This window comes from Tachyglossus aculeatus, chromosome 21 (genome assembly GCF_015852505.1).
Source record: "Tachyglossus aculeatus isolate mTacAcu1 chromosome 21, mTacAcu1.pri, whole genome shotgun sequence".
In the NCBI taxonomy this organism is placed as follows: Eukaryota; Metazoa; Chordata; class Mammalia; order Monotremata; family Tachyglossidae; genus Tachyglossus; species Tachyglossus aculeatus.
Window position 1 is genome coordinate 2,931,046 of NC_052086.1, and position 72,089 is coordinate 3,003,134.

A 72,089-nucleotide genomic window follows, 5' to 3' on the forward strand; every position below is an offset into this window, starting at 1 on the left:
ATCATTATTATTAGTATTATCATTAATTGGGTTGCCCCTTGAATTAATTCAGTCCCAGCAGGAGGAAGGAAAGGATCATCTCGCCAAGCCCATTTCACAGATGGGGAGACTGAGGCTCAAGGGATCCAAAAACCCCAGATCAGGCTAGATCAGACTCAAACTTCCCCCTGAATTGAACCTCCCCGATTGTTGCTCCTGCATATTCCCCTCGAAGCCAAGATGCCAGCAATCCCCGCTACAGTCTTCCCCACATCACTCATTCTCGCTTGACAACTGCAGGAGACGGAGGCTGAATGCTAAGTGTACAGTCACACTCAGCTAATTATCTTGTCAGCTGGTCCCTTCTGTGCAACACATCTTCACTGTCAATCTGCTGAGGGTGGTACTCCCAGCAGGAGAGCCCCAGGGGAAGATGTGTGAAGGGCAGGCTCTTCAGGGCTGTATTTCTAGTGCTTTTGCCTACAGCAAATAAAAGAATAGGAGGCAAAAGAAGGTGGGGTGAAACCTCATATTGGGTTCCTGATTCCAAGCAGCGTGGTGTAGTGGAGAGAGCCCGGGGGCCTGGAAGTCAGAAGGACCTGGTTTCTAATCCTGGCTTCACCGCTTGTCTACTGTGTGACCTTGGACAAGTCACTTCACTTCTCTGGGCCTCAGTTACCTCATCTGTAAAATGGGGATTAAGACTGTGAGCCTCACGTGGACTTCTCCGTGCCTCAGTTACCTCACTTGTAAAATGGGGATTAAGACTGTAAACCTCCCTGTGGGACAACCTGATCACCTTGTAACCTCCCCAGCGCTTAGAACAGTGCTTTGCACGTAGTAAGCGCTCAATGAATGCCATCATTATTATCATTATTCTCTCTCCTCCTTTCATTCATTCAGTTGTATTTGAGTGCGTACTGTGTACAGAGCGCTGTACTAAGCGCTTGGAAAGTACAATTCGGCAACAGTTGGAGACAATCCCTACCCACACAGCAGACAAGTGGTGAAGCTGAGATTAGAACCCAGGTCCTCTGACTCTCTGGCTTGTGCTTGGCACACAATAAACCCTCAAATATGACTGATTGATTGGTTGCTCTTTCCACTAGGCCACACCCATTCCTCCATGTACTGGTTAAAAATCAATCAACGGTAATTATTGAACCCTTACTAGGTGCAGAGCACTATACTAAGTACTTGGGGGAGTACAATACAATAGAATTAGTAGACATGGTCCCTGCCCATAAGGAGCTTACAGTCACCTAAAACTCAACATGTGTAAGACTGAACTCCTTGTCTTCCCTCCCAAACCCTGCCCTCTCCCTGACTTTTCCATCTCTGTTGACGGCACTACCATCCTTCCCGTCTCACAAGCCTGCAACCTTGGTGTCATCCTCGACTCCGCTCTCTCATTCACCCCTCACATCCAAGCCGTCACCAAAACTTGCCGGTCTCAGCTCCGCAACATTGCCAAGATCCGCCCTTTCCTCTCCATCCAAACTGCTACCCTGCTCGTTCAAGCTCTCATCCTATCCCGTCTGGACTACTGCATCAGCCTTCTCTCTGATCTCCCTTCCTCGTGTCTCTCCCCACTTCAATCCATACTTCATGCTGCTGCCCGGATTGTCTTTGTCCAGAAACGCTCTGGGCATGTTACTCCCCTCCTCAAAAATCTCCAGTGGCTACCAATCTGCGCATCAGGCAGAAACTCCTCACCCTCGGCTTCAAGGCTGTCCATCACCTTGCCCCCTCCTACCTCACCTCCCTTCTCTCCTTCTCCAGCCCAGCCCGCACCCTCTGCTCCTCTGCCACTAATCTCCTCCCCGTGCCTCGTTCTCGCCTGTCCCGCCATCGACCCCCAGCCCACGTCATCCCCCGGGCCTGGAATGCCCTCCCTCTGCCCATCCGCTAAGCTAGCTCTCTTCCTCCCTTCAAGGCCCTACTGAGAGCTCACCTCCTCCAGGAGGCCTTCCCAGACTGAGCCCCTTCCTTCCTCTCCCCCTCGTCCCCCTCTCCATCCCCCTCATCTTACCTCCTTCCCTTCCCCACAGCACCTCTATATATGTATATATGTTTGTACATATTTATTACTCTATTTATTTTACTAGTACATATCTATTTTATTTATTTTATTTTGTGAGTATGTTTGGTTTTGTTCTCTGTCTCCCCCTTATAGACTGTGAGCCCACTGTTGGGTAGGGACTGTCTCTATATGTTGCCAACTTGTATTTCCCAAGAGCTTAGTACAGTGCTCTGCATACAGTAAGTGCTCAATAAATACTATTGATTGATTGATTGAGTCTGAAAAACCAGCTTTTTGATTTTCTATATTTCTGCCTATTAGAACTTCAATATTTTTGGCTTCATAAATGTGGCGAATGTGAGGCAGGGGAGAGAAATGAGAAGGGCTGCGGAAGGAACCGGGATTTTGAGGTTTTTCTGCTGCTTGGTTTGTTTCCTAGCAGATAGAGCACAGGCCTGGGTGTCAGAAGTGCCTGGCTTCTGATCCCACCTTTGCCACTTGTCTGTAATTTATTAATTTATATTAATATCTATCTCCCCCTCTAGTCTGTAAGCTCACTGTGGGCAGAGAATGTGGCTGTTCTACTGTTCTACTGAAGCAGCGTGGCTCAGTGGAAAGAGCCCGGGCTTTGGAGTCAGAGGTCATGCGTTCAAATCCCGACTCCACCAATTGCCAGCTGTGTGACTTTGGGCAAGTCACTTAACTTTCCTGGGCCTCAGTTACCTCATCTGGAAAATGGGGATTAAGACCGTGAGCCCCCCGTGGGACAACCTGATCACCTTGTAACCTCCCCAGCACTTAGAACAGTGCTTTGCACATAATAAGCACTTAATAAATGCTATCATTATTATTATTACTATCCCAAGGGCTGAGTACAATGTTCTGCAACTAGTCAGTGCTCAGTAGATGCGATTGACTGACTGTGGGGGACATTAGGCAAGTCACGTCACTTTTCTGGGCCTCAGTGACCTCATTTGTAAAATGGGGATTAAGACTGTGAGCCCCATGGGGGACATGGACTGTGCCAAACCTAATTATCTTCTATGTACCCTAGTGCTTAGAACAGTGCCTGGCACATAGTGCCTAACAAATACCATTCCTTCATTCATTCTGTCATATTCATTCAATTCTTCCTGTGTGCAGAGCACTGTATTTTGGAGAGTTTTGGAGAGTCCAATACAACAGTGGCACAAATGTTTCCTGCCTCCGTCCTACTTAGACTACTCCCCATGTGGGACACAGACTTTGCGCGTGGCTCAATGGAAAGAGAACAGGCTTGGGAGTCAGAGGTCATGGGTTCTAATCCCAGCTCTGCCACCCCTCTGCTGTGTGACCTTGGACAAGTCACTTAACTTCTCTGTGCCTTGGTTACCTCATCTGTCAAATGGAGATGAAAACTGTGAGCCCCACGTGGGACAACCTGATCACCTTGTATCCCCCCCCGCCATCTCTTAGAACACTGCTTCGCACATAGTAAGTGCTTAACAAATACCATCATTATTATTTTGATTATTCTTTGCTTAAGTATTGCTTTTACTATTATTATCATTATCATCATCATAGTAATAATAATTATGAGCCCCAAAGAGTACAGGGACCATGTCCGACCTGATTATCAGATAGATACAGTGCTTGTCCCACAGCCCAAGTAGGACAGAAAACAGGTATTGAATCCCATTTTACAGATGAGGGAACAAAGGCTCTGCTGAGTGAGGTGATGATGATGGTATTTGTTAAGCACTTGCTATGTGTCCAGACCTGTTCCAAGGCCCTGCGTAGACTCAAGCTCATCAAGTTGGACACTTCCCTGTCCCACTTGGGTGTCTCAGTCTTAATCCCCATTTAACAGATGAGAGTAATGAGACACAGAGAAGTCGAGTGACTTGCCCAAGGTCACCCAGCAGATGAGTGGAAGCGGGATTCAAAACCAGAGCCTTCGACTCCCAGCCCTGCATTCCTTCCACAAGGCCAACTGTTGGGTATATTGCTGGTAATTTTACGGGTAGACTTGTAAGTCTTTACTTATCATTCAGAGGTTTTATCTACCTAGATCACCTCAACTGAGAATTACCCCAGTAAAATCATCTTGGAGGTTCAATTATAAATAAGCATTAATTTATGATTAATCTCCATTTTACAGATGAGGTAACTGAGGCCCAGAGAAGTGAAGAGGCTTATCCAAGGTCACCCAGCAGACCAGGGACAAAGCTGGAATTAGAACTCAGGTCCTTTTGACTTCAAGACCTGGGCTCTAGCCGCTAGGCCTCGCTGCTTCTCCTGGCAAAGTACTCCCCTTCCTCCCTCTAGCCCCAGGGTAGTTGGCCAGACTAGGAATGGAGCTCAGTTCTTCCTTAGCCTGGCTTCCTCTCTCTTTTTTCTATTTCTTTGAAATGGCATTTTCTTAAGCGCTCACTTACTATGTGTCAAGCACTGTTCTAAGCCCTGCAGTAGATGCAAGTTAATCAGGTTGGGCACAGTCGCTGTCCTACCTGGGGCATACAATCTTAATCCCCATTTTACAGATGATGTTATTGAGGCACAGAGAAGTTAAGTGACTGGCCCAAAGTCACACAGCAGACAAGTGGCTGAAGTGGGATTAGAACCCACGTCCTCTGACTCCCCAGTCTGTGCTCTTTCCACTAAACCACTCTGCTTCTCATGCTGCATGGTAGATGCCTAGTTCAGTGGTTTGCATATGGGCATCCACCACAGTGGTCCAGACATGGTAAGCATCTCCCCCTCTAGTCTGTAATTTCTTTGCTGGCAGGGATCGTGTCTTCCAATGCTATTCTACTGCACTCTCGCAAGTGTGTAGCACAGCCCTCTGTGCACAGCTGATATAAGCTTCCTGAAGGCAGGGCTCTTGTTTCCTAACTCTAATGTGCTCTCCCAAGTCCATGGTACAGTGCTCTGCCCATAGTAGACTGTAAGCTCCTGGAAGGCAGGGATTGTGGCTAATAATGCTATCAGACTCTCCCAATTGCATAGGACAGTGCTCCTCACACGTTGGACCGTAAGCTCCTCGAAGGCAGGGATCGTGTCCACAGTTTCTCACACACTTGGCTAGAGGCAGAATTGGAAACCCTCGGGATGATTGTTCAGCTGTGAGAAGGGACTGAAAAGGGAATGGAAATGAATTTAAAATAAGAATTTCCTCAGGCAATTGGAGAAGGAGGATTCATTCATTCATTTCGATCGTATTTATTGAGCACATACTATGTGCAGAGGACTGTACTAAGAAATTTGGGATTGTACAATACAACAATAAACGGGCACATGTCCTGCCTACAATGAGCTTACAGTCTAAAGGGGGGAGACAGATATTAATATGAACAAAGTTACAGATGTGCACAAAAGTGCTGTGAGACTGGGAGAGGGGAAGAACAAAGGGAGCAAGAAAGTCAGGGTGATGCAGAAGGGAGTGGGAGAAGAGGAAAAGAGGGCTTAGTCAGGGAAGGCATTTTGGAGGAGATGAGCCTTCAGTAAGGCTTTGTAGTCGATGGAGGTAGCGAGGGGTGTTTTGAACACCAAAGACTCCTCTTGATGTCTCTGGAACAGATTCTTTGGTTTTGATCCCCTTCCCTTTGCACTATGAGCTCATGTCTGTCTCAAGAACCGTGCTTTGGAGGCCCCCTCCCCTGGGCTCAGCGGTGAGCCCCCTGCCACCCTAAAGAAGGAAGAAACCCTTCTGCATGCCCTGGCAGCTGCAGCAGACACAGTGGAGAAGGGATTTGGGGAGGAGTCGGCCCGTGTAGCAGTGGGGAAGGGAAGCAGCGGGGCCTAGTGGATGGAGCCCAGGCCTGGGAGTAGGAAGGACTCGGTTTCTCATCCCGCCTCCTCAGCTTGTCTGCTGGGTGACCTCGGGCGAGTCTCTTAACTTCTCTGTGCCTCAGTTCCTTCATCTGTAAAATGGAGATAAAGACTGTGAGCCCCACTTAGGATATGGACTGCGTCCAACCTGATTAGCTTCTATCTACTCCAGTGTCTAGTACAGTTTCTGGCACATAGTAAGCCCTTAGCAACAGGTACTGCCTCTGTTTTTTTCCTCCTTCTTTTATTGTTTTTCAAGGGCGCAAAGAGTTGGCATGGGTCCATGGGCTTGGACTCAACAAAGCAGGATTAATCTTTCTTCTGTTCTTTCTTTCCAAAGAAAATCACCAACCGAGTTTTGGGAAGAAAGTCCATATGGGAGTGATGACAAGCAACAATCCTTCTGTGCTCCAAAGGTATATTTATTCCTGGGATTCACCACTGATCTAGGCCGGCGGGGGGGTGAACACTCTGTGATTTTATGTGCCACCTGGATGCGTGTTTCGGGAGATTCGCTGTGCCCTTGTTAATCTAGGCAGGGATCGATTTGATCGTAATAATCAAGGAGGGTCAGGTTGGAGGAGGGAAAGAAAGCTATTGTTTCCTTTGTGTCCGGTTCATTGTGGTAATTCTATCTTCTTGTTTCCAGCCTTAAACTGAACCCTCTTTTGAATGTTTTTATACTTCTAGAAGAGAAATTGAATAATCTTTGGCTGACATGGAGACAAGAAGAGAGACCATCGTTTCCTCCCCATCCTGATCTACGTGTCCCACACCACCAAGAATGTGCCAGGGTAAGCCTTGGCTCCAGGGGCTTCAGATACGGGGTCCCCACAGGAGGGATGGGGAATCTGGCGCTGTCCTGCTGACCCAGGGACCTCAATCTCGGCAGTCGAGCCGGACATGGACGGGCCCAAGAGGGTGCTCGAAACCCACCTGCACTTGCGTTAGTGGCTCAGGGCCTTCACTTTTCTTCACTCATTCACTCAGTCGTATTTATTAAGCACTTACTTTGTGCAGAGCGCTGTACTAAGTGCTTGGGAAAGTACAGTACAACAATAGAGTGACAATCCCTGGCCTGTAGTGTACAGACATCACTACAGATAAATAAAATTACAGAAATATACCTAAGTGCTGTGGGGATTGGAGGGGGGGAAGAGCAAAGGGAGCAAGTCAGATGGATGCAGAAGGGAGTGGAAGATGAGGAAGAGTGGGGCTTAGTCTGGGAAGGCCTCTTGGAGGAGATGTGGTTTTGAAGGGGGGCAAGAGTAATTGTGTGGTGGATTTAAGGAGGGAGGGCGTTCCAGGCCAGAGGTAGGACATGGGCCAGGGGTCATTGGCGAGACAGATGAGATGGAGGCATAGTGAAAAGGTTAGCACTAGAAGAGAGAAGTGTGCAGGCTGGGTGGTAGGAGGGGACAAGGTGTTGGAGTGCTTTAACACCAGTGGTGAGGAGTTTTTGTTTGCCACGATGATGGATAGGCAACCATTAGAGGTTTTTGAGGAGGGAGTTGACATATCCTGAATGTTTCTGTAGCAAGATGATCCGGGCAGCGGAGTGAGGTGTGGACTGTAGTGGGGAGAGGCAGGAGGTTGGCCGATCAACAAAGAGTCTGATGAAGTAATCTAGGCAGGAGAGGATGAGTGATTGTACTAATGTGGTAGCTATTGGGAAGTAGAGGAAAGGGCAGATCTTAGTGATGTTGTGAAGGTGGGACCGACAGGATTTGGTGACGGGTTGAATGAGAGAGCAGAGTCAAGGATAACAGCAAGGTTTCAGAACTGTGAGATGGGAAGGATGGTGGTGCTGTCTACAGTGAGGGGAAAGTCTGGGAGAGGACTTTCTGGTTCCTGCTTCTGCTACTATGAGCAGATAACGTACCAAGAAACAAATGCCTTTTTTAATATTTTTTTAATGATATTTGTAAAGCACTCACCTATGACACAGGCACTGTTCTAAGTGGTGGGCTAGATACAATAATAATAATAATAATAATAATAATAATGGCATTTATTAAGCGCTTACTATGTGCAAGCTAATTGGGTTGGACACAGTCCCTGTCCCACGTGGGGCTCAGAGTTTGAATCTCCATTTTCCAGACGAGGGAACTGAAGCCCAGAGATGCGAAGTGGCTTACCCTAGGTCAAATGGCAGACAAGTGGCGGAACCGGGATGAAAATCCTCCAGGTCCCTGGGACTCCCGGACCTGTGTTCTTTCCACTAAGTCACGCTGCTTCTCAGTACTTGGTGCATAGTATGCGCTTAACAAATACCACAGTTATTAATGATTTCAAGTATGATTATCATTATAATTCCTACAAGAGAAGTATAGGACTGTTTCCCTCATTTAACCTCAAAAAAGTTACCTTAGTGGGTGGGAGAGATGGTATTTGTTAAGCGCTTCCTGTTTATCAAGCACTTTTCCAAGCACTGGGGTTGATACAAGCTAATCAGGTTGGACACAATCTCCGTTCCCTCTATGGGGCTCACGATCTTCACCTCCATCTTCCAAATGACGTTAAGAGCAGTGAAGTGACTCGCCCAGGGTCATTCTGGAGACAGGTGGCAAAGCTGCAATTAGAAGCCAGGTCCTTCTGCCTCCCAGTCCTGTGCTCGATCCACAAGGCCATGCTGCTTCTCAGTCTTTGTCACAGAGCAAGCACTTACCAAATAGCACAGTTATTAATAATTACAATTGTTATTTCAAGAGAAGTGTAAAATGGTTTCTCCCACATACCCTCCAAAAACTTAGCTTAGTGGGTGGGAGAGATGAATAAGCAAGGCAAAAATTATGGAGACAAAGTCTCCTGTTGAAGATGGTGGGTGAACCGGGGCCCTGAAACTTTGAGCCTGAGAAACCCGTGCAAGAGTTGATGATAGATGGTGTTGGCACCTTGCATGGTGCCATCTACATTCCCTTAGTCCTTCCAAGGAGGCATCTTCTCACTGGGGCATGGAAGTGGAGGAGGAGACGGGGGACCGGGAGGAGGAGAAGGGGGAGAAAACAAGAGGAAGAGGAGGAATAGGGTTGTGTGATGGGGGGGGATGAAGAGGAGGAGGAGGAGGAGTACTATTAAGCATCTCTGTCTCCCGTGTGCAGGGAGAGCACTGTGCCAAGCGCTGGGAAAGAATGTGCAGGCGAGAACTGAAGGGAGCTTTAATAACAATTAGGGCATTTGTTAAACCCCTAATATGTGCCAAGCACTATTGAAAGGATTGGGGTTGATTCTAGTTAATCAGGTTGGTCAGAGTCCCTGTCTCATGGGGGGCTCACACTCTTAATCCCCATTTTACAGATGAGGTAACTGAGGCACAGAAGTTAAGTGCCATGGATTAGTGGCTAGAGCACGGGCCTGCGAGTCAGAAGGTCATGGGTTCTAATTCCAGCTCCACCACCTTTGTGCTAGGTGGCCTTGGGCAAGCCACTTCATCTCTCTGTGCCTCAGTTACCTCATCTGTAAAATGGGGATGAAGAATGAGCGCCCTGTGTGGGACGTGGACTGTGTCCAACTGGATTAGCTAATCATAGTAAGTGTTTAATAAATCTCATTATTATTATTATTATTATTACCCAAGCAGCAGACATGTGGCAGAGTGAGGATTAGAACCCAGGTCCTTCAGACTCCCAGGCCCTTGCTCTATCCACTAAACCACGCTTTAACTGCCATCTCTATGTGGATGATTCCCACATCTACCTCTCCAGCCTGAACCTCTCTCTCTCTCTCTTTTTCTCTTAATGGTATTTTTGAAGTACTTACAATGTGCCAGGCACTGTACTAAGCCCTGGAGGAGAAACAGGCTAATCACATTGGGCACATTCCCTGTCTCACTGGGGATCATATTCTTAATCCCCATTTTATAGATGAGGTCACTGAGTCACAGAGAAGTGAACTGACTTGTCCAAGGTGATGCAGCAGATGAGTGGCAGAGCTGGGATTTCAACTCGTATCCTTCTGACTAACAGGCCCGTGCTCTATCTAATAGGCCATGTTGCCTCACATTTCCTCCTGCCCTCCTGTGAGCTCGTCCTCTAGACCGTGAGCAGGGAATGTGTCTGTCTGTTCTTGTATTGCACTCTCCCAAGCGCTTCATACAGTGTTCTGCACACAGTAAGGGCTCAATAAACACAATTGAATGATAGAATGAATGACATCTCTACTCGGATGTGCTGCCGACACCTTAAACTTCACATGTCCAAAATAGAACTCCTCGTATTCCCACCCAAACGTTCCTTATTTCCACCCAAATACTCCTCTTCTAAATTCTTTCCCATCTGTAGACGCCACCATCCTCCCTGCCCCTCAAGCCTGTAACCTTGACATTATGCTCAGCTCATCCCTCATTCGGCAACCTTGGCATTATCCTTGGCTCATCCTTCACTCAACCTGCATACTCAACCTATCACCAAATCTTGGAGGCTTTATCTTCACATTTCTGAAGACAGAAATCCACCCTTTCCTCTCCATAATTCTGGACCATACCAGACAACGGCCCTATTCCCTCTCCTCGATTCTCCCCCTACCCTGCTTCCTGCAACCAAATGCCAGCCCTATTTCCCCTCCCCCTATACCAGGCATTGGCCCTATCTCACCTCCAGGTAGTATCTTGGGAGCACATATTTTGTAGGCTGAGCAAAGGTCACAGGTCCAAGTGCAGAGATGATGCAGAAGGGAGAAAAGTGAGCTGGGGAAAAGAGGGTTTAATTGGGGAAGGCCTCTTGGACGAGACGTGACCTTGGAAGGTGGGGAGAATAGTGGTCTGGTATAGATGGAAGGGGAAGGAATTCCAGGCCAGAGGGAGAATGCGGGAAAGGGGTTGGCGGTGAGCTAGATGAGATTGAGGCAGTGAGTGAGGTAGCGCTAGAGGAGTGAAGCATGCAAGACTGGGTTGCAGTAGGAAATTAGTGAGGTTGAGGTAGGAGAGGGCGAATTGATGGAGAGCGTTAAAGCCAATGGTAAGGAGTTTCTGTTTGATCCCCATTTTACAGATGAGGTAACTGAGGCACAGAGAATGTAAGTGACTTGCCCAGCATCCCACAGCAGACAAGTGGTGGAGCAGGATTAGAACCCGGGTCCTCTGACTCCTGGGCCAGAGTTCTTACCACTAGGCCACATGGCTTCTTATTCTTAGGCCTGTCTTCCTGAGGGAATGGGTTGCGCAGGTTTACCATGGAGGCGGGTAGTAATATCATAATAGTAATGGTACTTGTTAAGCCCTTACTATGTACCAAACGCTGTTCTAAGCTCTGGGGTAGATACAAATTAATCAGATTGGACACAGTCCCTGTCCCCCATGGGGCTCCCTGTCTTAATCCCCATTTTCCAGATGAGGTAACTGAGGCTCAGAGAAGGTAAGTGACTTGCCCAAGGTCACAGAGCTGTCATGTGACAGAGCCAGGATTAGAACCTAGGTCCTTCTGACACCCAGGACCGTGCTCTATCCACCGAGTCGATATTTCCTAGGACCGACAGAACTCCTCTCTGGGCCTAGGCTCATTTCTGGAATAGAGTAAGAAGTTGGGTTAATGATAGTTGTGGTATTTGTGGCTTGTGCTAAAGTGGGGTGGAGAAGAAATAATTGGGTTTCACATTGGGGCTCACAGTTCAAAACTGGTCTTGAATCCCCATTTTGCCGATGAGGAAATGAGGTGCAGAGAAGTGAAGTGACCTGCCCAGGGTCACACAGCAGACAAATGGTGCAGCTGAGCTTAGAACCCAAGTCCTCTGACTCCCTGGCTTGTGCTCTCCACACAGTAAGTCCTCAGTAAATGGGACTGACTGACTGGTTGCTCTCTCCACTAGACCACACCCCTTCTTCCACATACTGGTTAAAAATCAATCCTAAGTATTTATTGCATGCTAACTAGGTGCAGGGCACTGTACGAAGCACTTGGGGGAGTACAATGCAATAGAATTAGCAGACATGTCCCCTGCCCATAAGGAGCTTACAGTGTGGAGTCTGAAAAACCAGCTTTTTGATTTCCCTATTTCTGCTTATTAGAACTTCAATATTTTTGGCTTCACAAATGTGATGAATGCGAGGCAGAGGAGAGAAATGAGAAGGGTTGCGGTAGGAACTGGGATTTTGAGGTTTTTCTGCTGCTTGATTTGTTCCCTAGCAGATAGAGCACAGGCCTGCGTGTCAGAAGGACCTGGCTTCTGATCCCGGGTCTGCCACTTGTCTGTAACTTACTTATTTATATTAATGTCTGTCTCCCACTGTAATATGCAAACTTGTTGTGGGCAGAGAATTTGTCAGTTATATTGTTCTACTGAACTCTCCCAGGGACTTAGTACAATGTTCTGCAACAAGTCAGTGCTCAGTAAGTAGGATTGACTGACTTTGGTGGACGTTAGGCAAGTCATTTCACTTCTTTGGGGCTCAGTGACCTCGTCTGTAAAATGGGGATTAAGACTGTGAGCCCCATGGGGGACATGGACTGTCTCAAACCTGATTACCTTGTATGTACCTCAGTGCTTAGACAGTGCCTGCCTGGCACATAGTCAGTACTTCATAAATACTATTCCTTCCTTCATTCAATCATATTTATTAAGTTCTTCAAGTGTGCAGAGCTCTCTACTAAGTGCTTTGGAGAGTCCAATACAACAGTGGGCAAACACATACCCTGCCGACCTCCTACTTTGACTAGGCCCCATGTGGGACACAGACTTCACTGAACTCTTATTATTAGTATTATTATTCATATTATTATTATTATTATCATCACCATCATCATCATTATGAGCCCCACACGGACAGGGACTGTGTCCGACCTGATTTTTCATTCATTCCGTCATATTTATCCCATCCTTCCCAACAGTATCTTCAGATGAGATCTCCTCCCTCCTCTCAAGTGCTACTCCATCCACCTGTGCTTCGGACCCCATTCCCTCTCATCTTATGAAAACTCTCGCCCCTTCCATCCTCCCCTCCTTAACTTCCATCTTCAACCACTCACTCTCCCCTGGTTCCTTCCCCTCTGCCTTCAAACATGCCCACGTCTCCCCCATCCTAAAAAAAACCCCCTCTTGAAGCCACTGCCCCTTCTACTTATTGCCCTATCTCCCTTCTACCCTTCCTTTCTAAACTCCTAGAACGAGTCGTCTACACTCGCTGCCTCGAATTCCTCAACTCCAACTCTGTCCTAGATCCCCTCCAATCGGGCTTCCGTCCCCTACACTGTACCAAAACGGCCCTCTCAAAGGTCACCAATGACCTCCTCCTTGCCAAATCCAACAGTGCCTTCGACACTGTGGATCACCCCCCTTCTCAGCACACTCTCCAACCTTGGCTTCACAGACTCCATCCTCTCCTGGTTCTCCTCTTATCTCTCCGGCTGTTCATTCTCTGTCTCCTTTGCAGGCTCCTCCTCCCCCTCCCATCCCTTAATGTAGGGGCTCCTCAAGGTTCGGTTCTTGGTCCCCTTCTGTTCTCTATCTACACTCACTCGGTGAACTCATTCGCTCCCATGGCTTCAACTATCATCTCTACGCTGATAACACCCAAATCCCTATCTCCGCCCCTGCTCTCTCTCCCTCCCTCTAGGCTCATATCTCCACCTGCCTTCAGGACATCTCCGTCTAGATGTCTGCCTGCAACCTAAAACTCAATATGTCCAAGATCGAGCTCCTTATCCTCCCTCCCAAATCCTGTCCTCTCCCTGACTTTCCCATCACTGTAGATGACACTACTATCCTTCCCGTCTCACAAGCCCACAACCTTGGTGTCATCCTTGACTCCGCTCTCTCATTCATCCCACACATCCAATCCATCACCAAAACCTGCCGTTCTCACCACCACAAGATCGCCAAGATCTTCCCTTTCCTCACCATCCAAACCGCTTCCTTGCTGGTTCAATCTCTCATCCTATTCGACTGGATTACTGCATCGGCCTCCTTTTCGATCTCCCATCCTCCTGTCTCTCCCCGCTTCCGTCTATACTTCAGTCTGCTGCCTGGATTATCTTTCTACAGAAACACTCTGGGCATGTCACTCCCCTCCTCAAAAATCTCCAGTGGGTGTCTATCAATCTTTGCATGAAGCCAAAACTCCTCACTATTAGCTTCAAAGCTCTCCATCACCTTGCCCCCTCCTACCTCACCTCCCTTCTCTCCCTCTACAGCCCAGCCAGCACCCTCCATTCGTCTGCTGCTAACCTCCTCACTGTGCTTCATTCTCTCCTGTCCCGTCGTCGACCACTGGCCTGGAATGCCCTCCCTCCACATATCTGACAAACTAGCTCTCTTCCTCCCTTCAAAGCCCTACTGAGAGCTCACCTTCTCCAGAAAGTCTTCCCAGACTAAGCCCCCCTTATCCTCTGCTCCTCCTCCCCTCCCCATCGCCCCAACTCCCTCCCCACAGCACTTGTATTTATTACCTTATTGATTTTTATTAATGATGTGTATATATCTATAATTCTATTTATTTTGGTGGTATTGACACCTTTCTACTTGTTCTGTCTGTCTGTCTGTTCTGTCTCCCTCCCCCTTCTAGACTGTGAGCCCGTTGTTGGGTAGGGACTGTCTCTATATGTTGCCGATTTGTACCTTCCGAGCACTTAGTACAGTGCTCTGCGTACAGTAAGTGCTCAATAAATACGATTGAATGAATGAATGAATCACATTTATTGAGCACTTACTGTGTGCAGAGCACTATATTAAGCCCCCGGAAGGCCTTTCCCGACTGAGCCTCCTTTCCTCATCTCCCACTCCCTTCTACGTTGCCCTGACTCGCTCCCTCTATTTCTCCCCTCCTCCCAGTTGCACAGCACTTATGTCTGTATCTGTCATTTATTTATTTCTGTTATTGTCAGTTAACACCTCTAGATCGTAAGCTTGTTGTGGACAGGGAATGTGTCCAGCTGTTGTTCTATTGTACTCTCCCAAGTGCTTGGCCCAGTGCTCTACATTCCTTCATTCATTCATTCAGTTGTATATCTTGAGCGCCTACTGTGTGCAGAGCATTGTACTGAATGGTTGGAAAGTACAATTCAGCTACAAGCACTCAACAGACATAGTCCTTGCCCACAATGAGCTTACAGCCTATAGGGGGAGAAAGACATTAATAGAAATAAATAAATGGCAGATAGGGACACAAATGTTGTGGGGGCTGGGAGGGGGGATGAATGAAGGGAACAAGTCAGGGCGACAGAGAAGAGAGTGGGAGAAGCGGAAAGGGAGGCTTAGTCAGGGAAGGCCTCTTTGTGCAGAGCCCCATATGAGATGCCTGGGACTGTCCCATACACTCAAGACATTCCCCCTCAAAAGATCTGATCTCTTCTGAAATGCGCCAAGCTTTCTTGGTTCTCTTTCATTACGGGGATAGACCTAGTAAAAGTCAAACGTCATTCTCCCTTTTAAACCTTAAGTATTTGGGGAACATTTCTTGGCTACAGTTTGATCAGCAACTTCTGTCTTGGTTTAGCCACCATTAGTGGGGTAGCTGACCTTCTTCCTCAGCCCCCCCACCCCCACATTCTCCCCTCCCAACCCCACAGCACTTGGGTCTAAATCTGTCATTCATTTGTATTGCTGTCTGTCTCCCCACCTCTAGACTGTAAGCTCCTTGCGTGCAGGGGACGTGTCTGTTTATTATGGATTCGTTCAATCATATTTAATGAGCACTTACCGCGTGCGGAGCACTGTACTAAGTGCTCGGGAAGTACAATTCAACTATAAACAGTCTCGGCTGCCTTCAACACTGTGGATCACCCCCTTCTCCTCAACACATTATCCAACCTTGGCTTCACAGACTCCGTCCTCTCCTGGTTCTCCTCTTTTTTTTCTGGCCGTTAATTCTCAGTCTCGTTTGTGGGCTCCTCCTCCCCCTCCCATCCCCTTACTGTAGGGGTTCCTCAAGGGTCAGTTCTTGGTCCCCTTCTGTTCCCTATCTACACTCACTCCCTTGGCTCTCTCCAGTGGTTGTCTGTCAACCTACGAATCAAGCAAGAACTCCTCACTCTCGGCTTCAAGGCTGTCCATCACCTCACCCCCTCATACCTCACCTCCCTTCTCTCCTTCTCCAGCCCAGCCCGCACCCTCCGCTCTTCAGCTGCTAACCTCCTCAATGTGCTTCGTTCTCACCTGTCATTCATTCATCCATTCATTCAATCGTATTTATTGAGCACTTACTGTGTGCAGAGCACTGTACTAAGCGCTTGGGAACTACAAGTTGGCAACATATAGAGACAGTCCCTACCCGACAACGGTCTCACGGTCTAGAAGGGGGAGACAGACAACGAAACAAAACATGTGGATGGGTGTCAAGTCATCAGAATAAATAGAAGTAAAGCTAGATACATGTCATTAACAAAATAAATAGAACAGTAAATATGTACAAGTAAAATAAATAGAGGAATAAATATGTACAAACATATATACAAGTGCTGTGGGGAGGGGAAGGAGGTAGGGTAGGGGGGATGGGGAGGAGGAGAGGAAGAAGGGGGCTCAGTCTGGGAAGGCCTCCTGGAGGAGGTGAGCTCTCAGTAGGGCTTTGAGTGGAGGAAGAAAGCTAGCTCGGAGGATGTGTGGAGGGAGGGCATTCTAGGCCAGGGGGAGGACGTGGGCCGGGGGTCGACAGTGGGACAGGCGAGAACGGGTACAGTGAGGAGGTTAGTGGCAGAGGAGCGGAGGGTGCGGGCTGAGCTGTAGAAGGAGAGAAGGGAGGTGAGGTCAGAGGGGGCGAGGTGATGTAGAGCCTTGAAGCCGAGAGTGAGGAGTTTTTGCTTGATACGTAGGTTGACTGGCAGCCACTGGAGATTTTTGAGGGGAGTAACATGCCCAGAGCGTTTCTGCACAGAGATGATCCGGGCAGTAGCGTGAAGTATAAACTGAATCATAAAAATGTTAGTATTAAGCGCTTACTATGTGCAAAGCACTGTTCTAAGCACTGGGCACTGTTCTAAGCGCTGGGCACTGTTCTAAGCGCTGGAGTGGGGAGAGACAGGAGGATGGGAGATCAGAGAGGAGGCTGATGCAGTCATCCAGTCGGGATAGTATGAGAGACTGAACCAGCAAGGAAGAAGTTTGGATGGAGAGGAAAGGGCGGGTCTTGGCGATGTTGCGGAGGTGAGACTGGCAGGTTTTGGTGATGGATTGGATGTGAGGGGTGAACAAGAGAGCAGAGTTGAGGATGACACCAAGGTTGCAGGCTTGTGAGATGAGAAGGATGGTAGTGCCACCTACAGTGACGGGAAAGTCGGGGAGAGGGCAGGGTTTGGGAGGAAAGATAAGGAGTTCAGTCTTGGACATATTGAGTTTTAGATGGAGGGAAGACATCCAGATGGAGATGTCCTGAAGGCAGGAGGAGACCCGAGCCTGAAGGTAGGGAGAGAGAGCAGGGATGGAGATGTAGATTTGGGTGTCATCAGCGTAGAGATGATAGTTGAAGCCGTGGGAGCAAATGAGTGCACCGAGGGAGTGAGTGTAGATCGAGAACAGAAGGGGACCAAGAACTGAACCTTGAGGAACACTTACAGTAAGGGGATGGGAGGGGGAGGAGGAGCCCGCAAAGGAGAGTGAGAATAAATGGCTGGAGAGATAAAAGGAGAACCAGGAGAGGACGGAGTCTGTGAATCCAAGGTCGCATAGCGTGTTGAGGCGAAGGGGGTGGTCCACAGTGTCAAAGGTAGCCGAGAGGTCGAGGAGGATTAGAATAGAGTAGGAGCTGTTGGATTTGGCAAGAAGGAGGTCATTGGTGACCTTTGAGAGGGCAGTTTCGGTGGAGTGTAGGGGATGGAAGCCAGAGTGGAGGGGATCTAGGACAGAGTTGGAGTTGAGGAATTCGAGGCAGCGGTGTGGATGACTTGTTCAAGGAGTTTGGAAAGGAATGGTAGGAAGGAGATAGGGTGATAAGTAGCAGAGGAGGTGGGGTCAAGAGAGGGTTTTTTTAGGATGTGGGAGATGTGGGCATGTTTGAAGGCAGAGGTGAAGGAACCAGTGGAGAGTGAGCAGTTGAAGATGGAAGTTAAGGAGGGGAGGAGGGAAGGGGTGAGAAATTTCATAAAATGAGGGAATGGGGTCAGAAGCACAGGTGGCTGGCGTAGCACTTGAGAGGAGGGAGGAGATCTCATCTGAAGATACCGCTGGGAAGGATTCCGCCATCAACCCCCGGCCCACGTCCTTCCCCTGGCCCGGAATGCTCTCCCTCCGCACATCTGCCAAACTAGTGCTCTTTCTCCCTTCAAAGCCCTACTGAGAGCTCCCCTCCTCTAGGAGGCCTTCCCAGACTGAGCCCCCTTTTTCCTCTCCTCCTCCACATCCCCCCCACCCTACCTCCTTCCCCTTCCCATAGTACTCCTATATGTTTGTACAGATTTATTCCTCTATTTATTGTACTTGTACATATTTACTGTTCTATTTACTTTGTTAATGATGTGCATATAGCTATAATTCTATTTGCTCTGATGATTTTGACACCTGTCTACATGTTTTGTTTTGTTATCTGTCTCCCCCTTCTAGGCTGTGAGCCCATTGCGCACTGATGGAGGGAAGCATGGCGACTGATGAAGAAGGGACCTCTAAGAAGATTTCCGACCAGATGGACAACATCGTGGACATGAGAGAGTACGATGTCCCCTACCACATCCGTCTGTCCATTGACCTGAAGATTCACGTGGTGAGTCCCAAGTGACGTTCGGAATGTACTCGATGATGTTCCGCGAGCGTGTTGCGGCTTTGAAGGTGATAGGGCGACGTTCTAAATAGCCAGAAGATGATACATTCATTTATGTTACTTTAAAAAGCGAGTCAGAATATATGTAATAGCAGTGGGCGGCAATGGTGGAACTGATAAAAGGATAATAAATACGATTGAATGAATGAATGAATAATTTACTTGTATTAATGCCTGCAGGGAATGTGTTTGTTTAGTGTTGCATTGTCTTCTCCCAAGCGCTTAGTACAGTGCTCTGCACACAGTAAGCGCTCAGTAAATACGATTGAATGAATAAGAAAAATAATTTGGGTGTAATAGTGACAGGAAAAAGAATGGAATCAATCAATAGTTTTTTTTATGGTATTTGCTAAGTGCTTACTATGTGCCAGACAATAACTGTCCCCCTTTTTGAAGCCTTAATGAAGGTACATAATAATAATAATAATAATAATAATAATAATGGCATTTATTAAGCGCCGACTATGTGCAAAGCACTGTTCTAAGCGCTGGGGAGGTTACAAAGTGATCAGGTTGTCCCACGGGGGGGCTCACAGTCTTAATCCCCATTTTACAGATGAGGGAACTGAGGCACGGAGAAGTGAAGTGACTTGCCCAAAGTCACACAGCTGACTAGTGGAGGAGCTGGGATTTGAACCCATGACCTCTGATTCCAAAGCCCAGGCTCTTTCCACTGAGCCACACTCCATGACTAAGCCCTCCTTTCCTCTTTTCCCACTCTCTGCTATGCGGCTCTGACTTGCTCTTTTTATTCATCCACCCTCCCAGCCCTTCACTATTTATGTACAGATCTGCAATATATGTTGCCAACTTGTACCTCCCAAGAGCTTAGTACAGTGCTCTGCACACAGTAAGCGCTCAATAAATACGATTGAATGAATGACCGTCTCTATATGTTGCCGACTTGTACTTCCCTAGTGTTCAGTACAGTGCTCTGCACACAATAAGTGCTCGATTAATGCGATTGAACGAATGAATGAATTCCCTGTTTTCAGTGAGCTTTCAATCTAGAAAACTGTTGTATTGTCCTCTCCTAAGTGCTTAGTACAGTGCTCTGCATACAGTAAGAGCTCAGTAAATATGATGGAATGAATTGAATGATCAATTAATGGACATAAATGATTTCTCTTCATGTCTGTCTACCCCACTAGGCCGTAAGCTGATTTTGAGCAGGGAGTGTGCTTACCAACTCTAGTATCATACTTTTTTACGTTCTTAGTACAGTGCTCTGCAGGCAGCCAGCACTTAGTTGCCTGCTTTGTGTCCTTGGGCAAGTCACGTAACTTCTCTCTGCCTCTGCTCCCTCATCTGCAAAATGGGGCTTCAGGCACTCTGTGACCTTGGGGAAGTCATTTCACTTCCCTTAGCTTCTCTTTCCCCTGTTTTCAGGGGTTCAATACCCATTCTCCATCTTCTTTGGACTGGGGCCTCCTTCTGGGGCAGATTGGGTCCGACCTGGTCATCTTGTGGTTGTCCCACTGCTTAGTATACTGCTTGGCACATCGTAAACACTACCAGATGCCACAAATACTATTGTAGTCATCACTATCATTAGGAGAGGAAAAGACAGGGTCCCCACCCCTCAAGGGACCATTGGTATAACATTCATATTCTTAGAATACAATATCAGAATACAATAAAGAATACAATGGAAGACAATACAATAAACAATACAGTATTTGTATCAGAAGACTACAAAGAGAAATACTTTAGAATAGAAAGCAGTAAACCCCACAGGAGTTTTCTATCCAACCCCAGATCTGCTTTGTTCTAGATCTGAGACTCCTGCTAAACAGGGCCATGGGTCTTGATTAGCACAAGAGAGTAGTTTCACCTTTGTAACTAAATTGTCCTGAGTAAATCCAGGAGTCACTCCAAGAGCCTGAATTGTCTTGAAAGAATCAAGTTGTTAAGTGATTTGAGTGGTCAAGCAGGCCTAGGGCTGAAACAGCTGGGAGAGGGAGGTCAGAGACAAAGAAAAGAGGACAACTGCAGGACCAGATGAACCTAGTGTTTCTGCACCACTCACTTCAAGCATCGTGCCCTAGTTGGAAGAGCTCGGTCCTGGGAGTCAGAGGATCTGGGTTCTAATCCCGGGTCTTCCAGTCGCTTGCTGTGGCACTTTGGCTAAGATGCTTCACTTCTCTGCGCTTCAGCTTCCTCAACTGTAAAATGGGGATTAAATACCTATTCTCTCTCCGATTTAGACCGTGCCTACCATGTGGGACAGGGATTGTGTCTGAACCAATTAACTCGTACCTGCCACAGGCACTTAGAACCTTGCTTGACACATAATAAGCATTTAATAAATGCCGTTATTATGACTATCATTATTTTTATTGGTAGTAGTAACTATCATATTGCACTCTCCCAAGTGCTCAGCACAATGGTATTTATTGGATCTGGTATTTATCTGCACTCAGTGGATACCATCGATTGACCGACCGACTGAAAATTGGATAGATCGAGTCCTTCGCCGTGAATGTGTCCAGCTCAGATTCTTAAATCTTTCAACCCCATGGTGACCAGACACCTGCAAAAGCCAGCCCCGCAGAGTCTCGAGCCACGGAAAGGTGGTGGTCCACCACCCGGGACCCACAGACAGTGGGCCGGGCCTTTCTCTGGAGTGTCCCCGGCTGGCCACTGCTCTCAGCATCCGCCCCTTTGGCCGGGCCTCCTCTCTTCATCATTCGATCGCCGGTATTTATCGAGCACTAAGTTCGTGGGGAGCCCTGGTTTGTGCTCCCAGGGAGTCCAATCCAACAGACTCAGCAAACATGTCCCCTGCCTGTGACGAGTTTACGGATGGAGATGGACAACAATGGGAATAAATTATGGGCAGAGATGTTCCCTGCCCATATAAAGGGCTTTATTGTGCAGATGGGCCCAAGTACAAAGACCTGCCCCGCCTCCTCCCCCAAACCACTCATCTGTTGTCTTCCTTTGCCAGACCAGGATGACAAGGATGATGAGGCCTTCCCAGACTGAGCCCCCTCCTTCCTCTCCCCCTCCTCCCCCTCCCCATCCCCCAGCCTTACATTCTTCCCCTCCCCACAGCACCTGTATATATGTATATATGTTTGTACATATTTATAACTCTATTTTACTTGTACATATTTATTCTATTTATTTTATTTTGTTAATATGTTTTGTTTTGTTGTCTGTCTCCCCCTTCTAGACTGTGAGCCCACTGTTGGGTAGGGACCGTCTCTATATGTTGCCGACTAGTACTTCCGAATGCTTAGTACAGTGCTCTGCACACAGTAAGCGCTCAATAAATACGATTGAATGAATGAATGAATGAAAACTGTTCATCTATTTGTTCAGTTGTACTTATGGAGCGAGTTTCTTTGTGCAAAGCACCATACTGAGTGCTTGGGAGAGTACAACACGACAAATATGACAGACACATTCCCTGCCCACAACGAGCTCACAGTCTAGAGGGGGAGACAGACATTAATAGAAAGGAATAAACGAATGAATTCCAGCTATCTGGCCCAGGGTAAGTGCCGACCACATGCCAAACGCCAGGACGAACAGGGGATGTTCCGGTCGGACACGGTCCCCGCCCCACACGGGACTCCCGGTCTGTTGGGGAGGGCCTGCCTGTCTGTCATTGTATCGTCCTCTCTCACGAGGCTTAATACAGTGCTCTGCACACAGTAAGCGCTCAAATACCAATGACTGACCGCCTCCTGCGTCTGACAGCCTGGAGGAGCTTCTTGAGGAGTGGGGAGACAGGGACTGAACGTTTTTGTAGAACAATCAATCATCTCTCTGATTCAACTGACATATTCAGCGTGTCACCAGATCCTGTCAGTTGGACCTTCACTCCATGAATAAAATCTGCTCTCTCCCCTCCATCCAAACGGGTAGCGTGCTAGGCCGAACGCTCGTCCTTTACTGCTTTTATGGCTGTTTCGACCTCCCCGCCTCCCGCCACTCCAGCCCTTACTTCACTCTGCTGCCCAGATGATTTTGCTATGAAAACATTCAGATCCTGTCTCCCTATTCTTCAAGAACCTCCAGAGGTTGCCCGTCCACCTCCACGTCGAGCAGAAACTCCTTACCGTCGGCTTTAAAGAGCTCGGTCGCCTTGCCCTCTTCTTCCTTCACCTCGCCGCTCCCCTGGTACATCCTGGAATGCCCTCCCTCTTATAATAATAACAATACTAGTGATGGTCACTGTTAAGCGCTTACTATGTGCCAAGCCCTCTTCTAAGCACTAGGGTAGATACAGGGTGATCAGGTTATCCCACGTGGGTATTTATTGAGCGCTTACTGTGTGCAGAGCACTGTACTAAGTGCTTGATTGATTAATTGTCCTGCACTCCCACCTCCCCTGCAGTCAAAGGGGGAGCATAGGGTGTCGGAACTGGCCAGGGAGGATGAGTAGTGACGTGGCTGCAATTGGAGAATAAATCAACCATTCAGTAGTATTTAGTGCACACTCTGTGCAGAGCACTATACTCAGTGCTGGGAAGAGCACGTAGTCACGATTTCTGCCCACAAAGAGCTTACAGACTAGAAGGGGAGAATTCCCTCAGAAGAACTGCAGTTGGATGTGTAAGCGCATGCCGTCGGGGCGGAATGCAAAGCCGAGTGGTTAAAGAGTTACAGAAACAATTGCACAGATGATGCAGAAGGAAAGGCTGATAGGAGAAATGAGGATTTAATCATGGAAGACCTCTTGGAGGAGATCAGTCTGTCGATTAGTCAGTGGTATTTATTGAGCATTTACTGTGTGCAGAGGACTGTACGAAATGCTTGGGAGAGTTGGTCGACACATTCCCTGCTCACAGGACACAGTCTAGAGGAGGAAACAGACATTGATATAAAGAAATGAATTAGGGGTATGTACATGTGGGGTTGAGGTAAGGGTGAATAAAAGGTGTAAATATTGTACTTAATCCCCTGTTTGCTCAAGAGGTGAGTTCAGTAGAGCTTTGGGTGGTGAGAGTGGTGGTCTGTCAGATGAGAATGGAGAGGGAGTTCCAGGCCCAAGGTAGGATGTGGGCAAGGGCTCGCTCAGTGGTGAGAAAGACTGGATTGAGGTTCATTGAGTAGAGTGGTGTTCGAGTAGAAAAGTGTACATTGACTCATTCATTCAATCTTATTTATGCAGCACTTACCGTGTGCAAAGTACTGTACTAAGCGCTTGCACTGTACAGGTGGCATTATAGCAGGAGATCAGCAAGGTTAGGTAGAATCAAGAAAGCTAGTTGAGAGCCCTAAAGCCAATGGTAAGGAGATGGGCAGCCGTTGGAGTTTTTTGAGGAATAAGGAGGTGTGGACTGAAAGTTTTTCGGGAAAATCATCACCATCATAACATTTGTTATTGATAATAAAATGAATGAGAGTTGTGGTACTTGTTAAACACTTACTATGTGCCTAGCCCCATTCTAAGCACCGGGGTAGGAACAAGTTAATACAGTCGGACACAGTCCCTGTTCCACAGTGGGCTCAATTCTTCATCCCCATTTTTTACAGATGAGGTAACTGAGGCACAGAGCAGTGAAATAACTTGTCCATGGTCACCCAGCAGACAAGTGGTGGAGTCAGGATTAGAACCCATGACTTTCTGACTCCCAGGCCTGTACCCTATCTAGTACAACATGAGATGAAATGCAACTGGTCCTGGCCATGCTGTTTCCCCAAAGTGTCGGTGTACACAGAAGAGAAAGGGGATGAAGAGAAGGGTTTCTTGGACAAAGCAAGGTGAAATTTTCAGAAATCTTCAGAGTTGTCATAGCCAGCACCTACTGTAATCTAACCAGTGGTGAAGAATGGGAGGTGGGACTTGGGAGAAAGAGAGCAAGGCTACAGTGCGTCTGCCTGTTGTCTAGTTGAGGGATCAATCCTATTTACTGAGTGCTTAATGTGTGCGGAGCACTGTACTAAGCACTTAGGAGAGTACACCATAAAGTTGGTGGACAAGTTCCCTGCCCACGACCAGCTGACAGCCTAGAGGGGGGGAGAGAGATATTGAATACAGATGAATAAATGAAGGGTAGGTGTACATAAGTGCCTTGGGGCTGGGGGAATGGTTGACTAAAGGATACAGATCCAAGGCCAAGGGTGACACAGAAGGGAGTGGGAGAAGAGGAGATGAGGGCTTAGTTGGGGAAGGCCTGTTGGAGAAGATGTGCCTTCAGTAATGCTTTGAAGGTGGGAAGAGTGATTGTCTGTCGGATATGAAGAGGGAGGGCAATTCCAGGCCAGAGACAGGATGTGGCTAAGGTGCTGGTGGTGAGATAGACAAGATCAAGCTACGGTGAGTAGGTAACCATTAGAGAAGTGAAGCATAGGGTCTGGGATTCATCCAGTCAATCATATTTATTGAGTGCTTACCATGTTCAGAGCACTGTACTGAGTGCTTGGAAAGCACAGTTCAGCAACAGAGACAATCCCAACCAAACAACGGGCTTACAGTCTAGAAGGTGTAGTAGGAAATCAGAGAGATAAAGTAGGAGGCGCAAGGCGCTTGTGCTTTTTCAACTCAATGGTAAAGGGTTTCTGTTTGGTGCAAAGGTGGGTGGGTAATCACTGGAAGTTCTTGAGGAGTGGGGAAATAGGGACTGAACCTCTGTGTAGAAAAATGATCCAGGCAACAGAGTCAAGTATGGATTGGTATTTAAGTGCTTACTATATGCCAGGCATTATAATAATAATTTGTTAAGCACTTACTGTGTGCCAGACACTGTTCTAAGTGCTGGGGTAGATACAGGGTCATCAGTTTGTTCCACGTATGTCTCACAGTCTTAATCCCCATTTTGCAGATGAGGTAACTGAGGCACAGAGACGTGAAGTGACTTGTCCAGGGTCACACAGTAGACAAGCGGTGAAGCCAGGATTAGAAACCAGGTCCTTCTGACTTCCAGGCCCCCGGGCTCTCTCCACTACACCACGCTTCTTGGAATCAGGAACCCAAAGTGAGGTTTCACCTCACCTTCTTTTGCCTCCTATTCTTTTATTTGCTGTAGGCAAAAGCACTAGAAATGCAGCCCTGAAGAGCCTGCCCTTCACAGATTTTCCCCTCGGGCTCTCCTGCCGGGAGTACCACCCTCAGCAGATTGACAGTGAAGATGTGTTGCACAGAAGGAACTAGCTGACAAGATACTTAGCCGAGTGTGACTGGACACTTAACATTCAGCCTCCGTCTCCCGCAGTTGTAAAGCGAGAATGAGCCATGTGGGGAAGACTGTAGTGGGGATTGCTGGCATCTTGGCTCCGAGGGGAATATGCAGGAGCAGCAATCGGGGAGGTTCGATTCAGCGGAAAGTTTGAGTCTGATCTAGCCTGATCTGGGGTTTTCGGATCCCTTGAGCCTCAGTTTCCCCATCTGTGAAATGGGCTTGGCGCGATGATCCTTTCCTTCCTCCTCCTGGGACTGAATTAATTCAAGGGGCAGCCCAATTAATGATAATACTAATAATAATGATAACAACTGTGGTACTTGTATGAGAAGCAGTGTGGCTCAGTGGAAAGAGCCCGGGCTTTGGAGTCAGAGGTCATGGGTTCAAATCTCGGCTCCGCCATTTGTCAGCTGTGCGACTTTGGGCAAGTCACTTAACTCCTCTGTGCCTCAGTTCCCTCACCTGTAAAATGGGGATGAAGACTGAAGACTGTGAGCCCCCCGTGGGACATCCTGATCACCTTGTAACCTCCCCAGCGCTTAGAACAGTGCTTTGCAAGTAGTAAGTGCTTAATAAGTGCTATTATTATTATTATTATTATTATTATTTTTTTTTTTTTTTATTATTTGTTTGCTAGGCACTTACCACGTGCCAGGCACCATTCTAAGAGCTGGGGTGGAAACCAGCCAATTGGGTTGGACCCTCTTCCTATCCCACGTGGGGCTCACAGTCTCCATCCCCATTTTGCAGATGAGGGAACTGAGGCACAGAGGAGTTAGGTGACTCGCCCAAGGTCATGCAGCAGACAAATGGCAGCAAACCTTGTGACTCCCAGGCCCGTGCCCTGTCCCTATGCAGCAGACAAATGGCAGCAAACCTTCTGACTCCCAGGCCCGTGCTCTATCCCTATGCAGCAGACAAATGGCAATCAATCAATCAATCGTATTTATTGAGCGCTTACTGTGTGCAGAGCACTGTACTAAGCGCTTGGGAAGTACAAGTTGGCAACACGTAGAGACAGTTCCTACCCAACAGTGGGCTCACAGTCTGCAGCAAACCTCCTGACTCCCAGGCCTGTGCTCTAACCCTATGCAGCAGATAACTGGCAGCAAACCTTGTGACTCCCAGGCCCGTGCCCTATCCCCATGCCATACTGCTTATCTATCGATGGTTATCGATTGATCTCTGGTATGTACTGAGCGCTTGCTTGCTTTGTGGAGAGCCCCGTAGAAAACGCTCGGGCGGGTACACTACAACAGAGTTGGTAGATGGGACCCTGCCCACAAGGAGTTTAGAGGAGGAGTTGGGCGTTAAAAACAGATTGTTGGATTGGTTTCATCACACCCCACAGACAAACGTTTGAAGTCAATGCCTGCCAATGACAAAGTAAGAAATCATCTTTAGGAGGCGTGAAGATGGAGCCATCTAGTCTCGGCTCGCTACCGCTTCAGCAGAACCCTTTCATTTTGGTCTCATGATGGCTTCTGCTTAGTTACTCGGTTTTATGAGGAAAAATTGGATCTCGCACCTACAGTACTGGGGAACATCCAGCTCCTCAATTTTCCTCGCTTTTGGCCCGCTACACATCCGCCATACACCCCCTGGCCTGGAATTCCCCCTCTCCCCACATCCGCCAAGCTATCCCTTCAAGGCCCTACTGAGAGCTCACCTCCTCCAAGAGGCCTTCCTAGACTGAGCCCTCTCCTTCCTCTCCCCCTCCTCACCCTCTCCATCCCTCCCGCCTTACCTCCTTCCCTTCCCCACAGCACCTGTATACATGTATATATGTTTGTACGTATTTATTACTCTGTTTACTTATTTTACTTGTACATATCTATTCTATTTATTTTATTTTGTTAATAAGTTTTGTTTTGTTCTCTGTTACCCCCTTCTAGACTGTGAGCCCACTGTTGGGTAGGGACCGTCTCTACGTGTTGCCAACTTGTACTTACCAAGTGCTTAATGATAATACTAATAATAATGATAACAACTGTGGTACTTGTATGAGAAGCAGTGTAGCTAAGTGAAAAGAGCCCGGGCTTTGGAGTCAGAAGTCATGGGTTCAAATCCCAGCTCCGCCACTTGTCAGCTGTGCGACTTTGGGCAAGTCGCTTGGCTCCTCTGTGCCTCAGTTCCCTCACCTGTAAAATGGGGATGAAGACTGTGAGCCCCCCGTGGGACATCCTGATCACCTTGTAACCTCCCCAGCACTTAGAACGGTGCTTTGCACATAGTAAGTGCTTAATAAATGCTATTATCATTATTATTATTATTATTTGTTTGCTGGGTACTTACCACATGCCAGGCACCATTCTAAGAGCTGGGGTGGAAACCAGCCAATTGGGTTGGACCCTCTCCCTATCCCACGTGAGGCTCACAGTCTCCATCCCCATTTTACAGATGAGGGAACTGAGGCACAGAGGAGTTAAGTGACTTGCCCAAGGTCATGCAGCAGACAAATGGCAGCAAATCTTGTGATTCCTAGGCCCGTGTTCTATCCCTATGCAGCAGACAAATGGCAGCAAACCTTGTGACTCCCTGGCCCGTGCTCTATCCCTATACCATACTGTTTATCTATCCATGGTTATAGATTGATCTCTGGTATGTATTGAGCGCTCGCTTGCTTCGTGGAGAGCCCCGCACAAAATGCTTGGGAGGGTACACTACTACAGAGTCGATAGATGGGACCCCTGCCTACAAGGAGTTTAGAGGAGGAGTTGGGCGTTAAAAATAGATTATTGGATGGATTTCATCTCACCCCACAGACAAACGTTTTCAGTCAATGCCTGCCGATGACAAAGTAAGAAATCATCTTTAGGAGGCGTGAAGGTGTAGCCATCTAGTCTCGGCTCGCTACCGCTTCAGCAGAACCCTTTCATTTTGGCCTCATGATGGCTTCTGCTTAGTTACTCGGTTTTATGAAGAAAAATTGGATCTCGCACCTGCAGTATTGGGGAACATCCAGCTCCTCAATTTTCCTCGCTTTTGGCCCGCTACACATCCGCCATACACCCCCTGGCCTGGAATGCCTCCCCTCCCCACATCCGCCAAGCTAGCTCTCTTCCTCCCTTCAAGGCCCTACTGAGAGCTCACCTCCTCCAGAAGGCCTTCCCAGACTGAGCCCCCTCCTTCCTCTCCCTCTCCTCACCCTCTCCATCCCTCCCGCCTTACCTCCTTCCCTTCCCCACAGCACCTGTATATATGTATATATGTTTGTACGTATTTATTACTCTTTTTATTTATTTTACTTGTACATACCTATTCTACTTATTTTATTTTGTTAATATGTTTTGTTTTGTTCTCTGTCACCCTCTTCTAGACTGTGAGCCCACTGTTGGGTAAGGGACCGTCTCTACGTGTTGCCAACTTGTACTTACCAAGTGCTTAATGATAATAATAATGATAACAACTGTGGTACTTGTATGAGAAGCCAGTGTAGGTCAGTGAAAAGCGCCCGGGCTTTGGAGTCAGAAGTCATGGGTTCAAATCCCAGCTCTGCCGCTTGTCAGCTCTGCGACTTTGGGCAAGTCACTTAGCTCCTCTGTGCCTCAGTTCCCTCACCTGTAAAATGGGGATGAAGACTGTGAGCCCCCCATGGGACATCCTGATCACCTTGTAACCTCCCCAGCGCTTAGAACAGTGCTTTGCACATAGTAAGCGCTTAATAAATGCTATGATTATTATTATTATTATTATTTGTTTGCTAGGCACTTCATGTGCAAGGCACCGTTCTAAGAGCTGGGGTGGAAACCAGCAAATTGGGTTGGACCCTCTCCCTATCCCATGTGGGGGATCACAGTCTCCATCCCCATTTTGCAGATGAGGGAACTGAGGCACAGAGGAGTTAAGTGACTCACCCAAGGTCATGCAGCAGACAAATGGCAGCAAACCTTGTGACTCCCATGCCCGTGCCCTATCCCTGTGCAGCAGACAAATGGCAGCAAACCTTTGGCCTAAAATAGATTATTGGATGGATTTCATCTCACCCCACAGACAAACGTTTTCAGTCAATGCCTGCCGATGACAAAGTAAGAAATCATCTTTAGGAGGCGTGAAGGTGTAGCCATCTAGTCTCGGCTCGCTACCGCTTCAGCAGAACCCTTTCATTTTGGCCTCATGATGGCTTCTGCTTAGTTACTCGGTTTTATGAAGAAAAATTGGATCTCGCACCTGCAGTATTGGGGAACATCCAGCTCCTCAATTTTCCTCGCTTTTGGCCCGCTACACATCCGCCATACACCCCCTGGCCTGGAATGCCTCCCCTCCCCACATCCGCCAAGCTAGCTCTCTTCCTCCCTTCAAGGCCCTACTGAGAGCTCACCTCCTCCAGAAGGCCTTCCCAGACTGAGCCCCCTTCTTTCCTCTCCCTCTCCTCACCCTCTCCATCCCTCCCGCCTTACCTCCTTCCCTTCCCCACAGCACCTGTATATATGTATATATGTTTGTACGTATTTATTACTCTTTTTATTTATTTTACTTGTACATACCTATTCTACTTATTTTATTTTGTTAATATGTTTTGTTTTGTTCTCTGTCACCCTCTTCTAGACTGTGAGCCCACTGTTGGGTAAGGACCGTCTCTACGTGTTGCCAACTTGTACTTACCAAGTGCTTAATGATAATAATAATGATAACAACTGTGGTACTTGTATGAGAACCAGTGTAGGTCAGTGAAAAGCGCCCGGGCTTTGGAGTCAGAAGTCATGGGTTCAAATCCCAGCTCTGCCGCTTGTCAGCTCTGCGACTTTGGGCAAGTCACTTAACTCCTCTGTGCCTCAGTTCCCTCACCTGTAAAATGGGGATGAAGACTGTGAGCCCCCCATGGGACATCCTGATCACCTTGTAACCTCCCCAGCGCTTAGAACAGTGCTTTGCACATAGTAAGCGCTTAATAAATGCTATGATTATTATTATTATTATTATTTGTTTGCTAGGCACTTCATGTGCAAGGCACCGTTCTAAGAGCTGGGGTGGAAACCAGCAAATTGGGTTGGACCCTCTCCCTATCCCATGTGGGGATCACAGTCTCCATCCCCATTTTGCAGATGAGGGAACTGAGGCACAGAGGAGTTAAGTGACTCACCCAAGGTCATGCAGCAGACAAATGGCAGCAAACCTTGTGACTCCCAGGCCCGCGCCCTATCCCTATGCAGCAGACAAATGGCAGCAAACCTTGTGACTCCCAGGCCCGTGCTCTATCCCTATGCAATACTGCTTATCTGTCGATGGTTATTGATTGATCTCTGGTATGTACTGAGCGCTGGGTTGCTTTGTGGAGAGCCCCGTACAAAACGCTCAGGAGGGTACACTCCAACAGAGTCGGTAGATGTGACCCCTGCCCACAAGGAGTTTAGGGGAGGAATTGGGCGTTAAAAACAGATTATTAGATTGGTTTCATCACACCCCACAGACAAACGTTTGAAGTCAATGCCTGCCAATGACAAAGTAAGAAATCATCTTTAGGAGGCATGAAGATGGAGCCATCTAGTCTCGTCTTGCTACCGCTTCAGCAGAACCCTTTCATTTTGGCCTCATGATGGCTTCTGCTTAGTTACTTGGTTTTATTAAGAAAAATAGGATCTCGCACCTGCAGTATTGGGGAACATCCAGCTCCTCAATTTTACTCATTTTTGGCCCGCTACACATCCGCCATACACCCCCTGGCCTGGAATGCCCCCCCTCCCCACATCCGCCAAGCTAACTCTCTTCCTCCCCTCAAGGCCCTACTGAGAGTTCACCTCCTCCAGGAAGCCTTCCCACACTGAGCCCCCTCCTTCCTCTCCCCCTCCTCCCCCTCTGCATCCCTCCCGCCTTACCTCCTTCCCTTCCCCACAGCACCTGTATATATGTATATATGTTTGTACGTATTTATTACTCTGTTTATTTATTTTACTTGTACATATCTATTCTATTTATTTTATTTTGTTAATAAGTTTTGTTTTGTTCTCTGTTACCCCCTTCTAGACTGTGAGCCCACTGTTGGGTAGGGACCGTCTCTACATGTTGCCAACTTGTACTTACCAAGTGCTTAATGATAATACTAATAATAATGATAACAACTGTGGTACTTGTATGAGAAGCAGTGTAGCTAAGTGAAAAGAGCCCGGGCTTTGGAGTCAGAAGTCATGGGTTCAAATCCCAGCTCCGCCACTTGTCAGCTGTGCAACTTTGGGCAAGTCACTTAACTCCTCTGTGTCTCAGTTCCCTCACCTGTAAAATGGGGATGAAGACTGTGAGCCCCCCGTGGGACATCCTGATCACTTTTTAACCTCCCCAGCGCTTAGAACAGTGCTTTGCACATAGTAAGTGCTTAATAAATGCTATTATTATTATTATTATTATTATTATTATTATTTGTTTGCTAGGCACTTACCACATGCCAGGCACCATTCTAAGAGCTGGGGTGGAAACCAGCCAATTGGGTTGTACCCACTCCCTATCCCACGTGGGGCTCACGGTCTCCATCCCCATTTTACAGATGAAGGAACTGAGGCACAGAGGAGTTAAGTGACTTGCCCAAGGTCATGCAGCAGACAAATGGCAGCAAATCTTGTGACTCCCAGGCCCGTGCTCTATCCCCATGCCATACTGCTTATCTGTCGATGGTTATCGATTGATCTCTGGTATGTACTGAGCGCTCGCTTGCTTTGTGGAGAACCCCGTACAAAACGCTCAGGAGGATACACTACAACAGAGTTTGTAGATGGGCCCCCTGCCCACAAGGAGTTTGGAGGAGGAGTTGGGCGTTAAAAACAGATTATTGGATGGGTTTCATCACGCCCCACTGACAAACGTTTGAAGTCAATGCCTGCCAATGACAAAGTAAGAAATCATCTTTAGGAGGCGTGAAGATGGAGCCATCTAGTCTCGGCTTGCTACCACTTCAACAGAAACCTTTCATTTTTGCCTCATGATGGCTTCTGCTTAGTTACTCGGTTTTATGAAGAAAAATTGGATCTCGCACCTGCAGTATTGGGGAACAACCAGCTCCTCAATTTTCCTCGCTTTTGGCCCGCTACACATCCGCCATACAACCCCTGGCCTGGAATGCACCCCCTCCCCACATCCGCCAAGCTAGCTCTCTTCCTCCCTTCAAGACCCTACTGAGAGCTCACCTCCTCCAGGAGACCTTCCCAGACTGAGCCCCCTCCTTCCTCTCCCCCTCTTCCCCCTCTGAATCCCTCCCGCCTTACCTCCTTCCCTTCCCCACAGCACCTGTATATATGTATATATGTTTGTACGTATTTATTACTCTATTTATTTTACTTGTACACATCTATTCTATTTATTTTATTCTGTTAATATGTTTTGTTTTGTTCTCTGTAACCCCCTTCTATACTGTGAGCCCACTGTTGGGTAGGGACCGTCTCTACGTGTTGCCAACTTGTACTTACCAAGTGCTTAATGATAATACTAATAATAATGGTAACAACTGTGGTACTTGTATGAGAAGCAGTGTAGGTCAGTGAAAACAGCCCGGGCTTTGGAGTCAGAGGTCGTGGGTTCAGATCCCAGCTCCACCACTTGTCAGCTGTGCGACTTTGGGCAAGTCGCTTGGCTCCTCTGTGCCTCAGTTCCCTCACCTGTAAAATGGGGATGAAGACTGTGAGCCCCCCGTGGGACATCCTGATCACCTTGTAATCTCCCCAGCACTTAGAACAGTGCTTTGCACACAGTAAGTGCTTAATAAATGCTATGATTATTATTATTATTATCATTATTTGTTTGCTGGGCACTTACCACATGCCAGGCACCATTCTAAGAGCTGGGGTGGAAACCAGCAAATTGGGTTGGACCCTCTCCCTATCCCACGTGGGGCTCACGGTCTCCATCCCCATTTTACAGATGAGGGAACAGAGGCACAGAGGTGACTTGCCCAAGGTCATGCAGCAGACAAATAGCAGCAAATCTTGTGACTCCCAGGCCCGTGCTCTATCCCTATGCCATACTGCTTATCTGTCGATGGTTATCGATTGATCTCTGGTATGTACTGAGCGCTTGCTTGCTTCGTGGAGAGCCCCGCACAAAACGCTCGGGAGTATACACTACAACAGAGTTGGTAGATGTGACGCCTGCCCACAAGGAGTTTAGAGGAGGAGTTGGGCGTTAAAAACAGATTATTGGATTGGTTTCATCACACCCCACAGACAAATGTTTGAAGTCAATGCTTGCCAATGACAAAGTAAGAAATCATCTTTAGGAGGCGTGAAGATGGAGCCATCTAGTCTCGGCTTGCTATCGCTTCAGGAGAACCCTTTAATTTTTGCCTCATGATGGCTTCTGTTTAGTTACTCGGTTTTATGAAGAAAAATTGGATCTCACACCGACAGTACTGGGGAACATCCAGCTCCTCAATTTTACTCGCTTTTGGCCCGCAACACATCCACCATACACCCCCTGGCCTGGAATGCCCCCCCTCCCCACATCCGCCAAGCTAGCTCTCTTCCTCCCTTCAAGGCCCTACTGAGAGCTCACCTCCTCCAGGAGGCCTTCCCAGACTGAGCCCCCTCCTTCCTCTCCCCCTCCTCACCCTCTCCATCCCTCCCGCCTTACCTCCTTCCCTTCCCCAGAGCACCTGTATATATGTATATATGTTTGTACGTATTTATTACTCTATTTATTTTACTTGAATATATCTATTCTATTTATTTTATTTTGTTAATAAGTTTTGTTTTGTTCTCTGTTACCCCCTTCTAGACTGTGAGCCCACTGTTGGGTAAGGACCGTCTCTACGTGTTGCCAACTTGTACTTACCAAGTGCTTAATGATAATACTAATAATAATGATAACAACTGTGGTACTTGTATGAGAAGCAGTGTAGCTAAGTGAAAAGAGCCCGGGCTTTGGAGTCAGAAGTCATGGGTTCAAATCCCAGCTCCGCCACTTGTCAGCTGTGCGACTTTGGGCAAGTCACTTAACTCCTCTGTGCCTCAGTTCCCTCACCTGTAAAATGGGGATGAAGACTGTGAACCCCCCGTGGGACATCTTGATCACCTTGTAACCTCCCCAGCGCTTAGAACAGAGCTTTACACATAGTAAGCGCTTAATAAATGCTATGATTATTATTATTATTATTATTATTTGTTTGCTAGGCACTTACCACATTCCAGGCACCATTCTAAGAGCTGGGGTGGAAACCAGCAGATTGGGTTGGACCCTCTCCCTATCCCACGTGGGGCTCACAGTCTCCATCCCCATTTTACAGATGAAGGAACTGAGGCACAGAGGAGTTAAGTGACTCGCCCAAGGTCATGCAGCAGACAAATGGCAGCAAACCTCGTGACTCCCAGGCCCGTGCCCTATCCCTATGCAGCAGACAAATGGCAGCAAACCTTGTGACTCCCAGGCCCGTGCTCTATCCCCATGCCATATTGCTTATCTGTCGATGGTTATCGATTGATCTCTGGTATGTACTGAGCGCTCGCTTGCTTTGTGGAAAGCCCCGTACAAAATGCTCAGGAGGGTACACTACAACAGAGTTGGTAGATGTGACCCCTGCCCACAAGGAGTTTAGAGGAGGAGTTGGGCATTAAAAACAGATTATTGGATTGGTTTCATCACACCCCACAGACAAACGTTTGAAGTCAATACCTGCCAATGACAAAGTAAGAAATCATCTTTAGGAGGCGTGAAGATGTGACCGTCTAGTCTCGGCTTGCTACCGCTTCAGCAGAACCCTTTAATTTTGGCCTCATGATGGCTTCTGCTTAGTTACTTGGTTTTATGAAGAAAAATTGGATCTCGCACCTGCAGTATTGGGGAACATCAAGCTCCTCAATTTTACTCGCTTTTGGCCCGCTACACATCCACCATACATCCCCTGGCCTGGAATGCCCCCCCTCCCCACATCCGCCAAGCTAGCTCTCTTCCTCCCTTCAAGACCCTACTGAGAGCTCACCTCCTCCAGGAGGCCTTCCCAGACTGAGCCCCCTCCTTCCTCTCCCCCTCCTCACCCTCTCCATCCCTCCCGCCTTACCTCCTTCCCTTCCCCACAGCACCTGTATATATGTATATATGTTTGTACGTATTTATTACCCTATTTATTTTACTTGTACATATCTGTTCTATTTATTTTATTTTGTTAATATGTTTTGTTTTGTTCTCTGTCACCCCCTTCTAGACTGTGAGCCCACTGTTGGGTAGGGACTGTCTCTACGTGTTGCCAACTTGTACTTACCAAGTGCTTAATGATAATACTAATAATAATGATAACAACTGTGGTGCTTGTATGAGAACCAGTTTACCTCAGTGGAAAGAGCCCGGGCTTTGGAGTCAGAGGTCATGGGTTCAAATCCCAGCTCCGCCGCTTGTCAGCTGTGCGACTTTGGGCAAGTCACTTAACTCCTCTGTGCCTCAGTTCCCTCACCTGCAAAATAGGGATGAAGACTGTGAGCCCCCCATGGGACATCCTGATCACCTTGTACACTTCCCAGCGCTTAGAACAGTGCTTTGCACATAGTAAGTGCTTAATAAATGCTATGATGATGATGATGATGATGATTATTATTATTATTATTTGTTTGCTAGGCATTTACCACGTGCAAGGCACCATTCTAAGAGCTGGGGTGGAAACCAGCCAATTGGGTTGGACCCTCTCCCTATCCCACGTGGGGCTCACAGTCAACAATCGTATTTATTGAGCGTTTACTATGTGCAGAGCACTGTACCACAGTCTCCATCCCCATTTTGCAGATGAGGGAACTGAGGCACAGAGGAGTTAAGTGACTCGCCCAAGGTCATGCAGCAGACAAATGGCAGCAAACCCTGTGACTCCCAGGCCCGCGCCCTATCCCTATGCAGCAGACAAATGGCAGCAAATCTCGTGACTCCCAGGCCCGTGCTCTATCCCTCTGTCATATCCCTGCTTATCTGTCGATGGTTATCGATTTATCTCTGGTATGTACTGAGCGCTGGGTTGCTTTGTGGAGAGCCCCGTACAAAATGCTCAGGAGGGTACACTCCAACAGAGTTGGTAGATGTGACCCCTGCCCACAAGGAGTTTAGAGGAGGAGTTGGGCATTAAAAACAGATTATTGGATTGGTTTCATCACACCTCACAGACAAACGTTTGCAGTCAATGCCTGCCAATGGCAAAGTAAGAAATCATCTTTAGGAGGCGTGAAGATGGAGCCATCTAGTCTCGGCTTGCTACCGCTTGAGCACAACCCTTTCATTTTGGCCTCATGGTGGCTTCTGCTTAGTTACTCGGTTTTATGAAGAAAAATTGGATCTCGCACCTGCAGTATTGGGGATCATCCAGCTCCTCAATTTTATTCGCTTTTGGCCCGCTACACATCCGCCATACACCCCCTGGCCTGGAATGCCCCCCCTCCGCACATGCGCCACACTAGCTGTCTACCTCCCTTCAAGGCCCTACTGAGAGCTCACCTCCTCCGGGAGGCCTTCCCAGACTGAGCTCCCTCCTTCCTCTCCCTCTCCTCCCCCTCTCCATCCCTCCCGCCTTACCTCCTTCCCTTCCCCACAGCACCTGTATATATGTATATATGTTTGTACGTATTTATTACTCTATTTATTTTACTTGTACATATCTATTCTATTTATTTTATTTTGTTAATATGTTTTGTTTTGTTCTCTGTTACCCCCTTCTAGACTGTGAGCCCACTGTTGGGTAAGGACCGTCTCTACGTGTTGCCAACTTGTACTTACCAAGTGCTTAATGATAATACTAATAATAATGATATCAACTGTGGTACTTGTATGAGAAGCAGTGTAGCTCAGTGAAAAGAGCCCGGGCTTTGGAGTCAGAAGTCATGGGTTCAAATCCCAGCTCCGCCACTTGTCAGCTGTGCGACTTTGGGCAAGTCACTTAACTCCTCTGTGCCTCAGTTCCCTCACCTGTAAAATGGGGATGAAGACTGTGAATCCCCCGTAGGACATCCTGATCACCTTGTAACCTCCCCAGCGCTTAGAACGGTGCTTTGCACATAATAAGCGCTTAATAAATGCTATCATTATTATTATTATTATTATTATTATTATTTGTTTGCTAGGCACTTACCACGTGCCAGGCACCATTATAAGAGCTGGGGTGGAAACCAGCAGGTTGGGTTGGACCCTCTCCCCATCCCACGTGGGGCTCACAGTCTCCATCCCCATTTTGCACATGAGGGAACTGAGGCACAGAGGAGTTAAGTGACTCAGCCAAGGTCATGCAGCAGACAAATGGCAGCAAACCTTGTGACTCCCAGGCCCGTGCCCAATCCCCATGCAGCAGACAAATGGCAGCAAACATTGTGACTCCCAGGCCCGTGCTCTATCCCCATGCCATACTGCTTATCTGTCGATGGTTATCAATTGATCTCTGGTATGTACTGAGCGCTCGCTTCCTTTGTGGAGAGCCCCGTACAAAACGCTCAGGAGGGTACACTACAACAGAGTCGGTAGATGTGACCCCTGCCCACAAGGAGTTTAGAGGAGGAGTTGGGCGTTAAAAACAGATTTTTGGATTGGTTTCATCACACCCCACAGACAAACGTTTGCAGTCAATGCCTGCCAATGACAAAGTAAGAAATCATCTTTAGGAGGCGTGAAGATGGAGCCATCTAGTCTTGGCTTGCTACCGCTTCAGCAGAACCCTTTCATTTTTACCTCATGATGGCTTCTGCTTAGCTAATTGGTTTTATGAAGAAAAATTGATCTCGCACCTGCAGTATTGGGGAACATCCAGCTCCTCAATTTTCCTCGCTTTTGGCCCGCTACACATCTGCCATACACCCCCTGGCCTGGAATGTCCCCCCTCCCCACATCCGCCAAGCTAGCTCTCTTCCTCCCTTCAAGGCCCTACTGAGCGCTCACCTACTCCAGGAGGCCTTCCCAGACTGAGCCTCTTCCTTCCTCTCCCCCTCGTGCCCCTCTCCATCCCCCCCATCTTACCTACTTCCCTTCCCCACAGCACCGGTATATATGTATGTATGTTTGTACATATTTATTACTCTTTTCATTTATTTTACTTGTACATATTTATTCCATTTATTTTATTTCGTTAATATGTTTTGTTTTGTTCTCTGTCACCCCCTTCTAGACTGTGAGCCCACTGTTGGATAGGGACCATTTCTACATGTTGCCAACTTGTACTTACCAAGTGCTTAATGATAATACTAATAATAATGATAACAACTGTGGTACTTGTATGAGAAGCAGTGTAGGTCAGTGAAAAGAGCCCGGGGTTTGGAGTCAGAAGTCATGGGTTCAAATCCCAGCTCCACCACTTGTCAGCTGTGCGACTTTGGGCAAGTCGCTTGGCTCCTCTGTGCCTCAGTTCCCTCACCTGTAAAATGGGGATGAAGACTCTGAGCCTCCCGTGGGACATCCTGATCACCTTGTAACCTCCCCAGTGCTTAGAACAGTGCTTTGCACATAGTAAGCACTTAATAAATGCTATTATTATTATCATTATTATCATTTGTTTGCTAGGCACTTACCATATGCCAGGCACCATTCTAAGAGCTGGGGTGGAAACCAGCAGGTTGGGTTGGACCCTCTCCCTATCCCACGTGGTGCTCACAGTCTCCATCTCCATTTTGCAGATGAGGGAACTGAGGCACAGAGGAGTTAAGGGACTCACCCAAGGTCATGCAGCAGACAAATGGCAGCAAATCTTGTGACTCCCAGGCCCGTGCCCTATCCCTATGCAGCAGACAAATGGCAGCAAACCTTCTGACTCCCAGGCCTATGCCCTATCCCCATGCAGCAGACAAATGGCAGTAAACCTCGTGACTCCCAGGCCCGTGCCCTAGCCCTATGCAGCAGACAAATGGTAGCAAACCTCCTGACTCCCAGGCCCATGCTCTATCCCTATGCCATACTGCTTATCTATAATTGATGGTTATCAATTGATCTCTGGTATATACTGAGTGCTCGCTTGCTTCGTGGAGAGCCCCACACAAAACGCTCGGTAGGATACACTACAACAGAGTCGGTAGATGTGACCCCCTGCCCACAAGGAGTTTAGAGGAGGAGTTGGGCGTTAAAAACAGATTATTGGATTGGTTTCATCACACCCCACAGACAAACGTTTGAAGTCAATGCCTGCCAATGACAAAGTAAGAAATCATCTTTAGGAGGCGTGAAGATGGAGCCATCTAGTCTCGGCTTGCTACTGCTTCAGCAGAACCCTTTCATTTTTGCCTCATGAGGGCTTCTGCTTAGTTACTCGGTTTTATGAAGAAAAATCGGATCTCGCACCTGCAATATTGGGGAACATCCAGCTCCTCAATTTTACTCGCTTTTAGCCCGCTACACATCCGCCATACACCCCCTGGCCTGGAATGCCCCCCCTCCCCACATCCGCCAAGCTAGCTCTCTTCCTCCCTTCAAGGCCCTATTGAGAGCTCACTTCCTCCAGGAGGCCTTCCCAGACTGAGCCCCCTCCTTCCTCTCCCCCTTCTTCTCCTCTCCATCCTTCCCGCCTTACCTCCTTCCTTTCCCCACAGCACCTGTATATATGTGTATATGTTTGTACGTATTTATTACTCATTTATTTTACTTGTACACATCTATTCTGTTTATTTTATTTTCTTAATATGTTTTGTTTTGTTCTCTGTCACCCCCTTCTAGACTGTGAGCCCACTGTTGGGTAGGGACCATCTGTCTCTACGTGTTGCCAACTTGTACTTACCAAGTGCTTAATGATAATACTAATAATAATGATAACAACTGCGGTTCTTGGATGAGAAGCAGTGTAGCTCAGTGGAAAGAGCCCGGGCTTTGGAGTCAGAGGTCATGGGTTCAAATCCCAGCTCCGCCGCTTGTCAGCTGTGCGACTTTGGGAAAGTCACTTAACTCCTCTGTGCCTCAGAGGGTTGGACCCTCTCCCTATACCACATGGGGCTCACAGTCTCCATCCCCATTTTGCAGATGAGGGAACTGAGGCACAGAGGAGTTAACTGACTCGCCCAAGGTCATGCAGCAGACAAATGGCAGCAAACCTCGTGACTCCCAGGCCCGTGCCCTATCCCTATGCAGCAGACAAATGGCAGCAAACCTTGTGACTCCCAGGCCCGTGCTCTATCCCTATGCCATACTGCTTATCTGTCGATGGTCATCTATTTATTTTACTTGTACTTACCTATTCTATTTATTTTATTTTGTTAATATGTTTTGTTTTGTTCTCTGTCACCCCCTTCTAGACTGTGAGCCCACTGTTGGGTAGGGACAGTCTCTATGTGTTGCCAACTTGTACTTCCCAAGCGTTTAGTACAGTGCTCTGCACACAGTCAGCGCTCAATAAATATGATTGATTGATTGATTTTAATCCCCATTTTACAGATGAGGTCACTGAGGCACAGAGAAGTGAAGTGACCTGCCTAAGGTCACACAGCAGAAAAGTGGCGGAGCCGGGATTAGAATCCAAGTCCTCTGACTCCTGAGACGGTGCTCTTTCCCCTAAGGCACACCGCTTCTTGCCTCCGACAGACGACCGCTCTCTGCACCCTCCAAGATTTATTGAAGGCACATCTCTTCCGGGCAACCTGACCCCACTAAGTCCTCATGCGTTCTTCCGCTCCATTCTGCATCGCCCTAACTTTCTCCCTTTATTCACCTCACCCCCTTCAGCCCCCACAGCCATTTTGTCCACATCTGCCATTTATTGATTTATTTATAGTTACGTCCATCTACCCCTCTGGACCGTAAGCTCGTTGTGGGCAGGGAAGTTCTTCTGTATTATCCCAACTGCTTAGCGTAGTGCTTTGCATACAGTAAGCACTCATTAAGTACGATCGATCGATAGGCATCAAATCCCCATTTTACAACTGAGGAAGCGGAGCCCCGGAGAAGCGAGTCGGCTTGCGAGTCGAGGTCACGCGGCGGAGCGGGCTGCGGAGCGGGGAGGAGAACCCGGGTCCCGTGACTCGGCAGGCCGGTGCTCTCCTGCTGGGATGCAAACGGGCAAGCCGTGCAAGTGCGCGAGGAAGTGTCTGCACCGTGGACGTGTTTTCCTCCGTCTGGTGGTTGAAGCTTTTATCTACCACTCAGGAAGCCACAAGGCCCCCTTCTTCCCCAAGCAGCAGTGAAACCTCATCCTACTTAATCTCACCCACGACAGAGCCTCAGAGAGATTCCACGTGCAGAGGCCCAGCTCGGGGAGTGCTCAACGAATGGGCCCCCGGCCGGCTTCTCGGCTCTGTATTTCCCCAAGGGCTCAATCCACTAATCGCCGCGGGCACGAAGGGTACATAGTAGCCTTGGGACGGCACTCTGCGTATAGGGAGCTCTCGATCGATCAGACTGTGCCTGACCTGATGATCTTGTACCTACCCTAGTGCTTAGCATATTATCGAGCTCCTAGGAAGCGCTTAAGAAATCATATGTCCAGGGGGTCCGTGGTGACTTGGGGGCTGACCGCGGTTAAGGCGGGTCCGGGCTCCTGGAGCCTGCAGCTCTGGGGCCTCTGTCCCGCCATTCCCTCTCGGTGCCCCCGGCCTGGGTTCCCCCGGCTGTGAGTAAGGGGACCCTGAGGAAGCAACGTAGCCTCACAGATAGAGCACGTGCTTGGGAGTCAGCGGGTTCTAATCCAGGCTCCACCACTTGATTGCCGTGTGACCTTGGGCAAGTTGCTTCACTTCTCTACACCTCAGTTACTTCATCAGTAAAATGGGAATTAGCATGGTGGAGCCCCATGCGGGACAGGGACTACGTCCCACTTGACTACATTGTATCTCCTCACCCTGGGCTTCAAGGCTGTCCATCACCTCGCCCCCCTCCTACCTCACCTCCCTTCTCTCCTTCTCCAGCCCTGCCCAAACCCTCCGCTCCTCTGCCGCTAATCTCACCGTGCCTCGTTCTCGCCTGTCCCGACATCAACCCCCGACCCACGTCATCCCCCTGGCCTGGAATGCCCTCCCTCCGCACATCCACCAAGCTAGCTCTCTTCCTCCCTTCAAAGCCCTACTGAGAGTCACCTCCTTCAAGAGGCCTTCCCAGACTGAGCCCCCATCTTCCTCTCCCCCTCCTTCCCCTCCCCATTCCCCGCCTTACCTCCTTCCCCTTCCCACAGCACCTGTGTATATGTATATATGTTTGTACATATTTCTCTAGTGTGGCTCAGTGGAACGAGCATGGGCTTTGGAGTCAGGGGTCTTGGGTTCGAATCCCAACTCCACCACATGTCTGCTGTGTGACCTTGGGCAAGTCACTTAACTTCTCTGAGCCTCAGTTACCTCATCTGCAAAATGGGGGTTAAGACTGTGAGCCCCACATGGGACAGCTTGATCACCTTGTATCCCCCCCAGTACTTAGAACAGTGCTCCGCACATAGTAAGCACTTAACAAATGCCATTATTATTATTTATTTATTTTATTTGTATATATTTATTCTATTTATTTTGTTTTGTTTTGTTGTCTGTCTCCCCCTTCTAGACTGTGAGCCCACTGTTGGGTAGGGGCCGTCTCTATATGTTGCCAACTTGTACTTCCCAAGTGCTTAGTACAGTGCTCTGCACACAGTAAGCGCTCAATAAATACGATTGAATGAATGAATTTACTTCAGTGCTCAGTACTGTGCCCGACACATAGTAGGCGCTGAACGAAATACCATAAACAAACAACAAAAAATTATTCAGGAACTTTCTTTTCTCAATCAATTGATCTTATTTATCGAGTGTTTATTGTGGGCAGAGAATTCTTTCATTTATTCAATGGTATATTGGGCGCTTGTATGCAAAGCACTGTAGTGAGCGCTTGGGATAGTACAATATAACACCCAACAGACACATTCCTGCCCACAATAGGCTCACAGTCTAAAGGGGGAGACAGACAGGAATATAAATGAATAAATGAATTACAGATATATGTCCATCCCTGACCCATAGCGACGCCACGGACACACCTCTCCCAGAATGACCCACTTTCATCTGCAATCCTTCTGGTAGCGTATTTTTCCCAGTAAAAATACGGAAGCGGTGTATCGTTGCCTCTTTCCTCACAGCCGACTTGAGTCTCCGCCTTCGAATCTCTCCTATGAGGCTGCCACCTGGCACAGTACAACTATATACAGATGATGATGATGATGATGATGATGCTGGTATTTGTGAAGCGCTTACTATCAATCAATCAATCGTATTTATTGAGCGCTTACTGTGTGTAGAGCACTGTACTAAGTGCTTGGGAAGTACAAGTTGGCAACATATAGAGACGGTCCCTACCCAACAGTGGGCTCACAGTCTAGAAGGAGGAGACAGAGAACAAAACCAAACATATTAACAAAATAAATAGAATAGATATGTACAAGTAAAATAAATAGAGTAATAAATATGTACAAACATATATCCATATATACAGGTGCTGTGGGGAAGGGAAGGAGGTAAGGCGGGGGGGGATGGAGAGGGGGAGGAGGGGGAGAGAAAGAAGGGGGCTCAGTCTGGGAAGGCCTCCTGGAGGAAGTCTTTACTATGTGCAAAGCACCATTCTAAGCGCTGGGGGGATACAAGGTGATCATGTTGTCCCACGTGGGGCTCACAATCTTAATCCCCAGTTGACAGATGAGGTAACTGAGGCACAGAGAAGTGAAGTGACTTGCCCAAAGTCACACAGCTGACAAGTGGTGGAGCTGGGATTAGAACCCCTGACCTCTGACTCGCAAGCCCGGGCTCTTTCCACTGAGTCACGCTGCTTGAAGGACCAAATGAGAGTGGTGCAGAGAGGAGTGGGAGGAGGGGAGAGGAGGGCTTAGGGAAGCCTTCTGGGAGGAGATGTACTTTCAGTAAGGTTTTGAAGGGGGAGGAGAGCGATCATCTGTCTGAATTCTACTAAGCACTTGGGAGAGCCCAGTACCACAGAGCCAGTAGTCACGCCCCTTGCCTACGACCGGCTTAAGGTCTCGAGGGGGAGACAGATGTTGATAGCAATGAATGAACCGCAGATACCCATCCTCACCTTCTCTTCCAAAAACAGTCCTGTCCCCCATCCCCTTGCCCCTTCAAGGAAAGCTAGAAAAACAAGTTCATCGGTGTCAGAATCAGGAGATTCACCTACGGTCGGGAACGTTTGCCAAAAACGATCAAAATCCTCTACGTCTTTTTCTGACACCCCAGCGTCGCATCGGTCAATTGGTGGTACTTGAGTGTGGAAGACTGTGCCGGGCACAAGATCCATGCTCTCGGGGAACTCGCAAAGTGCAGAGCGTTGTACCGAGCACTTGGGAGGGGAGAATAGATTTAATAGACCCGATTGCCGTCTAAGGAGTTTAAGGTCATTTGTTCATTCAATCTCATTTATTGAGCACTTACCACATGAAGAGCACTGTACTAAGCGCTTGGGAAGTACAATTCAGCAATAAAGAGAGAAAGTCCTTGCCCGCACCGGGCTTTCTGTTTCGAAGGGGAGAGGCAGGTATCAAAATGAGTAAACAGGCATCGATATAAATCAATAGAATTACAGATATAGACACATCAAAACAAGCGGGAAGCCCATCAGTCAATCCGTCAGTGGTATTTACTGAGCGCTTATTATGGGCAGAGTACTGTAAAGCACTTAGTGGGTTACTTAAGATGCAGTAGAGGTGCTAGACATGTTCCCCGCTCACAGCAACCTGACCGTCCAGAGGGAGAAACAGCCATTGAAATAAATTTCCGACGGCTATGTACACCGATGGATCGGAGGGAAGGGGGAGGTGAATATCAAGCGCTTCAAGGGTGCACAGCCTAGCACGTAGATGGCCCAGAAGGGAGAGGGAGTGGAGCGAATGAAGGTTTAGGTGGGGAAGCCCTCTAGGAGTAGGTCTGATTTGCGTCAGGATTTGAATTTGGGGAGAGCGGCCGTCTGTCAGATATGGCGGGGGAGGCCGTTCCGGGCCAGAGGCGGGATGTGGGAGCCAGGTAGGAGGTGAGATATAGATGAGACGGAGGTACGGCAAGCGGGTCGGCCTCAGAGGAGCGGAGTGTGCCGGGTGGGACGGAGTGGGAAATCAGTGAGGGGAGGGAGGAGGGGCCGAATTATTTAAAGGCAGCTGCAAGGCATTTCTTTCGGATGCCAAGGTGGACAGGCAACTCCTGGAGGTTCTCAAGGAGCGGGAAAATGGGAACCAAATGGTTTAAAAAAAAAAAAAAATATCCAGATAGCAGAGTCAAGAAGGAAAGCCCGGCTTGGGCAGGGATTGTCTCTCTTTATTGCTGAAGTGTGTATTCCGAGCCCTCGGTACAGTGCTCTGCACACTGTAAGCACTCAATAAATAGGGTTGATTGAATGAATGACCGGAGTGGGGACAGCAGGGGGAAGAGAGGTTAGTGAGCAGGTTGGTACAATAGCTAGAGAGGGATATAATAGGTGTTGGGATCATCACGGTAGGCAATAGCAGATTTCTTTGTTTGTTTCTTTGTTTGTTTGTCTTTAAGGTATTCATGAAGCACCTAGTATGCACCAGGCACCGTACCGAGCGCCGGTTCCGGTACCGATCGTGGGTTCGGACGGAGAAGAAAGGGTGGATTCTAGAGATTCGCGAAGGTAGAACTGACAGGTCTGGGCGACGGATCGGGTCGGATGAGAGCGATGAATCGAAGATCACACCAAGGTCACGGGGCTCGTGGGATGGGGACTTTGAACCACAGAGCTCAGTACAGTGTACAAGGTAATAATCATAATGGCATTTGTTAAGTGCTCACTACGTGCCAAGCTCAGTTCTAACCATCGAGGGCCGTTCCCCGACGGCACTGGCTATTCGGGCACCAGAGCGGAGACGATAAGGCTCACCGTCGGCGGCGTTCGTCAATCCTCACCGTGTATGGGACACCGGACCGAGCCCTCGGGAGAGTCCGGCGGAGTCGGGGGACACATCTCCGGCCCATGGCGAACTTCGGCCTCGAGGCGGGTAGGTGGACGGCGATGTCGGCTCTATAGCTCCGAATGACCTGTGATCTTTCTCGAGGGCTCACTAAGGGGCGGGTCCTGTACTGACATCCGGTGACATCGAATCTCTGTTTTACAGATGAGGAAAGTGTCTCGTTAATGTCAATGTTATTGTTGCATTACTGTTCATTGATATGAGCTGTTCTCAATTAGCATCGTTAACTACAAAGGAAAAAAAAGCAACCCAAATTTTAGAGACGGCCGACCAAATAGAGTTAAAACCTTTACCTGAGCAGCTCAATGGGGAGTGTTTTAAACCCTCCTGCGTAGGAGATGATGATTATCATAAAAATCATGATGGTATTGGTTAAGCACTTACTACCTGCCAAGCGGTGAAGTAAGCGCTGGAGGAGATACAAGGTAATCAGGTCGTCCCCATTCGTCCACTGTCTTCGTCCCCAGTTTTTTCCAATGAGGGAACTGAGGCACAGAGAAGTTAAGTGGCTTTCCCAAGGTCACACAGCAGACAAATGGCGGAGATGTCCGTGTGTAGACGAGGAAAGGGCCACAGGAATCGTGGCAGGTAAAGAGTGGCAAGTAGGTAGCGTCCAAGCGGGCGCGCGTCGACCGATACGGAAGGCACGACTAGACTTCTCTGCAGGAAAATTTCCACCGCGAGGTCCCTCCGCTTTCCCCGTGCGGACACAAGGACGTTTCCACCGAAGTCCCTGCTCTGCACTCTTCCGCCGTGCATCGCGTTCCCTTTGTCCGTCGCCCGTTCCTGGCCCCGTGGCACGTAAGTCCGTATCTGTCGTTTATCGATTTTTATCAATGTCCATCTCCCTTCCTCTAGACTGTAAGCCGGTCGTGGACGGGGGATGTGTCCATTGATCGAAGTACCGTACGGTCCCAAGCATTCAGCATGGCGCTCCGCACACGGTAAGCGCTCAATAAATATGGGATGTGGACAGAATCCAAGCCCATTTTTTGATGTCTTTCTCGGTACTTAGCAATTATCCCATTTAAAAAAAAAGAGAGAGAGAGAGACATTATCTTTTTTTCTTGGTATGCATTTCTTAAGCTACAGAACATTTTGTTTTATTTTTAAACTGACACAGACAGATAGGGAACAAGAGCGTTATTCAGGTTAAGGCATATGCACATTTACAACCTTATTTTACTTTATGTAGACACTAATACACACCATCTTATTTACACCTTAGAGTACTTATTTCTATACAGGCGCACACAGACACACATTGTATTTACAGGCTGACAGGGAGAATTGAACCAACGATCTCTGAATTCAGAGACAGACCACTTACCTCTGTTCCACGAGCTGCTTCACACTGGCTGGTTGTTTGGCTTGGCCCCTTAAGCTCTCCTTCTAAGAGAAAACAGGTGAGATGGAGAGTTTTGTTTTTTTTTTTCTCATCTAACTAGGTCATCTGCTTGAAATAGGATGAACGAAGAGCTTTCCTCGTGAGGCCTGCGGTGGCCTAGAGGGAAGGTAACAGCCTTGAAAGGCTGGAGACCTGGGTTCTAATCCCCCCTCTGCCCTGAAAACTAAAAAAAATTGGAACTATAGTAGAGTGTTTAAAATAAATCACCTAGGAGGGGTGATGTAAAATTTTTTTAATTCTACCTTGTCAGTAATCTCTAAAATTGATTAATTTAATAACTTAATTGATCACAGTTAAAATTCAGTCAATCACAATTAACCACAGCTGTGAATGACTGATTTCAATATTAACAGGATAAAATCATTGCAAGTCAATCATAATTTATGAATCATGACAAGTTAATCAATCACGGCTGTGACTAATTAAGTTATCATTTAATCAATTGAAAACAATTGAAATCAATAAATTTATTATGAATCAATGGGGGAGGGGAGGGGGGAAAGGGGGGAGGGGGGGAAGGGGGGGAGGGGAGGGGGGGAAAGGAGGGGAGGGGAGGGGGGAAAGGGGGGGGAGGGGAGGGGGGGAAAGGAGGGAGGGGGAGGGGGGAAGGGAGGAAAGGGGGGGGGAGGGGAGGGGGGAAAGGGGGGAAAGGGGGGGGAGGGGAGGGGAGGGGGGAAAGGGGGGGAGGGGAGGGGGGAAAGGGGGGGAGGGGAGGGGGGAAAAGGGGGGAGGGGAGGGGAGGGGGGAAAGGGGGGGAGGGGAGGGGAGGGGGGAAAGGGGGGGAGGGGGAGGGGGGGAAGGGGGGTAGGGGAGGGGGGAAAGGGGGGGAGGGGAGGGGGGGAAAGGGGGGGAGGGGAGGGGGGGAAAGGGGGGAGGGGAGGGGGGGAAAGGGGGGGAGGGGAGGGGGATCCTATTCCCCCCCTCCCGTTCCCTATCATTCTTAATCATCGATGTTGATACTATTATAACCATTAACATTACTATTTATAATTGACAGAGGTATTGTTGCTCTCCCTGTTATTGTCATTATCATTAATGCTAATATTACCCTTATTGCTAATGTGGCTGTTCTTTTTTGACAAAATAATTGCTATAATAATGATGACAGAGGTATTGTTTCTGTCATTATTAGTGTATTACCATTAATTGTTTCAAGCTGTTCTTAATTAACCTTGTTAAGAATAAAGAAATGAAGACAAAGGTAGCATTCCTGTCATTATTACTGTATTATTATTAGTTGTTTTAGGCTATTCTCAGTTAACTTGGTTGTGTGTAAAGAAATAATAGCTATAATAATGATGACAGAGGTATTACTATATTACCATTAATTGTTTTATGCTTTTCTTGGTTAACCTTAAGTATAAAGAAATAATGACCATAATAATGATTATTATTGTATCACTCAATGTACTTTATTAACCTCATCAGGTATAAAAAAGTAATAATAATAACAGTAAGTATAGAAAGAATACCTTTGTCAAATAAGAATGACACCATTAACAATAATGATGATAGCAACATCAATGATAAATAAAGAAAATAATAAGAATACTGACAGGGACAATACCTTTGTCAAGTAAGAACAGCCACATTAGCAATAAGGGTAATATTAGCATTAATGATAATGACAATAACAGGGAGAGCAACAATACCTCTGTCAATTATAAATAGTAATGTTAATGGTTATAATAGTATCAACATCGATGATTAAGAATGATAGGGAACGGGAGGGGGGGAATAGGATCCCCCTCCCGTCCCCCCCCTTCCTCCTCCCCCCTCCCCCCCCCCCCCTCCCCCCTCCCCTCCCCCCCTTACCCCCCCCTCCCCTCCCCCCCCCCTTTCCCCCCTCCCCTCCCCCCTTTCCCCTCCCCCCCTTTTCCCCCCTCCCCTCCCCCCCCTTTCCCCTCCCCCCCTTTCCCCCCTCCCCCCTCCCCCCCCCCTTTCCCCCCTCCCCTCCCCCCCTTTCCCCCCCCTCCCCTCCCCCCCTTTCCCCTCCTCCCCTCCCCCCCTTCCCCCCCCATTGATTCATAATAAATTTATTGATTTCAATTGTTATCAATTGATTAAATGATAACTTAATTAGTCACAGCTGTGATTGATTAACTTGTCATGATTCATAAATTATGATTGACTTGCAATGATTTTATCCTGTTAATATTGAAATCAGTCATTCACAGCTGTGGTTAATTGTGATTGACTGAATTTTAACTGTGATCAATTAAGTTATTAAATTAATTTTAGAGATTACTGACAAGGTAGAATTAAAAAATTTTATGTCACCCCCTCCTAGGTGATTTATTCTAAACACTCTGGTATAGTTCCAATTTTTTTTACTTTTCATGGCAGAGGGGGGATTAGAACCCAGTTCTCCAGCCTTTCAAGGCTGTTACTTTCACCTCTAGGCCACCGCAGCCCTCACAAGGAAAGCTCTTCGTTCATCCTATTTCAAGCAGATGACCTAGTTAGATGAGGAAAAAAAAAAACAACTCTCCATCTCACCTGTTTTCTCTTAGAAGGAGAGCTTAAGGGGCCAAGCCAAACAACCAGCCAGTGTGAAGCAGCTCGTGGAACAGAGGTAAGTGGTCTGTCTCTGAATTCAGAGGTTGTTGGTTCAATTCTCCCTGTCCGCCTGTAAATACAATGTGTGTCTGTGTGCGCCTGTATAGAAATAAGTACTATAAGGTGTAAATAAGATGGTGTGTATCAGTGTCTACATAAAGTAAAATAAGGTTGTAAATGTGCATATACCTTAACCTGAATAACTCTCTTGTTCCCTGTCTGCCTGTGTCAGTTTAAAAATAAAACAAAATGTTCTGTAGCTTAAGAAATGCATACCAAGAAAAAAAGATAATGTCTCTCTCTCTCTCTTTTTTTTAAATGGGATAATTGCTAAGTACCGAGAAAGACATCAAAAAATGGGCTTGGACTCTGTCCACATCCCATATTTATTGAGTGCTTACTGTGTGCGGAGCACCACGCTGAATTCTTGGGACCGTACGGTACTTCAATCAATGGACACGTCCCCCGTCCACGACCGGCTTACGGTCTAGAGGAAGGGAGACGGACATTGATAAAAATCGATAAATGACAGATATGGACTTACGTGCCACGGGGCCAGGAATGGGCGATGGATAAAGGGAACATGATGCACGGTGGAAGAGAGCAGGGCAGGGACTTCAGTGGAAACATCCGTGTGTTCGCGCGGGGAAAGTGGAGGGACCTCGGGGTGGAAATTTTCCTGCAGAGAAGTCTAGTCGTGCCTTCCGTATCGGTCGATGCGTGCCCGGGGAATGTGACTACCGACTCCGTTAGATCGCACTCTCCCGAAAGCTTAGTACAGTGCTCCGCATGTGGTCAAGTGCTCAAGAAACACATCCGATTGAGTTCAAAGTCCCCATCCCACGAGCCCTGTGACATCGGTGTGATCTTCGATTCATCGCTCTCATCCGACCCGATCCGTCGCCCAGACCTGTCGGTTCTACCTTCGCGACATCTCTAGAATCCACCCTGTCTTCTCTGTTCGAACTGGTGGTGGGTACTGGAACCGGCGTTTGGTATGGTGCCTGGCGCGTACTAAGTGCTTCACGAATACCTTAAAGACAAATAAACAAAAAATCTGTTATCGCCTACTGTGATGATCCCAACGCTTATTATATCCCTCTCTAGCTATTGCACTGACCTCCTCACTAACCTCTCTTCCTCCTGCTCTCCCCACTCCAGTCATTCATTCATTCAACCCTATTTATTGAGCACTTACTGTGTGCAGAGCACTGTACTGATGGCAGTGCTCGGAATGCACAATTAGGCAATAAAGAGAGATGATACCTGCCCACGCCGGGCTTTCATTCTTGACTCTGCTGTCTGGATCTTTTTTAAAAAAAAACAACAAAATATTCAGTTCCCATTTCCCCGCTCCTCAAGAACCTCCAGGAGTCGCCCGTCCACCTCGGCATCCGAAAGAAATGCCTTGCCGCTGCCTTTAAAGATTCGTCCTCTCCTCCCTCCCCTTGCTGATTTCCCACTCAATCTCACCCTGCAAACTCCGCTCCTCTGAGGCCGACCCGGTCGCCGTACCTCCGTCTCATCCGTATCTCCTCACCTACCCGGCTCCCACATCCCGCCTCTGGCCCGGAACGGCCTCCCCCGCCATATCTGACAGACAGCCGCTCTCCCCAGATTCAAATCCTGACTCAAATCGGATCGCCTCTGAGAGGGCTTCCCCACCTAAGCCTTCATTCGCTTCACTCCCTCTCCCTTCTGGGCCGTCTACATGCTTGGCTGTGCACCCTTGAAGTGCTTGATATTCACCTCCCCCTTCCCTCCAAGCCATCGGTGTACATAGCCATCAGAAATTTGTTTCAATGTCTGTTTCTCCCTCTGGACGGTCTGGCCGCTGTGGGCGGGGAACATGTCTAGCGACTCTACTGCATTCTAAGTAACCTCTTAAGCGTTTTACAGCGCTCTGCCCACAGTAAGCACTCGGTAAATACCTCTGACAGATCCATCGATGGGCCGCCCGCTGGTTTTGATGTGTCTGTATCCGTAATTCTATTGATTTATATCGATGCCCGTTTATTCGTTTTGATATCTGCCTCCTCCCTTCGAGACAGTAAGCCTGGCACGGGCAAGGACTTTGTCACTGAACGGTACTTCCTAAGTGCTTAGTACAGTGCTCTGCACGTGGTAAGTGCTCAATAAATGCAATTGAATGAACGAATGACCTTAAGCTCTTTAAAGACGGCAATAGGGTCTATTAACTCTATTCTCCCCTCTAAGTGCTCGGTACAGCTCCCTGCACGCTATGAGCTCCCCTAGAGCGTGTATCGTGTGCTCGGCACAGTCTTCTCCACTCAAGTACCACCGATCGATTGATCAGACACTGGGGTGTCAGAAAAAGACGCAGAGGACTTTGATCGTTTCTGGGAAACATTCCTGACCATTGTTGAATCTCCCAAGTATGACGCCGATGAACTTCTTTTTCTAGTTTTCCTTAAAGGGGCAAGGGGACAGGACTGTTTTTGGAAGTGAAGGTGAGGATGGATATCTGCAGTTCATTCATTGCTATCAACATCTGTCTCCTCCTCTAGAGCTTAAGCTGGTTATAGGCAAGGGACATGCCTACTGGCTCCGAGAACTGGGCTCTCCCAAGTGCTTAGTAGAATTCATACAGATGATCGCTCTCCTCCCCCTTCAAAACCTTATTGAAAGTACATCTCCTCCCAGAAGCCTTCCCTAAGCCCTCCTCTCCCCTCTTCCCACTCATCTGAAGCTTGAGTTCCGCTATCCTCCTCATCTGGACCCAGACGCTTCGGTCTCCGGAAGCGTCAGACCTCACGACTGGACACAGAGAGGTAAAAGATTGCAGACCATCTCAGTTTTTTGGTTGTTCTTTTTTGTTGGGTTAGGTACAGACACTGTTTTCTGCCTCCCCCCGGGGCTGTGAATCATTGATCGCCGTAGCTAAGATGACTATAATGCTCTGCCCTATGGATGCTTAGGTAGACAGAGTAAACAGCTTGTCCCACATGGGGCTCACAGTCATCACCCCCATTTTACAGATGAGGTAACTGAGACACAGAAAAGTGATTTGCCCAAAGTCACACACCCGACAAGTAGCAGAGTGGAGATTAGAACCCATGACCTCTGACTCCCAAGCCGGGGCTCTGTCCACTAAGCCAAGCTGCACCTCAACCTCTGGGAAGGTGGCCGAATGGATTCGACCGGACCCACGCTGCATGGGGATGATCCTCCAGCCCACGGGGAATAACTGAGCAGCCTCTGTAGGGAAGGTAATAGTCTAGCGGATTCTTCCTCCAGTCATCCTACCCTGACCCGCACACTACGGAGATCGGGGCTCCTTTCGGCATCTGATCCGACAGAGCCGACTCACACTGCCTCGTATCCCTTTCCGGCCTCGCCCTCCCTGAAACCCAAGACTCGCTGTAGAAAACCTCACTGAGTAGGAGGAGGCAGAGTTCGGATATGAAGGGAGGATGATGGGACAGGAGCTTCTCCACCAGCCCGACCCAAAGCCCACTGAGAGTTATAAAACATGACCTTGATAGACGTGGAGATCGAGGAGCCGGTTTCCCTCACCCTGCCCTCTGAGGTTCATCTCTGGGCTCCGGCACACCCTGTCGTCTCATAGCTGGAGAGGGACAGGTAACGGAGGGTAGGAAACAGAGGTTTCTTTTGCAGACACCACTTTCCCTCTCCCCCACCAAACATCAAACCTATCGTCAGGGGATGTGATGAGTCTAGACAGACCATCCCGCCTAAGCTGATGGCGACTCTCTGGCCTCTTGACACTTAGGGGCTCCCTTACTCCGTGAGGGGGTTCATTCTCCGCAGGACCCGTACAAATGCGATTCCATTTCTGCTACCGAGCCTTCTGTTCGGCTCCTTCCAGCCTGCACCCTGCCAACTTGGCCTCAGACGCGAGTCTTTCAGACTCTGCTTCTCGACGATGGATGGACTGGATGTATCGACGCTGCCCTATCATGCTTCCGACCCTTTACCTCCAAAAGATACCTCTGTCACACACTGCAGGGTCCCTTCTCCAGGGACTGAGGATGGGCAAGGAGAACTGCAGACGGGACGGTGGACATGGAGAGATTGGACCTGGCTATAGAATCAAGGGCCCCGGGCCTCCTCCTGTCTGATGGAACCGGTTCCACGCGTGGAGCCTTGGCTTCCAAAACCATTTTGTGTGGGCAGAGGCCGCCACCCGCCTATCCTTTCCCCATTCTAATGAATGTTCACATCTTTATGGGATGAGAATATCAGAGTATGCATCAGAGGGGGAGAGATGACAGATGAATCACGCCATGCCACCCGCAGAAGATGTCATCTCATCAGATCCTTAAAGGGGGAAGCCAAAGGTCGGCCGCACAAGAAAGTTGGGGGTCAGAGGAAAAAAAAGTGTGAGCAAGGGAATACTGAGAGATGAGAGAGACACAGGTGAAAGAATGAGGCGCAAGCACAATGAGTATCTCACCTCAACTGTGAAGCGTAAGGGCTGAGTTGTAGACGGAGCAGTGAGGCTAGGGACTGAGAAGCTAGGAGACCATCTGAAATCTAAAAGAGTGGGGATAGCATGAGAATCGAAGAGTATTCAATTGTTTTTATTGAGCAATTACTGTGTGCAGAGCACGGTGCCGAGTGTTCGGAAGGGTACGGTACGACTTGATGGGTACACGTTCCCTGCTCACAGCGGCCTATCGTCCTACCCGCCACGGCCACCCCCCCTCCCCATATCTCTGTCATGCACCACGTAGTTGTTCCAGCCACTGCCTCGGTCCTCACCCTTGCTCTCTGGCCCTACCCATCATTTCTGTTCAATTCTCACGCCGTACGTGGCACTTCCCCTCTCGGGGTCGCACCCGAAGAGTTTCCGATTATGATCTCTACTACGGGACAGAGTCGAACGGAGGCATAACCGTCCCAATCCTAGCTTCAGCGGTGGCGACAAGAGTGGAAGGCGAGATACTAGAAGTCATAACTCCCCCGAGCCGGGCAACAAGGCAGAGCGTCGAAAGCAGAGACTCGAGCTTATCGTGTGTAAGGAGGTGACGGTAAACCTCTTCCTTATTTACTACCGAAAAAACTCCATGGATATGCTACCGCAATGAATGCAGATGAAGGTGGGGCGTTCTGGGAGAGATGCATCTGTGGCGCCGCTGTCGGTTGGAGACGACTCGACGGCATAAAATGAGACGAGACACGGCACTTGAGAGGATACAAAACAACAGATCGACAACCACACCATTGCCCATTACGGGCTACAGTGGGAGACGGACATTGTCATGCATAAACAAATTCCAGATACACGCGGCATTGGAGCGGGAAGGTGAACAGTTCTATTTTAGACATATTAAGCCACGAGCGACGCCGGAGATCCTCATCGCACGGTGAAGATCCTCGCGGCCGTGGTGACTCCGCATGGTCTGTGCTGAGTGGAACGGCCGGCAGTGGTCAGTCATGTCCTCGTCCGCGATATGGGCACCTTCCCTCTCGTCTCGGCTCCCCTGGGAACGCAAGTCTTGTTCGGTCAGAAAGGATGGCCTAGATGACAACCATGGTTAGAAGATGGCTCGGGTAGGACTCTCTATCCTGCCTCCCCTGGGCCAACAAAGACAAGCTCTTTGGGGAGCAGTACTGTTCATCGCACATATGCCTCGGTACTCACCACCGCACACTGGGCCTCCTCTGCACATGTGCGCACACGGACACACACACCCACGTACCCTCCGCCCCCCTCCACAACTGCTTCCCTTTGAGGTAGCACTACAGACCATGGCTCCTTCTCAATAGCAGTGCAAGTCAGAGAATTGGCCTGACAGTCTAAAGTGTGGAGGGATAATCCTCAAAGCTGGGGAAATACTTAGGGCAGCCTCTGTATTCATTCAATCATATTTCTTGAGCACTTACTGTGTGGAAAATACAGTACTATGTGCTTGGGATAGTACAATACAACAGCAGACAAACACATATCCTGCCACAGAGCTCATAGTCTAGAAGGGAAACAGACATTCATCTACACAAACAAATTATATATATATATGTATATATATGTATGTATGTGTGTATATATACATATATAATATATACTATGTATGTGTATATATATAATATATACTATATATGTGTACATATACATATATATACACACACACACACACATATATATATATATATGTGCTGTGGGGATGGGATGAAGGATGAATGAAGGCAGTAAATCAGGGTGATGCAGAAGGGAGGGGGAGAAGAGGGTTTAGTCAGGGAAGGCTTCTTAGAGGAGATGTGCCTTCCGTGAGGCTTTGAAATGGGGGAGAACAATTACCTGTCTGATATGAAGAGGGAGGGAGGATGTGGGTAACAGGTCAGTGGTGCGATAGACAAGATCGAGGTACAGTGAGAAGGTTAGCGTTAGAGGAACAAAGTGTGTGGGCTGGGTTGTACTTGGAGGATAGCAAGGTGAGACAGGGGTGGTGAGGGGTTTTTCTTTGTTGTGGAGGTATATGGTCAACCGCTGGAATTTTTTGAGGAGTGGGGAAATGTGGTCTGAATGTTTTTGTAGGAGAACGATCCAGGCACACATACTGGAGTATGATCTGGATGGGAGGTTAGAGAGGAGGCTCACACAATAATCAAGGCAGGAAAGGATAAGAGCTTGCATTAATGTGGTACCAGTTTGGATGGAGTGGAATTTTAGCCATGTCAAGAGAGAGTACAGTCCTCTTTGTAGAGAAAGTAATAGCTAATCAGGGTTTTCCCTCAGTCATTCCACCCCAGCCCACAGACTGCCAGGCCGCGGGACATCCCCCCGGGGACCGGAGCCGTTTGGAAATGCGACTCGGGGGACTCACCACCGAGGCCTCCTCCGGTGACACGGTACCGGAACCCGGAGCGTCGGACCGACGAAGGTGGGGGACGGACAGAGCCGCTCCGCTGGTCCTGGACGAGGTGCAACTGAGACCTTGGCGGGCACGCTGCCTGGATTTATGATCCCGAAGGTTTGGCTTTCTCGCCCTCCCCTCTGTCCATAGCTGAGGACCGTATCTAAATCGCTGGATGTTAACGTCTCTGGGAGGATTGCTGGTCTTGAAGCTGGGGAGAGAAAGGAAGGGGTTTCAGATGACTTTTTTTCTTAGCAAGCATTCAATTCTGCCGCCTCCCAAAGACCTCAACGCCGTGAGAGGTGAGGTCTCCAGAAATAGATCAAACACAAATAAGCTGAATGCAAACCTCTGCCCAACTAATACTTAAAACCACCCACTCCAAATCTCTTAGTCCAGAAATTGCTTGTACTCCAGAGACCGGAGGCCCTACCCAAACTGGATTTACTTCAGTTGTGAGTATATACCCGCCTTCTATACTCCCTATCCACCTGTGACAACTCCATCGCGGAACTCTGCTTTTCAGAAAAGAAGAAAATGGAACATGTCTGTGAATTCTGTTGCACTGTACTCTCCTAACCTTGTAGTACAGTGCTCTACATGTAGTAAGCACTTGATAAATACCACTGATTGATTGCAGGGAGGAAGTGTCTCTTTGAATTTCCACAGCCACAGAGAGAGACATTGAAGAAGAACGATGCAGTTTGAGTGGCCGGGAAGCCTTCCGTGATGGAGTGTTAGGCCCTGCACCCCACTACCCACCCCTAAAGAGTGCAAAAATGAGGTCAGGAAAGGGGAGGGATGATACCTCCATAGAACAGTCTGGCAGGGAGGCCTTTAAGCAAGTTGCCAGGCCCAGAAGAGCCCCCCCATAGCAACCCAGAAATCAAGATTCAGAGTTACCCAAAGCTCAACACCTCCTTGCCCACCAACAGCTCTTTTCTCCTCTTAAATTCGACAGACACTTACATTAAAGAAAACACATTTGGCTTTGAATGGTCTCAGGCTCTGAAGCCTTATATAGGTTAGAGAGGGAGGGTGCGGGGCCCGGGAAGCAATAAATCAATCGTATTTATTGAGCGCTTACTGTGTGCAAAGCACTGTACTAAGCGCTTGGGAAGTACAAGTCAGCAACGTATAGAGACGGTCCCTACCCAAAAACGGGCTCACAGTTTAGAAGGGGGAGACAGACAACAAAACATGTAGACAGGTGTCAAAACCGTCAGAATAAATAGAATTAGAGCTATATGCACATCATTAATAAAATAAATAGAGTAGTAAATATGTACAAGTAAAATAGAGTAATACATCTGTACAAATATATACAAGTGCTGTGGGGAGGGGAAGGAGGTAGGGCGGCGGGGAGGGGAGGAAGAGAGGGAAAAGGGGGCTCAGTCTGGGAAGGCCTCCTGGAGGAGGTGAGCTCTCAGTAGGGCTTTGAAGGAAGAAAGCTAGTTTGGTGGATGTGTGGAGGGAGGGCATTCCAGGCCAAAGGGATGTGGGCCGGGGGTCGACGGCGGGACAGGTGAGAACGAGGCACGGTGAGAAGGTTAGCGGCCGAGGAGCGAGGTGTGTGGGCTGGGCTGTAGAAGGAGAGAAGGGAGGTGAGGTAGGAGGGGGCGAGGTGATGGACAGCCTTGAAGCCGAGAGTGAGGAGTCTTTGCTTGATTCGTAGGTTGACAGGCAACCACTGGAGATTTCTGAGGAAGGGAGTGACATGCCCTGAGCATTTCTGTACAAGGATTATCTGGGAGGCAGAGTGAAGTATAGACTGAAGCGGGGAGAGACAGGAGGATGGGAGATCCGAGAGGAGGCTACCTCAGCATAACAAAGTTGTGAGTTCTAATCATACTTGTGGAATTAGGATCTTTTTAAGATCCTAACTCCAGAGCCAGGAGTAGAACCCAGGCCTCCAGCCTCTCGGGGCTGTTACTTTTACTCTAGGCTACGGCAGCCCTCTCACGGGAAGGCTTCCTTCATCCTATTTCAAGCAAAGGAGAAAGAAAGAAGAAGAAAGAAGGAAGGAGAAGAAGGAATTGGCAGACAGTGCAGCTTCTCCTTTCTCACAGTTCCCCCCCAAACTCCCCAACACTGGCTTCTCCAGTAAGAATGGGTGTAAAGTCAAAAACCCGACAGGTTGACTTTTATACTCTGCCCCACACTTAACACTGGACCCCAGAGAGCTTCACAGCCGTCAGTACTCCTGGGGCCTGAGATGCCCAGCAAGGCTGCAGACTGGACGGAAATCTGTTTCCTGGACAATGCCTGCCTTCTCTACTCCCTGATTCCCCAGCCACCTCACCTGCTGACTGCCTCATCCTAAACCCCCCATGGTTCTGCCTCTCAGAAAGGGGGATGGAGTGGACACAGTTACAGTCACCACCTTACCACCGACTCTGCATCTCTCCCCTTCCCCCTTTTCTCCCCAAGAAGAAGCCACTAGTCCCACAGAAACACATGTTTTGTAGAAATCCAGAGCAGTTAGAAGGGCGTATTAAATAAAGCAGAGATGCAAACATTTCCCCTAGACAAGTGAAGCTTTTACCAATCATACTATCGAGTTGGCAATTTTCTATCCTGATTGGGAATTTGGCACAGTTTTCTTAGACTTCCCCAAACTGTCCATTAGGCCTTGGAAACTGGGTGTACATTGTGTGAATTGACCTCCATGAACCCACACTTCAGTGGAACAGTTCTCCAGGTCGAGGAGATACAATGACCGGCGTCTGTAGAGAGAGTAATAGTTGGACGGTCTAAGCTTGGTCATCCTGTGCACTGCTGGGGGATGAGGGGAGAAAGAGAAGGACTCATAACTCACCACCAGGTTCGGCAGGAATCCTCATCTAGAACCGTGGAACTGATCTGGAGGGATGACAGGATTACCGATCCCGAGATCCTGGGTGTCCCACCCTGCCCTCTGGAAAAAGCTGAGAACCATGTCCCCTACCAGACGGATCAGTCTCAGGCCTGGGAGGAGGAAATCAGCAGTATTGGAGCGGGAAGGAGATGGTTAAGGGGTTTTAGGCAGCCTAGTATGGAGCAAACACTAGTCTCCTCATCCCCTAAAACACTGACCCTAATGCCAAGAGAGGATGTATACAAACAGATGCAGCTGACTGCTACGATGTCCTACTAAGACTTGCCCAACATCCCCCTCACCCCCAGATCCCCAATTCTGTTACTCCACGAACTCCAGTCCTCTCTAGACTGTAACTTTCTTGTGGGCAGGGAATGCGTCTGCCCTACTGTACTCTCCCAAGTGCTTAGTACAGCGCTCTGCCCGCCGGAGGCACTCCATCAATACAATTGACTGATTGAAGGGGCAGAACTGCACGCATACTGGATAAAATTCAGTTTCTGGTACAATACCTGCCTTCTGCCCTCCTCCCGGCCCACACCCCCGTTGACTTGATCTCAGACAGGAGTGTGCCCAACTCTGCTTCTCACAGAGAAATAGGGTAGAGATACCGATAGACACCCTGACCTCCTCCTGACATTAGATAGCACAAGCTTCCACATTAAGCCCCCAAAGGTCCCTTCTCTGGGGAATGAGGGTGGGAAATGACCCTGCAGACAGGACTAAGCACTTGGAAAGTACAATGCTCTGCACACAGTAAGTGTTCAATAAATACGACTGAATGAATAAATTAATGGTAGTCCTAGGGAGGCTTGACTCATCTACAGAATTAAAGGCCCTGGGTCTTCTCAGTCCCAGGCAAGTCAGACAGAACGAGCTTCCTGCACAAAGCCCAGGCCCCTGTCCTCCTGTGTGCGACAGCTGCCTCATCACTCTTCTTCCTCCCTATTATTCACACCCACCCACCCCCTTTTCTTTGGGATAGCATGCAGCCCACTCAGGAATGGGGAACATCTGGGAGTTGACTTTTCCCACAGCATTAGAGAGATGATCCTCGAGGCGGAGGAGAAGCACTGAGCAGCTGTTGCTCTGGACAGATGCCCCTGGCACCAGGAACCAGGGACCAGAAGGGCCCTCCGGTGTGAGATAATTGAGCCCCATGGTGGGACTAGCTATTGTTCTGGGAGGCTTTGCCTCCCTACCATCACCCGCTGGCACTGACCAATTTTTTCAGGTTTCTGAAGCACTCACAATGTGCCAGGCACTGTACTAAGTGCTGGGATAGAGAGAAGCTCACCTGTTTGGACACAGTCCACGTTCCTAATGGGACTCACAAGTCTTAATCCCCAATTGAGAGATGATGTATCTGATTCTCAATCATATATCTCTTCTTAATCTGATATCTGATTAAGAAGCAGTGTGGCTCAGTGGAATGAGCACGGGCTTTGGAGTCATTCATTCATTCAATCGTATTTATTGAGCGCTGTGTGCAGAGCACTAAGCGCTTGGGAAGTACAAGTCGGCAACACATAGAGATGGTCCCTACCCAACAGCGGGCTCACAGTCTAGAAGGAGTCAGGGATCATGGGTTCAAACCCCGGCTCCGCCACTTGTCAGCTATGTGACTCTGGGCAAGTCACTTCATTTCTCTGGGCCTCAGTTCCCTCATCCGTAAAATGGGGATGAAGACTGTGAACCCCACGTGGGACAACCTGATCACCTTGTAATCTCCCCAGCGCTTGGAATAGTGCTTTGCATATAGTAAGCCCTTAATAAATGCCATTATTATTATTATTATTCTCAGAGAAGTGAAGTGACTTACCCAAGGTCACCTCGCAGATAAGTGGCCGACACTGGATTTGGAGCCAGGTCCTTCCGGGATGTAGCCACGAGGCGGCGCTGCTTCTCTCCCAGATGGTGATTCTGGGTCTCCGCGCTTCTCTATCGCCACCTGGTGGTACTTTGCTCCAACAGCGCCGGCTTCTCCGAGATGTAGCCACAAGGCGGCGCTGCTTCTCTCCCAGATGATGATTCTGGGCCTCCGCGCTTCTCTATCGCCACCTGGTGGTACTTTGTTCCAACAGCGCCGGCTTCTCCGGGATGTAGCCACAAGGCGGCGCTGCTTCTCTCCCAGATGATGATTCTGGGCCTCCGCGCTTCTCTATCGCCACCTGGTGGTACTTTGTTCCAACAGCGCCGGCTTCTCCGGAATGTAGCCACAAGGCGGCGCTGCTTCTCTCCCAGATGATGATTCTGGGCCTCCGCGCTTCTCTATCGCCACCTGGTGGCACTTTGCTCCAACAGCGCCCGCCTCCCCCTGGCCTGCATCTCCCTCCCCGCTCCACATTGACCAGACCGACACTCTCCAGGTTTTCAAAACATTATTAAGGTCACAACTCCTCCAAGAGGCCTTCTCTGATTAAACCCTCTTCCCCCACCCCTCCCCGGCTCCTTCACCCTTCTGCATCCTCTCTACGTCTGTGACCAGTGGCCATTCCCTCCTTCCCCTGCAGCACTTATATGCATATCTGTAAACTCTGCATTTGGTGCACAGAAATGCAGTGGTTGTGAGCACAGAGGGGACAGTTAATAGTAATGTTATTATTAATAATAATTATTATTGGTAATGTGGCATTTCTTTAGCACTTATAATATACCAGGCACCGTCCTAAGCGTTGGGGTAGATACAAGAAAATTGCTTTGAACACAGTCTCTGTCCCAAATGGGGCTCACAGTCTTCATCCCCATTTTACAGACGAGGTAACTGAGGTAGAGGGAAGCGAAGTGACTTCCCCAAGGTCACACAGCAGACAAGCAGCAGAGAAGCAGCGTGGCTCAGTGGAAAGAGCCTGGGCTTTGGAGTCAGAGGTCATGGGTTCAAATCCCTGCTCCAGCACTCATCAGCTGTGTGACTTTGGGCAAGTCACCTCACTTCTCTGGGCCTCAGCTACCTCATCTGTAAAATGGGGATTAACACTGTGAGCCCCACAGGGGACAACCTGATCACCTTGTAAATTCCCCAGCGCTTAGAACAGTGCTCTGCACATAGTAAGACTGTGAGCCCACTGTTGGGTAGGGACTGTCTCTATATGTTGCCAATTTGTACTTCCCAAGCGCTTAGTACAGTGCTCTGCACATAAGCGCTCAATAAATACGATTGATGATGATGATACTAAGTGCTTAATAAATGTCTATCATTATTGTTATTATAGAGATTAGAACACAGGTCCTTCTGACTTCCAGGCCCAGGTTCTCTCCACTAGGTCACACTGCTCAGTGCTTAAATGCCATAATAATAATAATAATAACAAATAATGATAATAATAATAATAATAAACACGGCTTCAGCTACCACATCAACATGAATGACTCCCAAATCCATCTCTCCAACAATATGCCATGTGAGAGTGGGAAAAGTTTTTTTCTTTCAGGACAGTGTCATCGAATCTTCAATTACACTTCCACTCAACTATTTCCCCTCTCTGCAATTTATATTGATGTCTGTCTCCCCCTCTAGACGTGGTGGGCAGCTCGTGTCTTCCAACTTCGATATACTGGGCTCCCCCAAACGCTTCATATAATGCTCACAGCAAGCGCTAGATACCATGGATTGATTAATGCGCTCATCATGATTACATACCAATTATACCACTTCCACAGAGATTTGGATAGGCTCACTGCAGCATCCAGAACTACCAGCACCCAAAACCAGTGATTATAAGAGGGAGATTTTGCCATTGGGAATGGGAAAAACAAAAGTAATCGGAAGTCATGGTATTAGCTCCACATGGGAGAGGGACTGTATCCAACTTGATTTGCTTGTGTCCACCCCAGCTCCTGGTACAGTGTGTGGTACATAGTTAAGTGCTTAACAAATACCATTACTAATAATGACTATAATAATAAAATGGGGATTCAATACCTCTTCCCCTGCCTAATTATACTGCGAGTTCCATGTGGGACGGGGACTGAATCTGACCTGATAATCTTGAATTTACCCAGGGCTTGGTACATTGTGGCACCAACTGGGCACTTAAAATGCCACCACAATTATTATTATACAGGAAGGGGTTAGGAGCCAGCTCATTTCTAACCAGATTTCTGCCCTCTCTCTCTCCTTCCCCTGCCTTGTTAACTAGAGGAGAGTGGTTTGGCTGGGCAGATTGGACATTGCTTAAGAGGCCACATGGGAGATTAATCAATGGCATTTATTTTTTGCAGACCACTATTCTAAGTGCTTGGGAGTCTTCAACAGAGCTGGTAGACATGATCCCTGCCTTCAAGTGTCTTACATTCTACCAGGGGAGGCGGACCCTAAAATAAAAGTATGGGTAGGTGGGATATCTGGGACACAAGTGTGTGTGTGTTAGTGTGTGCACCCTACCAGTTGGACTATGCATAGGTGTGAACTTATTGGAGTTGTCTGCTTGTGGGTGCTTGCATGTGCTACCTATGATGTCTCCATTCTGTGTGTGCCTAGTTACAACCCCGTCACAGGCCTCGGAATCAAGTCACAAGTGTGTTTGTCTCTGCGTGTGTGTGTGTATGCACGGAATTGAAATATGCATGAAGCAGCAAGGCTCAGTGGGAAGAGCATGGGCTTTGGAGTCAGAGGTCATGGGTTTAAATCCTGGCTCTGCCAATTGTCGGCTATGTGACTTTGGGCAAGTCACACCTTCTCTGTAAAATGGGGATTAAGACTGTGAGCCTCCCATGGGACAACATGACCACCTTATAACCACCCCAGCGCTTAGAACAGTGCTTTGGACATAGTAAGCACTTAATAAATGCCATTATTATTATACCCACCCAGGTGGGCTATTTACGCATGAGTGGGTATTATTTGAGTTGTCTGCTTGGAGGTGCTAGCATATAGTTACCTACGATGTCACCATTCTGAAGGTGTCTGGTTACAATTCCCTGTCTAGGGCTGCAGAATCAGTCATGGGTTCTAATCCCAGTTCCATCGCTTGTCTGATGTGTGACCTCAGACAAGTCACTTCCCTTCTCTGTGCCTTACCTACCTCAACTGTCAACTGGAGATTAAGAAATGAACCCCAAGTGGGACAGGGAGGATGTCTAACCTGCTTTACTTTTGTTCCCCCAGCGCTCGGTACAGTTCCTGCTATTTGTGGGGTACTTAAATACCACAAGTGATTCCAGCTCTGCCCCTTGTCTGCTGTGTGACCTTGAAGGGACATGAAGGGCATGTCCCTTCACCTCTTTGGGCCTCAGTTGCCTCGTGTACAATGGGGATGGAGACTGTAGGCCTTCTTTGGGACAGGGACTGTGTCCAATCTGAGGGCCTGTGTCTAACCAAGCTCTTGCTGCAGTGCCTGACACATGCTAAGCACTTAAAACATGCCACAAATTATCATCATCACTACTATTACAACAGAGTTAGCAGACATTCCCTACCCACAAGGTGTTCACAGACTAGATGGGGAGACATACATGAATATAAATACATAAGTGATGTATATTCTGGCATTTAAGCATTGAATACCCCAAGTATTGTGTTTATTATTAGAAAAGGGGGAGGGGAAAGCAGAAACCCAGAGAAAAGGAGGGACCTCGCTAAAGTCACAGTGCAAGTCACTTAAGTTGCTTCAATATGACTGATTGATTCCCAGGTAGTAAAACCTCCTGTCTGAGCCACTGCCCACCTCCAACCCATGTCGCCTCCTTCCCATCTCTTGGGCCTAAGAAGATCATGCCATGCGGCCTAGCCCTGCACGTCAAAGGTGATAGGGTCAGAGAGAAATCTGAGACTCTCCCACCCAAGGGAGCCACATTTTTCTCAAGCCCCTCAGGCTGGGTATGGGAAGAGGGAAGGAGAGAAAGAGGGTGTCATCACCCCCTCTCTGCCCTCTCAAGTCTCCAGCCCCCTTACATGCGTGGGTGAGGCTGAAGGAATGAAAGGTGGAGGTTGGGAGGGAGGACGGAGGGTGCTAGCTTATCAATCTACAAATTAGAAGCTGGTGACATCCTCCTGCTTTGAGTACACTGCTCATACCCCCAAATTATAACCCTTCTGGGGAGTAGAGCCAGCTGCCACTGGATCGAGGGATGCAGGAAAGACAAAAAAAAAATATCCATTTTATTCCATACAGATGTAGATGGGCTTACAGAGCCCAGGCAGCCAAGGGGATAGAGAGGGGAGGACGAGAGGAGGGGGCCAGACCGTGCCATTTCTGTTAGTAGGATTGGGGGGGAAACCATTCTGCATCTTCCCACTTTAGAATTTGCTGCTAGTCCTCTCCCCCACTATTGTGCTCAGCCAGGAGGGATGGAGGACATAGAGTAGTGACACATGCATACAGATAGACACACACACACCCCACTACTTCTGTCCCTGTACCCCGCTCCCTCATGGGCACGCCCCTCGGTGGGAAAGAGAGTCTGTACTCTTGAAGCTAGAGCAGGCCCGAGAACTCCCAATGGACCAGAGCGGGAGTAAGTCGCACTGACTATAGAATTAAGGGCCCCGGCACGACTTCACGCCCGGTCTTGAGGTCCACGGAGTACAGGCACAGGACTCTAGACCCCTGTTTCCAGAAACCTTTACCCCTCCGAAGTGGGGCAGCCCCTCTCGCCCTGCTCCTGTCCCAGCCCTCGCTCTCACACAAGAAAACAGACACACACACACACACACACATGCACACACCTCCATCGCCTCCTAGAGTTGCAAGAGACTGATTTGGCACCCATGATGCAGGGTTTGACCCTTGACTCCTAAAAGAAATGGCATTGTCTGGAAGGAGGGGATACAGTTGTGGGTTGGGGGGCCGGGGGGTGGGGGAGCGGTGGCCAGGGGACAGCAGCCCAGTGCCAACCGATTCCCTCATGGTGGGGCCGGCGCAATCAATGAGTGTCCATAACACCAGGTGAGTAGCTGGTCAGTCCTCCACTGTCCACAGGGTCGGGTGGTCCAGTTCGGGGCTGTGCTGTGGCTTTCCTGGGGACAGATGTGACCGTTGGTTGGCCGACGAGGTGTGCCGCAGCCCGGCCAGGGGGAGAGAGCCAGTCAAACACAGTTGGGCGTGGGGAAGGCTTGGATGGGTCTCCAGTGGGGAGCCAATTCCTCCAGCCTGGGAGCAGGAAGTTGGATGTTGGGTAGGAGCCTGGTCAGGGGTCACTGCCGAGCCCAGAGGGACTCAGTCACTACTCCGGTTTGTGGACTATAAGGATGCAGTGGCACGTGTGTGTGTGTGTGTTTGTGTGTGTGTGTGAGGTTCCCCTCACTATACCCTCTCAAGCACTTCGTGGCGTGCTCTAGACTTAAGTGCACTATAAAGCCCATCGATTCCTTCCACTTGCCCAAAACAGAACCCAGACAGCCCCAAGCTTAAGGCATAAAACTCACCGTTCTGTCCAGTCCTGTCTGCACCAACACGTCCTTGGGAGGTGGGGTTGGACCAAGGGGCAGGGTCTTCCAGGATGCACCTGGGGCTCAGGCTCCTTCCTTGGCCCTAAGGAGAAATCTTGTCAGGTCTCAGGTCGGGGGGGCTGCAGCCCCAGCCCCATCTGTGCCCCCATGCTGCAGCTGGCCTGTCCCCTGCAGGCTCACTCACCCCAGAAGTGAGAGTGAGCACAAGAGGAAAAGAGGAAGCGAGTAAGAGAGAGAAAGAGCGAGAGCCCGAGTAAGAGCCAGAGATGAGGGGCGACCCCTCTGACACAACAGAGCAGCTGCCATTCACACACCCTGCAGGGGAGGCCCTGGCTGGCTTTGGCACCCCAAGGCAGGACACCCCAGGCAGTCTGGGTTTCCCCCAGAGTCACAGCCCCTGCAGACCCCACCCCCCAATTCCCCAGGGGCTTACCTTTGAACAGGATTGTCTAGGAGGCTTCTCCAGGGGGCAGAAACAAGCTGGGCTTCTGCCCTTTCTCTCAGGCAGCCAAGTCCCTGAACACTTACTTATCCAGTGCCACGCTGGTCCTTCACCCCTGCTCCACAGGAGGCCGGATTGGGGCAGCTGACCCCAAATTTGGCCTAGCGCTAGACCACACCCCCTCAAGCACCCTCTTTGGCAAATGATTTAGGAGACACAGAGCCTGCCCACTGGGAGCTCACAATCTAAGTCAGTCAGTCAGTTCTTTGCATTGGAGCGCTTCCCGTGTGCAGAACACTCTGCTAACCCTTTGGCACATACTACAATAGAACAATGCAACAAACATGCCACAACAAGGGGACACAATGACTTTGGAACAACATGGGGAGAATGCTTCAAAGAGGTCAGCGTTACATAGCACACATTGCCCCTGCTCTCAGGAAGCTTCCGATCTACATGACAGGCATTAAAATTTAGTTTTATGCAGGTGGAACGGCACAGACACTGTCAGTACATGAAGTTGTACGTGCTGAACCCATGATAAGCTTGAATCGGCATGAAAAACAAGTAAATCAGTAGGTAGAGTGAAGGGTGGCAGTATTGCATTAAGACAGCAAGAGTGTTTATCGTACGCCATTTGACGGAGCACTGTACAAAGAGCACGATGGGCGTGAGAGGCCTCAGTCAATCGTATCTGTCCAGCACTTACTGCAGAGCACAATATAACCATCGACAGACAGATTCTCTGTCCACTGTGACCTTACCATCCAGAAGGGGAGACAGACTTTAATAGGAATAAATTACGTCCATTTACGTAGGAGCCGTGACAAGTGGGTGGAAGAGTCAATTGGAAATATTCTGTAGACTAGATGCCAACTCAAGGAGAGATGTGCACATCGTAACTCCGTCTCCCAGGTGCGCATCTATTAAGTACTCAACGAATACTGTTGGAGACACGGCCTCTGCTCTTACAACCGCGCTTGTGTCGGCGGTGCTCTGGGTCAGGCCGGCGTATTTATTGAGCACGCAGTACTGTATTAGGCATTTTGGAGAGCACAATGGATCAGACATTCCCCACCCACAACCAGTTTACAGTCTACTCCACATGGGTGGGGCTACTGAACCCCAACTCACTGCTGGGCTTTTGTGGGGCTCTCATGGAGTCCCACAGAGGCATAATGGGAGACTTGTATCTCAGGGTACAGGAATTGCGAAGCCCAAAAAGAGTCTCCCGACGGCGAGCTGCGGTCGGCACAATCTGCCCTCGAGGGCTGCGTGACGGCACTGCCACCCCACCCCTTCCCCATCGGCGGGTCTCGGTTCCCGTCCCCGGGGGGACTCACATTCTGACGCTCCAGGACCGACTCACGGCGCTGAATTCAGTGAGGAGAGTGGAGAGCAGAGGGCAAGTTTTCCGTGGATGGGGGCTGGAGATGCACCCCATTTTGGATAATGGGGCAGGGGGGTTGCACAATCCCTGCAGAAACTGTGTCTGGAATCCAGCATATTCCAGGCACAAAGTCCTGTGTTGAGGTTGTGGAAGGTCACTCGCTTGGATGACTTTATGGTCAAGTAGGCAACACTAGCTAACTGGGGCCTGGCAAGAGCACAGGAAGAGAGCTCAATGACAGAGACAAAGACACACAGAGACACTCAGAGACAGTGAGCATGCACCCCCATGCACCCCATGGTTTCAGCCCCATCAACACCCTCACCTCTAGATCCAGAGCAGCAATCATCTCCCTAAAAACCAAACGAACTTCATTGCATCACAACCCCTCAACTTCCTCCGCTCCAGAGAACCAAATCAGAGGCTCGGCTACCAACACTGTTAACCACACACATCAGTGTCCAATCTGACAGCACTTGGAACATATATTAAGTACCTACCAAACACCATCATCTCATCAACAGAATGGACAAGGAAATGCTATCCAACACATTCTCCTACCACCCTCAGCCCTCTCCACTACATACACATCATTAATCCAACTGACAATGACTATCCAGCCCTAGTCTCCTGCCTGCCCTGCTACACACACAACTCCAGCTTTCTTCACCCCCCCCCCCCCCTTCCTTGGATAATTCAGTGCAGGTGATATCACTTATCCCAACCCTAGATTGTCAACTCCACCGTTATCACTACCTAGCTTGTATCTACTCCAGTGCTTAGTACAGTGCTTGGCATATAGTAAGTATTTAACAAGCACCATTATTTTTTATCAATAATACAAAATCAATCATATTTATGGAGCACTTACTGTAGGCAGAGCACTGTCAAGCACTGGGGTGAGTACAAACTCCTAACTGCAGCCCCCTTCACCAGGGTACCGCCGGCACCACCACTATGTCAGTTATCCCCAGTGCGGGTCTCTTTTCTTCACCCCTTTCATTCTAACCCTGAGCCCAGCCCATTCCTCAACCCCCTCAATCACCATAATGAATTAAAAATCACTAATATCCCAAACCTAAGCATCCAACTCCCCTCACAAGCCACTCCCTAACATCAGTTAGGCCAGCATTAAGTTACCCCCAAAAAGCATCAGGCCAAGTCACTTCAGATCCATCAAAACCAAACCATTTGTCCTACCCGCCTCAGCACCACCAGGACCACTGGTGTATGAAGTAGGTAGAGAAAGCCAACTTTGGGGGGCTCTTAATCCAATATATCAACTACCACAACTGAAGAAAAGATAAGCTAATCATAGGGCCATTACAGGCCCTCCTCACCAAAACGCCAGAGGAACATACGCTGTCTTCTCTCCTCAGCCTCCTTCTCTCCTCAACAGGTAAAACCCACAGGCCTTACCTCTGGGACGTTAAAGGGGCAGTGCCCTTGCCCCCTTGACTGGAGTGACTAATGGAGAGACTGGGCTTCCAAGAGGCGGGGCTGTAGGAGCAAGGAAAAAAAAAGAGGCAGAAGGCTATTAAGGAGAAGGGCATTTGCAGTTGCTCAGCATTAAAAGGATCTGGAAAAACATCCTTAATTACAGACACCTGTAACCCATTCAAAAACTCTTCGAGGATAGGGTCTAATTCTCATCCAGGGCTTTTCCAGTGCCTAGTACAGTGCTTTGCACCAAGGAGGTTATTCAATAAACAAGACTAAACGAGCAAATGAATCAATGAAGCAGCGTGGCTCAGTGGAAAGAGCCCGGGCTTTGGAGTCAGAGGTCATGGGTTCAAATCCCAGCTCCATCACTTGTCAGCTGTGTGACTTTGGACAAGTCACTTCATTTCTCTGTGCCTCAGTTACCTCATCGGTAAAATGGGGATGAAGAGCTCCACGTGGGACAACCTGAACACCTTGTAAACCCCCCCCCCAGCGCTTAGAACAGTGCTTTGCACATAGTAACAGCTTAATAAATGTCATTAAAAAAATTTAAAAAAGGAATCAATCAATGACTCAAGCTCTAAAGCTCTTCCCTGAGGCCTCCCCAGCACCCAGGCCCCACAATCCCCTCCACTCTGTCCCTCCTTTTTGCTTCCTTTTTAATGGCATATGTTAAGCACTTTCTGTGTGCCAGGCACTGTGCTGGGCACCACTGTGGATACAAGACAGGTTGGACACGGTCTCTATCCCACGTAGGGCTCACACTCTTGTCCCTCCACTTTGTAGATGAGATGACTGAGGCCCAGAGAAGTGAAGCAAACAGCCCAGGGTCGCACAGCCGAGGGGTGGCAGAGCCGGGGTTGGGACCCAGATCCTCTGACTCCCAGGCCTGGGCCCTTTCCGCTAGGCCGTGCTACTTCTCTCCTCCCTGCTTCTGTTCCTTTCAGCCTCTTGGGAAGGACTATTGGTGTAAGAAATAATTAGAGGAGGCCAGGTTTGGGGGGGCTCTTAATCCAAGAGCCTGGGGAGAGTGGAAGGAAAAGGCAGGGAAGGTGAAAAAGACAGGAAGGAAGGGCGGGTCAGCTTTAAGGCTGGCCACTAGGGTGGCCGCTGATGGCCCTTGCAGATCTTGGATAATAATAATGGTATTTGTTAAGCGCTTACTTGGAAGCAAGCACTGCTCTAAGCCCTGTTGCCCAGGGTGTCTCATGTCTCACGGAACACTTTTTTAGGCTATTTATTTATTCTATTTGAGCGCTTACTATGTGTTCAACACCGTTCTAAGCCCTGGGGTAGAAACAGGTGAATTAGTTCGGATACAGTCCCTGTCTCTTATGGGGCTC

The 72,089-nt window shown here is 48.7% G+C and overlaps 1 long non-coding RNA gene across 3 annotated transcripts; it reads left to right on the forward strand.

Moving 5' to 3' along the window:
• Positions 1-6,153: 6,153 nt before the first annotated feature.
• Positions 6,154-46,068, forward strand: LOC119942404. Of its 3 annotated transcripts, none has more exons than XR_005455360.1 (4): positions 6,154-6,228; positions 6,503-6,606; positions 18,272-18,428; positions 45,973-46,068. It is a non-coding gene; the product is annotated as an uncharacterized LOC119942404 (long non-coding RNA). The 3 variants fall into 3 exon arrangements; XR_005455359.1 differs by lacking the exon at positions 45,973-46,068 and adding an exon at positions 20,909-21,035; XR_005455358.1 differs by lacking the exon at positions 45,973-46,068 and having other exon boundaries at positions 18,272-18,642.
• Positions 46,069-72,089: the final 26,021 nt, after the last annotated feature.